The sequence below is a fragment of the Anolis carolinensis genome, chromosome 1, assembly GCF_035594765.1.
Source record: "Anolis carolinensis isolate JA03-04 chromosome 1, rAnoCar3.1.pri, whole genome shotgun sequence".
In the NCBI taxonomy this organism is placed as follows: domain Eukaryota; kingdom Metazoa; phylum Chordata; class Lepidosauria; order Squamata; family Dactyloidae; genus Anolis; species Anolis carolinensis.
Window position 1 is genome coordinate 272,336,544 of NC_085841.1, and position 59,459 is coordinate 272,396,002.

Genomic DNA, 59,459 nt, shown 5'->3' on the forward strand with positions numbered 1-59,459 from the left:
AATTCATAACAGTGGGAAAATTACAGTTATGAAGTAGCAACGAAAATAATTTTATGGTTGGGGGTCACCACAACATGAGGAATTGTATTAAGGAATCGCCGCATTAGGAAAGTTGAGAACCACTGCTACATACATTCACTTGCTGCAATATTGGGATGGCTCATTAAAAAGACTGGGGTGAAGTCAGCCCAGGAGACATTATGCAAACATTACTAGTCAACCAATAATTCCAGTGATCACCATCACCACCATTCCCCATTTTCACCCCCAAACTGGGGTGAAAATATCTGCACAATAAATTTGCAATAAAAAAGGAAATGTTTAAATGAAGGACCAGTTTCTCAATCCATGTGTATCTAAAATACTTTTTTAATCTTGCATAAATTCACAAATGATACAATATTGTAAGTATCTTTTAAACATACTGTACAATCATGTCAGTTAAATGTTTTACATCAAGGCACAGCACACCATATCTTACACATATACCTTGATAGGCAGCAATTGAGTGTAATCCCCGAGATTTGGCAGTATTGCCAAGATAAATAGCATGGGTCATATTTCACAGATATGCTACAAGATAAATAAATAAATAGATGCTGTCACATTTTATTTGAAATAGAACTGCATATAAAAAGAATATACAATAATTTAATTTGAATAATTATCTCGATATATATATTATGTAACAGAAGTGCTTTAATTTTAAAACAAAATATTTCTTTGATATTAGAAGGATGCAAAAATGAGTCTTTATACGGCCATCTTGATTTATGGAATAAAGTTGCTTTCAAGAGAAATTAAAAGGCGTTCGCTGCTCATTTTCATGGCAATCTGAAAGAAACCAAAAAGAGCCTATAAATACATGTTAATTCAGATTTCCTTTTAAATTCATAATTACCTAGTTACCAGATTGAAATATTAAAGGATAGGAGAAAAAAACACTATTATTAGGAAGCATGAAACAACTGCCTCAGACACCGAAAGGTGGAGAAGATGCGGTGCCTCATTTGATCTCCAGTCTTTCTTGTCTTCCAGAGGACAAAGCAGAATAGGCCACAAAGCTGAATCTACACCCTGTGAGCCACAGTTGCCTTCCTCTGGTGTATTTAGGAAAATGTTTGCAAAAAAAATAAAATAAAAACACGTTTTAGATAATAGATGTTTCACTTTACAACACTACAAAAATTCTTCTTTTCTCAAACAGCATTAATGTAAGTGGGCAGTGATAATTAGCATGATTAGATTTCATCAGCATTTAAATTAGTACATGTGGGGGGGGGGGTTCTTACCATCTGACAGTTCAAAGTGACAGGAAAATAGAATCGCAGGCAACAAAAAAAGGTTTTTGTGTGTGTCAGGAGTGGCTTGAGAAACTGCAAGTAGCTTCTGGTGTGAGATAATTAGCCATCTGCAAGGACATTGCCCAGGGGATGCCCGGATGTTTTGATGTTTTTACCATCCTTATGGGAGGTTTCTCTCATGTCCCTATATGGGGAACTGGAGCTGACAGAGGAAGCTCATCCACACTCTCCCCGGCAGTCCTATTGGCACAAGGGTTTAACCCATTGCACCATCGGGGGCTCCTAACAGAAAGCGTTATGAAAGCAAGACATCTCACACAGCACTGGTCTGGAGGACTCCCTTGGCAAAAATGAAGCAAATAGCTGCTCATAGGGATATGAAAAAGAATCTAGAGCTACACCAACAATTCTCAACTCTCACCCACTTTTTATCCTTTTTTGCCTGGCTGCCATTGTTCTCTGTCATCACTGCAATCAGAAACCAGGTGTTTATAGAAAATACCCTCATGCAGAACTCTTTCAGAAAGATGGAAGCATTTTGGAAGACAAAGGTCGAAATCCACTTGTCCATCTCACCTACAACAGGCTTACCAAGTCAATGACTTGCCAAGTTCTTATTCAATGGATCTAACTCTAGATGGAACTAACATCTGGATTTTGATCACAGCCTGCTTTCTATGCAGCAGTACCCTCGTTGATACTCTCCCCCTGCCCCCAGTGGGGCACAGATCAGGCAGAAACAGAAAATGCTGTGGTGACATGACAAAAAGGCAATGAGGAAATATAAAGATCATGGGAGCTAATTCTTGACTAAACAGGCAAGAGAAAAATACAAAATAAAGGAAAATGTAAAAATGCACAGAGAGTTGAATTATAAAAACAGAAGGGAGGCAGTGATGTGAGGTGATTAAAGCGGGATTTAGGAATCCTGGCTTTAATCCCCAGTGAGCCATGGGACTCAAGGATCAACCCTGAACCATACAAACTCCCTCAGAGGGCTTTGATTGTGAAGATGAAATAGGGAGGAGACCAGCAGATGTTGCCTTGAGTACACCACAAAAAAAGACAGAAAGGTGACTAATAAATTATAAATTAAAACAGCCTGTGAGATTTCACAAGTCACTTATGAAACTTTAAGTAGTCCAGGATTCCAAGATGTGAACAGATTAAGTTTATGAAAAACAATATAGTATTATAAATGAAACTACAAACTGCTTTCATTAGTTGTTAAGATTACAAATGACAACTCTGTAATTTGACCAGTTATTAATTCTGTTATGTTTGATATATTACTTTCCCCCAAAAAAATTGTATGCAGATCAATTTGATTCCACTCTTTAACATCCTTCCTAGGCCCCTTCCACCTAGCTGTATAAAATCCACATTGAGTTAGATTATATGGCAGTGTGGACTCAAATAATCCAGTTCAGATATTGTGGATTATCTGCCTTGATATTCTGGGTTACATGGCTGCGTGGAAGGGCCCTAAATGACTAATAGTTAAGATGGGAGGGGGTGAGACAACAGGAAGTAAGAGTAATCTACCCTTCAGAAGGAAAGTTCACTCCTGAAAGAGTTATCATGGAGAAAAGGTGTCTCCACTGAAGGTTTCTCTTCAATCCCTGTTTCCACAAAAGGCCATTTTTTAAAAAAAATCCAATTATCACAGGGACAGAAAGTGAGGTGAAATCTCCTGAACAGGGGCACAGACAGCAAAGACCACAGGGGTGTTAACCCTTCCCTATGCTATCCAAAGCTAAAAGATAGATGATAGATAGATGGAGATACACTTAAAAATATACCTGTTCCAATTTACATACAAATTCCACTTTAAAACAAACCTACAAAACCAAACTTTTTCGTAACTTGGGGACTGCTTGTCCATCCCTGTGAAGTAGCTGCAAGTTACCTTGCAAAAAAAAAAGCTCCTACACACACTAGTAAATACTAAATTTTAAATGTTACCACTACCCCTTACACACACACACACAGTAAATTTGTGAAACCTACAAGTAATTTTTGATAGGGCAGTGGCAGCTTAGCAGAGTGTCAACATTGAGCAAAAGGGGGGGGGGGTAGCAGCCTACACTGATTTCCAATAGCAGAGTTACTGGTATTAGCCCCAAGTAGAGACACAGCAGTTCAACAGCAGCCATGGATGACCACATGGCATGTTGGTCAGGTGTTGCAAAGGAGGGGTGAGCAAAGTGCATTTTGTGGGTCAGATATAGCTCTAAGGGATGCTTTTGTAGGCCCACAAGGTTCAAAAACAAAAATTGTAAGTAATTCCCAGATCGTTTTTTGTTTTAAAGGTCGCTCCTGGGCCTAAAATGGCCAAATAGGAATCAAAAGCATAGTGAAACTGCCCCCTCCCCACCTGGGGCAAAATAAAAGAGAATTTCTGTAAACAAAGAAGGATGCAGCTTTTCAAAGTCTCCTAAACAGCCATGTAACTTTCTAATCCTCAGCAGTTGCCTACCCCTATTTTATAGGAACCAAATGAAATCCTTATCCTAGACCAGTGGTTCTCAACCTGGGGTCCCCAGATGTTTTTTGCCTACAACTCCCAGAAATCCCAGCCAGTTTACTAGCTGTTAGGATTTCTGTAAGTTGATGGCCACAAACTTCTGGGTACCCCAGGTTGAGAACCACTGTCCTAGAAATTTTATTTTTTTATTGTCAATGAAGTTCATTGTTTATACAGTCAGTCCTCTGTGTCCATGGATTCTGCATTCACGGATTCTACCATCCACATCTTGAAAATATTCCTAAAAATAATAATCCCTAAAAGCAAAATTTGATTTTGTCATTTTATACAAGGGACAGCATTGTATATATCAGAACTTGGGCAGCCATGGGTTTTTATATCTATGGAGAGCCCAGCACTTTACTTTCCCCTGCAACCAAGGACTGGAAATCTGCAACACTGACAATTGCCAAAGGCTATTGTGCATTTACCATATTCCAGGGGGTCATTCAGGAGATTACATCTGCACATTTCTTCTTCGCCTGCCAAAACCTTTTGATCCAACATTGGTAGGTACAAAGTTGTTCTTGCCCACTCCTCCTGACCTACTCAGGAAGTCTGCCAAGCGATGGGTCACACAGGTAGCTGTGTTACATCCTCTCTTCTGTGCTGTAACGCTGCTTTTACAAAGAAACAAATAAGAATTAAGATCTGAAATCCTTATTTCAGCACCAGATAATTTATAAATAGAGAAGGACCTTGGGGTGTTTTGAAAGAACAGGATAATTTATCCTCAAGCTCCTTTCTCATAAGCAATGCTTTGGAATTCAGTAGCTCTGTTCCAAAGGATCCAGGGGCAAATAAGTGCCCCTGAACAGCTGTATGGTCTAATTACTTAAAAGTGAACGATACTGTTTTAGTGGTAGTTGACTAGGAAGCAAAGTATGGTTTGCCTTGTAACTATGAGGTGTAGGCAACAGGTTGATCAATAGATATTAATCAAGATCATGAGGAATATTTAGATCCCCATTCAATGCTACCTGCAAAGAGGGAGGCAACAGTAGGAAAGAGCTAATATTTTTATAACTGGACAAAGAAAACCGAGTTTATCACCATAGGAAACTATGGGATACTAGGTTAGACAGGCAAGTATCTCATCAAGTCACTTTTCTTGCATTCTTATCCAATAATAACTAAGTACGGTACTGTGAATTCTCATTACTTGCAATAGACAATTGAGAATACCCAGCACTTACTCTTGTCTGGGCCAATTTGATTAAAAACAATATTTCAATGTATTTTCTGATTACAAAACAAATATAACTTGAAAATCCAGGTCAGAACTTAGATAAGGTACTTGTTGGATTAAAAATCCCAGAATTATCTTAGCCACAGTTCTCTCCCAAAAGCAACTTTCCCAAGATTACATTCAATTCATGAATTCAACCAATATAAAATGACTCCTTCACTTAACATAGATTTATGCAAATGGAAGAGAACAATTAAATAGAAATGAAAAAATAAAATTCTTACCTGGACAAATTCAAACTCAAATGTAGCTTTTGTAACTGGATAGCATTTCTATTAATTGCAACTCACCTACAGTACTTCTACAAAAATGATACTGAATGACTACAAATTGAAAGGCCTATGCCATTAAGGTCAATGGAGGCTTTCCAGCTAACTTAACAGAAATAAATCTGCCACCCTACCTAGTTAATGTTGTGTATTTTCAAAAACAGTTTATTCAAGGTGTTGTCGAAGGCTTTTGTGGCCAGAATCATTGGGTTGCTGTGAGTTTTCCGGACTGTATGGCCATGTTCCAGAAGCATTCCCTTCTGACGTTTCACCCACATCTATGGCAGGCATCCTCAAAGGTTGTGAGGTTTGTAGGAAACTAGGCAAGTGGGGTTTATATATCAGTGGAATGTTCTGGGTGGGAAAAAGAACTCCTGTCTATTTAAGACAAGTGTGAATGTTGCAATTGATTATTTTGATTAGGATTGAATAGCCTTATAGCTTCAAAGCCTGTCTGCTTCCTGCCTGGGAGAATCCTTTGTTGGGAGGTGATTAGGTGGCCACTCAAAAACAGGGGAATTCCGGACAAGAAACAATCAGAGCCAGATATTCCACAGACATATAAACCCCACTTGCCTAGTGTCCTACAAACTTCACAACCTCTGAGGATGCCTCCCATAGATGTGGGTGAAATGTCAGGAAAGAATGCTTCTGGACAGCCTGGGAAACTCACAGCAATCCAGTTGATCCAAGCATTTGGCAAGAGCTGTGTCCAAGAACAATTGAACTCTATGTAGGAAAAAAATGTTTAAAATCACTGAACAATTAGGAGAAATAGACCTAATCCTTATAGAAAAATAGGTTTATTGAACAGTGGTATGGTCAGGCATGAAAGAAACATTTATTTATTTAGTACATTAAGTAGCCAGAAATCAAAACATCATTATTATTGTTATTATTATTATTATTGGAAAATAAACATCTGAGAAAAACTTCAAAGCAATGATTCTTATTCGGCTTAATCTGGCAGGTGCTTTTCCCTCTAATTCAGGTATGTACAAACTTGGGCCCTGCGGGTGTTTTGGACTTCAACTCCCACCATTCCTGACAGCCTCAGGCCCCTTCCTTTTCCCCCTCAGCCGCTTAAGCGAATGTCAGGAATGGTGGGAGTTGAAGTCCAAAACACCCGCAGGGCCCAAGTTTGCCCATGCCTGCTCTCATCACAGCCTAGCTCACTATCCTGTGATGTCTGTGTGTCATGGACACTTGAAATTATTCCACTTTAAAAAAAGATTCAAAAGAACAGAGCAAAGTTAGCAACCAAGGTTAGATCCACATGCATCAAGTTGTAGGAAGGGGGTGAGGGTAGTTGTTTAAAAAGCAGGGGCAAGGGGAGAGGGCAGTGGAAGGCGCCCGATCTAGTTGCTTCCGAGGAGGGCCTCCTGGTAGTTTGCCAAGCGTTCAGTGTCCAGCTCAGTCAAGGCATTCCTCTTCTTGCCAGGCGTCCCTGCCCCGACGTCCGTGCGCGGGTAGGTCTGCATTTTGTGAAGCTCCTGCGACAGTTTGCCCAGCACGCACGTACTCAGGTTGGCACAGCGCTTGGAAATGGGTCTCCTGTCCAGGCTGCAGGGAGGGGAAGACATGCCCAACAAAGTAACAGGAGACAAACCATGCGCAGAAACAAGTCATGCCCCTTATGGGATCCATACCAGCCCCAACAACCATCGCCAAGAGGAAACAAGTGCCCCTTCCCACCCAAAATGAAGGAAGACACCCACAAAATGCAGTCCAAACAGGAGGTCAAGGCAACAACCCCAGGGTAACCATGCAAAGGGAAGGAGAAGAGGCCCGAAGGGAGAGGGATCCACTGATGCTCCAATCAGGCACATTGAGGGGAGTTCAGGACTATGCGTCCTAGTGTCAGGGCATGCGAGGCCTCATTCTCCATCATGCATGGCAGGGTGGGGAAGGGTGTCCAATGTCCATGGCAACCAGTGCAGTGGCAAGGCTCGGCCGGAGGGGGGCGCTGCGTGCAAGGAGATTCTCCAGCCCACAGGCGTCATGTCGCGACAGGAGAAGACCAAAAAAAAGGTAGGAAGGGACCTTTCTCTTTGGGAGGGTGGAATAACATCAAGACGTACCTCTTGCTGGGCCACTTTTTAGTTTTTTTTAGTATTACTACAACCCCCTTTTGTTCAACTCCAAGGCCTTGGTGAATGGTTTCCAAAAGGAGAAAAAGAACTGGGTCGTAAGGCAGTCACCTCTCAGCAAAAACCCAACCCTTTAGTGGGGGAGTTTCCAGTGGAGGAGGCTGAGGAGGGGGTGGAAGGCAGGCCGCGCTTTGCGGCGCCAGAGGGGAGGAGGGCAAAGGAGAGGGAGCCCCCGCCCAGCCCTGAGGGGTCCGAAGACCCAACCCTCCTCCTCCGCCGCCCCCCCCCCCCCAAGACCCCGCTCCCTCCCTACCTGTTCGCCTCGCTGGCCTGCTCCAGCTCCTCCGCCGTCATCTGCACGTACTCCTTCACCAGCGCGTTGAGGAGCCGGCGCGCTTCGTAGTCACCCAAAGCGCCCCGGTCTGTCACGGGCTCTAAGCCGGGTCTGGGGGAGGGAAAGAGGGAAAGGGAAAGGGGGTAAAGGAGGGAAAGGGATGGTGAAGGGATGGAGAAGGAAAGGGAAAGGAAGGAAGGGAAGAAGGAAAAGGAAGAGAAAAGAAAGGAACAAAGGTAAGGAAAGGGAGGGAGGGAGGGAGAAAGGGGATAACCAGAGAAAGTCACGCTTTGGGGCACTATCGTTTTGGGAGGAAGGGGGCATTTCCCCACACTGGTCCTGGTGTACACGCGTGTGATGCGTTCACACAAACTCTCCTTCTTTCCCCCTCTCCTTCCCTATGCTGCTGAACCGCGCCTTCCTCCGGACCCCTCTTCCTCCGCATTCACCTTCACTAACCCCGAATGGATGAGATGCCCAGCTTTCTTTCCTTTGTGAAACGGATGCCCCAGCTTCTTCTTTTCTAACCTGTTCGTCCGTCTCTGCTTTTGGATGGGGATTTTTTTTTTACCGCGCCAGAAGCGACTGCTTCTGGGGTGAGAGAATTGGCCGTCTGCAAGGACGGTGCCCAGGGGACGCCAGGATGTTTGATGTTTTACCATCCTGTGGGAGGCTTCTCTCATGTCCCCGCATGGGGAGCTGGAGATGACAGAAGAGGAACCAGGGATTCCAACCTTTCGGTCAGCAGTCTTGCCGGCACATTGCGCCACTGGGGGCTCCTGGAAGGGGATTAACCTAGTACATTCCCTGCCGGAGACTCTCCTCCTCTGGTGGCTCGTAGACACCGCAAAAGCATCAGGCTTCAAGGGCCAAGGTTCCTAGGTTTGGTAGGGGGTCCCCTCTGGCATCTCCCTTTCCTCTAGACCCCCAGGACTCGGGTTAGTGGAGTTCCTCCTCCTCCTCCTCCCCTTCCCCTGGCCCTCCCCTCCCTCTCTCGGGCCTGATGGGACGCGGCGTCGCTGTCTCCCGCCCCGCCTCTCCTTACCTCAGCGGGACCGCTTGGTAGCTCTCCATCTGGCAGGCCACCAAGGCGTAGACGGCGAGGAAAGAGGACAGCTTGAGCATGGCCATGGCGCTCGCCCTGCAAGACAGGCTCCCTTGAGAACAGGCTCCCACCGCAGAGCTGCCCCCCACCCCCACCCCCACCCGCGCAGATCCCGGGGAGTGGGCGCGAAGAAGCCCCAAGGGCTCTTTGGAGGAAGGGAACTCAGAGCCGCCTTCTCTTCCCTTTGGTTCGTGAGTCTGGGCTGCAGAAGAAATGGATGCGGTTGAACACCGCTTGAACCGCCTTGCCTCAAGGCCAAGGAATCGTGCGAGTTGGAGTTGGCTGGATCTACACTCCCAGGATCTGATCCCAGATTATCTGCTTTGAACTGGATTATATAAACCTCCACAGCCAGATAATCTGGGATAAACATCATTTGGGATCAGATCCTGGGATATAGGGCAGTGTCCATCCATCTTTAGCTCTATCTGCCCAAGAGTGTTGCTGCCTCACCAAACTCCAAATTCCAAAATTTCATCGCCATCGCCCTGACAGTCCAAGTGGCGTCAGACTGCATTCATTCCGCAGTGTAGATGCCCCCCACCCCCTTGGATATAGAAATGATTTAGAAAGAGTCCAAATCGTAACTCTTTTGGATAGGTGTTATTTTCTCAAGGGATTCAGATCAAATGATTCAACAGATGGAGAACAATAGGTTGCTGTAAGTTTTCCGAGCTGTATGGCTATGTTCCCGAAGCATTCTCTCCTGACGTTTCGCCTGCATCTATGGCAGGCATCCTCAGAGGTTGTGAGATCTGTTGGAAACTAGGCAAGTGATGGAGAACAATTTGGTCAAACCTTGCATTTGTGTGTGTCTTTCTGTCTATAGTGAACGTGTGTATGCTTTGTGTCCTGCATGAAATATCTGAAAAAAAATCCCATCAGAAAGCGGTCCAACGCGTCGTATTGTATGTGTGTGTATTTAAAGCGACGATTGACTAGAAAACCTATACCTTTCGTTCGAAAATGCTTTTTAAGTCAGGAGCGTTGAGAATATGATGGTGAAACGAAGGACGCTGAAGATTATTTGGCAAAAATGTAAAAACTGAAAGGGTGAGTTCTATATTTAAATAAAAACAAATTATATTCAGTCGCTTTAGATAGACCAGAATTATTTCTGTCCCCTGCACACACACGCGCGCACACGTACAGAAATGTGCAAGCTTTTCCAAATATACCACATTAAAATATGTATTATCTTTAAATATACATATTTCCATCTATTTCCTTCTCAAGATGCGTTTCTAAGACAAGTTGCTGTCCCCAGGGTTCCGTTTTATGCACCTGACAAAGGGGATGAGTTTCCACGTGTGTGTGTGTGTGTGTGTGTGTGTGTGTGTGTGTGTGTGTGTGTATGTATGTGTGTGTGTGTGTGTGTGTATATAAATATTCTGTAAGATCACCCTAAGTTTTTCTCTGGTATGTTTTTTAATCTGTCGTCTCTGAATAAAATAAAAAAGATTGTTGTATCCCAAAGTAACATAAAATTAGATTTTTTTTCCTGCAAATTATATACATATTATTTTACATTCTTCCCTAATGTGACCAAGAAAAGCAGGCATCTGTTGAAGATCAAGGGCCAAACGGGGTGCAAAGAGGAGTGGGTGCAACACTTCCCAGCTCTTAGAATAAACTCTTTTTCTAGCTGGGTTGCTGAGAGTTTTCCGGGCTATATGGCCATGTTGCAGAAGCATTCCCTCCTGACGTTTCGCCTACATCTATGGCAGGCATCCTCAGAGGTTGTGAGGTTTGTAGGAAACTAGGCAAGTGGGGTTTATATATCTGTGGAAGGTGCAGGGTGGGAGAAAGAACTCTTGTCTGTTGGAGGCAAGTGTGAATGTTGCAATTAATCACAGTTTCAAAGCCTGGCTGATTCCAGCCTCGGAGAATCCTTTGTTGGGAGGTGTTAACTGGACCTGATTGTTTCCAGTCTGGAATTCCCCTGTTTTCAGAGTGTTGTTCTTTATTTACTGTCCTGATTCTAGAGTTGTTTTAAATACTGGTAGCCAGATTTTGCTCATTTTCATGGTTTCCTTCTTTCTGTTGAAATTATCCACATGCTTGTGGATTTCAGTGGCTTCGCAGTGTAGTCTGACATGGTGCTGGTTAGAGAGGTCCAGCATTTCTGTGTTCTCAGATAATATGCTGTGTCCAGGTTGGTTCATCAAGTGCTCTGCTATGGCTGACTTCTCTGGCTGAGTATTTTCCTAGCGCCTGCCTTCTCCTTCTGACAGCATACACTCGTGCCGTTTCCCAAAATGACAGGCTATGTTCGTCCCTCAAACCCGAGAACATTCACTCTATCCAAACAAGATGAAGACGTCATAAGAAGACGTCATAAGGAGCCTTGGCATCCCTGAATGGCAGCCTCAAACCCCAAGTCTACCACTTTGCCTGGGAGTCAATGCCATTGAACTCACTTCTGAGTCCCTAGCTTTCCAGTGTCAGACTTGCATGCTCTCCGACTCTCAGGGTGCATCTACACTGTGGAATTAATGCAGTTTGACACCATTTGAACTGCCATGGCTCAGTGCTATGGAATCAAGAGAGTTGCAGCTTCACAAGGTCTTTCTTTAGCCTTCTCTGCCTAAGGGTGCAGGTGCCTCGCCAAGTACAAAGCCCAGGATCCCATAGCAGCTCAAGTGGTGTCAAACTGCCTTAATTCTACAGTGCAGATGCGCCCTGAGAAGGGCTTCCAGCACGCACCTGACTAGTCCGATGGGTTGAGAGGGCAAATAAGAGAGAGAAAGGGCTTACCTTCCGACTTCGTTGGGGAAGAAGAGTAAGTAAGGCGGCGTAGTGGAGTCCCCTCGTGTGTGTTTCCAAATCGTGATGGTCTTGGGTGCCCAAGGACCCCCTTTTTATATCTGCCGCCAGGATGAAAGTGTGTAGGCGTCCGACCGGCCCCCGGCCAGCCAATCAGCACCTCCGGCATCCCTCTCGAGCCAATCCACGCCTGACCACGAAACCCCAATTCCTGAATGACGTCATCGCCCAGTCACCGAGTGTGTTCCATTCACAAAAAAATTGCCAGTCATTTAGGCACAGCTGATAGGCTCATTTGCATTGAGGTCATCGAACGCCGAAGGAGGGAAAGGGGTGGGGGGGGGGGGAGAGGAAAAAACTGGAGGGGAGGGGGGCATATCGGAGGATTAATGGCATTAATTAATTAATGAAATTGTCCCAGCCACGTATGATATGTAGGCCACCCCATATCCCCCCCCCCCTTGGAGGGCCACGCTCTCTTTTTAATGGACACACTCAACAGGGCAGGCTATTTACTTATTAGAGGCGACATCTACTGCGAAAAATGCTGCATTGCAGAAAGGGGAAGTCGCTTGGCATCTTTCCTCTCCTCCTCCTCAACTTTTGCTCCAAAGACAGAGAAAGCATCGTGGCCACAACGTGGGCTACTAGCTTCCGTGAGCGAGGATCTGCCCCGACTTCCTCCATCCACACCGGCCCGGCGTCTCTCCCTGGAAACTTTTTGCTCGTGCATTCATTCAACCAGCCATTCATTTCATGCAGCCAAGACCGCTTTGCAGGTTGTAGCCTGTTGCCCAAGGCTTTCATGGCCGGAATCACTGGGTTGCTGTGAGTTTTCCCAATTGTATGGCCATGTTCCAGAAGCATTCTCTCCTGACGTTTCGCCTGCATCATGCCAGGCATCCTCAGAGGATGGGTGGTCTGTTGGAAACTGGGCAAATGGGGTTTATATATCTGTGGAAAGTCCGGGGTGGGAGAAAGAACTCTTGTCTGTTGGAGGCAAGTGTGAATGTTGCAATTAATCACCTTGATTAGCATTGAATAGCCTTTCAAGTTCAAGGTCTGGCTGCTTACTGCCTGGGGGAATCCTTTGTTAGGAGGTGTTAGGTGTTGTCAGACTACTCAGAGAATACACGAGGTATCGTGTTATTGTTATTTTTGAAACATCAATTATGTTACGGCACGACAGGTCTATTGTGCGATGACATAATTGATGTTTCAAAATAACGATAACATAATACCTCGTGTATCTTAGTTATAGATATCCGTATTCCAAATATATTATAGACCACTCAGAGAAGCCATTGAAATCCGCAAGCATGTGGACAATTTCAGCAGAAAGGAGGAAACCATGAAAATGAACACAACCTGTCTACCAGTATTAAAAAAAACTCTAAAATTAGGACAGTAAATAAAGAGGAACACTCAGAAAACAGAGGAATTCCAGACATTAAACTACAGGACCAGCTAACCTCCCAACAAAGGATTCTACCAAGCAGGAAGCAACCAGGCTTTGAAGTTGCAAGGCTATTCTGTGCTAATCAAGCTGGCCAATTACAACATTCACACTTGCCTCCAACATTCAATAGTTCTTTCTGCCTCCCTGGACCTTCCACAGATATATAAACCTCACTTGCTTAGTTTCCAACAGACCTCACAACCTCTGAGGATTCCTGCCACAGATGCAGGCGAAATGTCAGGAAAGAATGCTTCTGGAACATGGCCATACAGCCCAGAAAACTCACAGCAACCCAGGTTGTACTTTCTTTCCCAGGTGAAATGGCACAGGAGACGAAGTGACTACGGAGCTCAATGGGACGTTGAGAGTGAAGGCGCTTCACGCCAAGGTCCCAGAAAGGCTGCCACCTTGAGTGCATCTGCACTGTAGAATTAGTGTAGCTTCTTGGCATCACTTTAATTTCTCTGGCTCAATGCTGTGAGATCATGAGAGTTGTAGTTCGGAGAGAAACTTCGCCTCGAGTCTGTGGAATGCTCAGGATGGGAGAAAGAACGCTTGTCTGTTGGAGGCGTGAATGTAGTAATTGATCACCTTGATTAGCATTAAAAAGCCTTGCAGCTTGAAAGCTTGTCTGATTCCTGCCTGGGGGAATCCTTTGTTGAGAGGTGATTAGCTGGTCCTGATTATTTTTTTGTCTGGAATTCCCGGTTTTTTAAATGTTATTTTCTACTCACCTCCATGATTCCCCCCAAGCAGAAAGCAGCCAAGCTTTGAAGCTGCAAGGCTATTCAATGCTAATCAGGGTGATCAATTGCAACATTCACACTTGCCTCCAACAGGCAAGTGTTCAATTCAAACGCCTCAAGGGTGGTGCTGGTAAAGTCCTGCGTGAAATCATTGTGAGCCCGGCGACGTTACTCCTCCTAAAAGTGGCTCTGCTCACAATCCCCCCTCCCCCGCACCAACCAGCATGGCCACACGGGCTGGAGAGGGGCCAACGCGAGCTAGCTTGGCCAAGCTATGAATCGCAGGCAATCTACCTAATGAGGCCTTCGCTTACTATTTTTGTGGGGGACGGAGGGAGCCAAGAAACAGCCGGCGGGGATATGAACTGAAGAAAGGAAGGAATTGAGGGGTCTAGTTAGAGATTCCTTTCCTGAAGCAGCTCTAGTTTGAAACAGAATGTATGCCATCTGCTTGCCCACAGAAAACCATATTTAATAATCTAGAGCTGATGTGGTCTATCCAATGCAATGGTCAGCTCCGCAGAAAGGAGCAGAAATAAAATAAATAAAATAAAATAAAGAGGAAGGAGGTTTGCGGACCTGATTTTCATTCACAGGGCTCACTGCTGGGTCACGGCCCACAGGTTGGGAACCACTGAACTAAATGGTTTTTAAAGGGAGTGTATATGTTTTGGGCAATTACAACTGCAATTACAGTTACAACTGCAATTTCAACTTCAAAGAAACAACCACACTCTGCTAGCCAAATATATATTTTGTAGTGGCGTGTCTTTGTCCTTGGCAGTTCAAAGGCATGGTTCTTCAGTCTAACAGCTGAGATACCAGTGTGCCATGACATGAATGTTTGTGAATATCACTTGTCCAAAGGGTTCACTTCTAACAAAGTCATGCCTTTTCTTGACTAGTCCTTTTGTAAAGGTGGTCTCCACATGTTCATTTTCCAAACGGATATGACATCATTTTTCCCCTTTTCAATAAGGTTTATGATTGCCATTTGTTTCCAAAGGGTGATGTGCCCAGAGACTGGATGCAGTTATTTCCAATAAGAGATTCCTCTCCTGAAGCAGGGCGTCCCTCGTGGGCGAGCCTCGCTTGGGACTGCTGAGGGAGAGAGAGATGGAGAGAGGGAGGGAAGGCGGCTGGCAGTATCGTGTCTGCACTCTCCCCTCCCCCCCTTCCTTTCCCGAGTGATTCAGTCAGTCATTGCCAACCCCCACCGGCTCCGTGATCGATTGCCTTAATGGGAAATTGCTTTGGCAAAGGGCCGCACAGGGAACAGCGCTCCCCGCCGCCACCTCCTCCTCCTCCTCCTCCCTCTCTCTCTCTCTCTCTCTTTTCCTCCTTGTTTTCTGTCCCTGGGCTGAAGTGGTCACGTTCCTCGCGGCCGGAGTGAGCAAGGGAGGCCCGGCAGCAGCTGCTGTGTGTTGTTGTCCCTTCGGAAGCGGCGAGACCGGAGGTGGGAGAGGAGAAGGGGTGACAGACAGGGAGGGGAGGGGAGGGGGGCCATCCATCCCGCCTCGAGGGGCTCTTAGTCATTGTCTCGCGGGCGCGGAGTCGTGCCTGGCGCGCGGACACCTGCTCCTCCGCCCAGGATGTTTGGCTTGGAGGGCCGGGCCACTCGTCTCGAGGGGAGGAGAGGGGGGAGGGAAGCCTCTCGCGCGTTTCCTCGAGTGTGTTTGTTCCTCCTGGGGGCGAACAACCGCTCCTCGTCCCTCCGGCGTGACTTTGTTTGCCTTTACCCCTTCAAGTGTGGGCTTGAGTGGTCTCTTCCTCCCGCGGCGCTCTATATGAGGCCACTCCTGCGGCGAGAAGTCTTCTTTAGGAGCGGAAGGGAGAGTTAAGCTACCCATAAGGGACTAGAAGAAAGTTTCAGTGCACCTTTGGCCCTCCAGGTGTTTTGGACTTCAACTCCCACAGTTCCTAACAGCTGCTAAATTGGCTGGGATTTCTGGGAATCGAAGTCCAACACCTGGAGGCCCACTGGTTTAGTGGGACGGGGAGGCGCTTGGGCCAACTGGAAGTGCAGGTATGGTCGGAATCACTGGGTAGCTGTGAATTTTCCGGGCTGTATGGCCATGTTCCAGAAGCATTCTCTCCTAACGTTTCGCCTGCATCTATGGCAGGCATCCTCAGAGGTTGTGAGATCTGTTGGAAACTAGGCAAGTGATGGAGAAAAATTTGGTCAAACCTTGCATCTGTGTGTGTCTTTCTGTCTATAGTGAACGTGTGTATGCTTTGTGTCTTGCATGAAATATCTGAAAAAAAAACCCATCAGAAAGCGGTGAAACACGTTATCTCCTGACGTTTCGCCTGCATCTATGGCAGGCATCCTCGGAGGTTATGAGGTCTGTTGGAAACTAGATAAGGCTGTAGCCAAGGAGGGGGGTTAAGGGGTTCACCCCTCCGAAAATTTTCAGGTTTTTTTTTAAAAAAACCTGGTTTATTCATGAATTTTAACTGATTAACTAAATCCCTATGAGTGTCCATTGAAGTTTATCTGTCTTGAGTGTCCACTGAAGTTTATCAGTGGAGCTTGATTTCTAAATTATTTTGCGTTATGGAACTACTCTTCATGATTCGCTTAAAAAAAAGGTTTCAACCCCCCACCTCTCCCCCGCCCCGAATTTTTTCCAGCTATTCTCCTGCAAGGAAGGTTTATATATCTGTGGAAGGTCCAGGGTAAGAGAAAGAAGTCTTGTCTGATGGAGGCAAGTGTGAATGTTGCAATTAATGACATTGATTAGCATTGTAGCTTCAAAGCCTGGCTGCTTCCTGCCTGGGGGAATCCTTTGTCAGGAGGTGTTAGCTGGCCCTTATTGTTTCCTGTCGGGAATTCCCCTGTTTTCAGAGTGTTGTTCTTTATTTACTATCTTGATTTTAGAGTTTTTTTTAATGCTGGTACCTAGATTTTGTTCATTTTCCTGATTTCCTCCTTTCTGTTGAAATTGTACACATGCTTGTGGATTTCCCAACAAAGGATTCCCCCAGGCAGGAATCAGCCAGGTCTTGAAGATGCAAGGCTTTTCAATACTAATCAAGGTGATTAATTGCAACATTCACACTTTCCCCCAACAGATGAGTTCTTTCTCCCACTCTGGACCTTCCACAGATATATAAACCCCACTTGCCTAGTTTCTGGCCATGAAAGCCTTTGACAACACAAGACACCGCTCTGATTGTCGATTCCTCCCCAGGGGCTCCGCCGGAGCGCTGCCTGGAAACCTTTCATAATAAACCTTTCTAATTGGAAGTGGCAGAAGGCGAGAGCCCTGCCCTGGTGGCCTGATAACCATGTAAATCACGGCTTTCTCGCATCTTGTCCTGAAGCGGAGGGAAAGGGCCGAAGGGAGGGGGGCTTCCGTGCATCTCCTCTCTTCAGAAACCCGCGCGATGGTTTTTCTTGCTGGTTGAAGTCCCTCCCCACTTCCAAACCTGGTGGAAGTCCAACTGGGATTTCGTTTTCTTTCAGAGTTTCAAACAAGTGGGACGACCATGCGAAAAAAAAAAAACCCTTTATTTACAACTGTTGCTTCCATCAATATCGCTTGGCATGTTCACTCTTTACAATGACTGGAAGCTTAAATCCGGCTGAAGTCGTTCGCTGCGGAGTTTCTTCTAGAGCATTGGGTCCCAACTTTGGGTCCTCCGAGAGTTTTGGACTTCAGCTCCCAGAAGCCCCATTCATTTGGCCAACTGTCAGGGATTTCTGGGAGTTCAAGTCCCAATCGCCCGAAGGACCAAAGTCTCAAAGTACTGCTCTAGAGCTAGGTCCTGTCACTAGACTTACACCGTGGAATTAATGCAGTCTGACCACTTTAGCAGCCACAGCTCAGTGCTATGGAATCGTGGAAGCTGTGGTTTGGTGAGGCACAAGAAGAGAAGCGTGAACGAAGACCTTGCAGAATTACAGCTCCCATGACTGAGCCATGTCAGACCACACAGAAAAACCATTGAAATCCACAAGCAAGTGGACAATTTCAACAGAAAGGAGGAAACCATGAAAATGAACAAAATCTGGCTACCAGTATTAAAAGAAACTCTAAAATCAGGAGAGTAAATAAAGAACAACACGCTGAAAACAGTGAAATTTCAGACAGGAAACAACCAGGGCCAGTCAAAGCACCTGCAGGGCCAAGTTCGCCCATGCCTGCTTTAGCTCCTCCTCAGAAGACAGGACGCCTTTCTTTAATTTCTTTCCTTCCATGAGTCCCTAATGTGAGATGTCTCAGCCTGGAATGGCTCAGATTCTCATTCTGAGCGTCAGTCCCACTTCGTGACTTCTCCATGGGCACAGATAGGGTCACGCCGCGCCTTTCTGTTCCACATCCTTTGCGTACATTTTCGTGGCTAGAGGTGAGATTTACTTCTGAGTAAACGTGCAGAGAATTGGACTACATCTCAAGCATAAGAAACATTTCTAACATAGGAAAATACCATTATATTTGTGCCACCTCTTAAAAAACGACAAATAAGCTTCTTATTCCCTCCAAAACAAAACGCAAATTAGCCCGAGATCATTACAGTCCCCTCAGCTTTAGGGTCCCCCGCGTTTTCCCGCGCTCTGGCTTCTGCTGCAAAGGGGAGGGGGGTTAAATGCAGGTGGTGAGCATTTCCCACCATTTCGAGCTTATTCTTTCGGATGCCACTACGGTTAAAGAGCCCCGTTTCAAGGGCGAACAGCTTTAAGCCCCACAATTCAAGTTCCTCTCCTAAAAGTGACCTCGTCTCGGTCAGCAGGCTTCTTCAGGGCGGCGGTCCTTGTCCTTCAGACGTCAGAGGAAGGAAACAGGAAAGAGTCTTTAACTTGGAATTAGTAACCAATCACTGTGGAGAAAAGTTTTCCAGTTAATCTTTGGATTACACACACTACATCACACGTTGGCATACACACGGCTAGCTACACGGGTACCACACACACACACACACACACTACTAGCCACTGATCCTGTGCCATATTTGTACCTGGCAAACTAGACACACACACACTTCTCACACACTTTGCCACAGAAATGCCACACCCTCCTAGCCGCACACGTGCCCCACACACTGCTAGTTAGGAGAAGAGATTTCATGTAGCCTTTGTTATTCATGGGAGGTCTCCATTACAATCGTGGTCTTAATAACAATGTGTTTGAAGCAGTTCAAGAGAACACGAAAGTAACTGCAGACTAATTCAAGCAGAGAAGTCAGCCATAGCAGCCTGGATGAACCCTGCCACATGCACAATGGAGGACCTTCTCGCAGGGACACCAGAGTCACTCCAAGTGGCCAGTTTCTGGTCAAAGGATATTTGGTATCATGCCACGTTTTTAACTTTGTTTTTTTTTCTAAATACATTACAAGTCTACCCTCTGTTTCAGTTCTGATACCAAAAATAAATAAATAAATAAATAGCCATAGCAGAACACTTGCTGAACTAACCTGGGCACAGCATATTATTTGAGAAAACAGAAATGCTGGACCACTCCAACAACTACCATGCCCGACTACACAGAGAAGCCATTGACATCCACAAGCATGGGGGCAATTTCAACAGAAAGGAGGAAACCATGAAAATGAACAAAATCTGGCCACCAGTATTTTAAAAAAACCCCTCTAAAATCAGGGCAGTAAATAAAGAACAACACTCTGAAAACTGGGGAATTCCAGGCATGACACAATAAGGGCCAGCTCACACCTCCTAACAAAGGATTATCTCAGGCAAAAATCAGCCAGGCTTTGAAGCTGCAAGGCATTTTAATGCTAATCAAGGTGATTAATTACAACATTCACACTTGCCTCCAACAGACAAGAGTTCTTTCTCCCACCCTGTACCTTCCACAGATATATAAACCCCACTTGCCTAGTTTCCAACAGACCTCACAATCTCTGAGGATGCCTGCCACAGATGTGGGCGAAACGTCAGGAGAGAATATTTCTGAAACATGGCCATACAGCCGGGAAGACTCACAGCAACCCAGTACAAGAGCCTTGGCAATCACATTTTATCTGATTTTTTTAATGGAATATCATTCTAAAGGCCTTGGTACTAAGCTTTCTTAAGAGTATGTACCCTGTCTGCTGCACCTCACACTATGACATGCCCTCCACTGCTAACCACACATGCTACTAGGCTCACAAACTGTGACACACACTACTAACCACACACAACATGGCTACCACACTCCTGCCAAATACACTGTTAGCCACACATCACCGGCCTCATGCCACATGCATGCACACACTGCCACACTCGTGTCAAACACATGGCGATCCATACAGACTCTGCCATACATACATACACACACACACCATACACCAGTAATCTGACACATCAACACTACCAGCTCCCACTCGATTCACCTCTGCTGAGGATTTGCAATTCTACAGGACTTTCTCCGAAGTCCATGGATCTCTTGCCACCTAAAATATGAACTTGACAGCTGAGCTCCCATTCTGACTGAAAGCTGGAGCTGAGCTAACTGTGGTGCACCCTCACCGATCCAGGATGCGTTAATCCAAGCAGGCCTTTGACTGGACACGTGTCTCCTCAGAACTGAAGCCAAAGCATTAGGTGCCATTAGGTTTAACCCCCTATAAAAAGGCATTGAGCTTTGTAACCCAACCCTCTTGCTTCAGTGCCCTGCATTGGCCTGAAAAGGAAGCTGCAGTAAAAATGGCAGAGGCCGGTGTCACAGTTCACAGCAAGGCCGAGCAACCCCATGGAAATGGCTGGCGGTGCTTTGATAGTAATAATTTCAGGAAGGGGGTCTTGTCCTGTTGGAAGCCTGCCTTGAAAAATACTGAGCCCTTCTTAAAGAGCAAGGGGGTGGCGACCTCCTTTCTCCTGCCAGGATCAGAGGAACATCGGTTTAAAATCAGCCCTTACAAAAAGATGGCCTCTTTTCCCCAACAAAACCATCCTGGGTGGAATCTCTGTCATCAAGATGATATCATGGCAAAGTGAGGGTGCATTTACACTGTAGAATAAAGGCAGTTTGATACCACTTTCATTGTCATGGTTCAATGCTATGGAATCCAGGGAGTTGTAGTTTGCACTACCAGCACTACGGTGCACTGAAGGCTAAAGACCTGGTAAAACTATAAATCCCAAGATTCCATAGCATTGAGCCATAGCATATAAAGTGGTGTCAAACTGCATTCATTCTATAGTGTAGATGTCTCTTCTTCACATTTTTCATTATAAAATAGAACTCCAGCTTCACCTTCATGAACCTTTTTGTTTTAAGTCTGCACATTTGGTATATCTTGTCCCAGGAAGCTGGCTAGACTTGGTAGTCAGCTGGCTTCTTGCAGCACTAATACTAAGGCATGCACGGATGCTTATTCAGATAACTCTATTGGTGAGCATAAATGCTCAGAAGATCGGTGATGTTTGCTCAGTGTGCATAGGACAACAGTTGGGTATAGGTCTGCTGTAATGAGTACAGATTATGTTTAGTAAATGAAAAACTGCATTCACCTCAAAAGTGTTTGCCACCCAGCATGCACACACCAGAGGTAATTTCTCAAACACAATTGAAACATACAGTGGACACTGAGGATACCAAAATCCATGGATGCACAAGTCCCACTATATACAATGGCATTATAAATTGGCATTCCTTCTCGTACAATAGTAAACAACTCAAACATGTGCCAGAGAGAGCCTGAGAATCTGTGAAATGATGGGAAGATACAGCAGGGTATGCCTACACACCTAGCTTGGTGTGTGGTAAAAGCAAGGTTTGCTCTTTGGGTTTCCCTCTGAATGATTAGCTGAGTCAGTGGATACAGAACCCATGGATACAGAGGGCTGACTATTTGGGTAAATAAGTGCATGTCACATTCATATAGTCTATATGTAAATGTGCATAATGTAGTTTACTTATTTAATTTATATCCTACTTTTCTCCCAGCATGAAACCCAAAGCATACCTCGGCTTTTAATTCTAACAATGGAAACATTAACATCCTTATAGAATCATTTATTTACTTTATTTTCGCTTCGCTGCTTCAAGCTCCTGCCCAACCTGTCTGTATTCTTTTTTCCAGACAGAATCATTGCATAATATATTACAAATTACTGGTCACAGAGCACAAAATATTTTTGAAGGAGGCTCATATTGCTCCATTTTATTCAGGAAAAAACTCACTATATAATGGTTGTGTTATTTCATTTTGTATCAACAGTTGTAAACTTCTCTTTTTGTAGTCTGAGACTTCTTCAAGTGAATTACTGCAAATAAGATTTAGCCTCTGTTTAGTCAGTGCTGAGTGTGATTCAATAAATATATTTGCTCTATATAGTTCATGGCATTTGAGGCAGTTTCTTTACATTTTAACATGCAAACACTACTTTGCAAGAAGAAATTCTGCAGGTATTATATAGCTGTATTCTAACCATGCTTATGATAGATGTGGCACAAGTTAATATGCATAGAATTGTGATCAAGCTTCTGCTGTTAGCGCTGTTAGCCCCAGCTTCTGCCAACCTAGCAATTCAAAAACATGCAAATATGAGTAGATCAATAGGTACCGCTCTGTTGGGAAGGTAATGGCGTTCCATGCAGTCATGCTGGCCAAATGAACTAGGAGGCATCTATGGACAACGCAGGCTCTTCGGCTTAGAAATGGAGATGAACACCAACCCCCAGAGTCAGACACAACTAGACTTAATGTCAGGGGAAACCTTTACCTTTAACTTTTAACAGTAAATTAAACCATGGCTAGATTCTTTTTGGTTTAATCCCAATCTTTAGTCCCCCGGATGTTTTGGACTTCCACTCCCAAAAGCTTCAGGTGCCTTGGTCAGTGATCAAGGGTTCTGTGAGCTGAAGTCAAAAATACCTGAAAGACTAGACTTTAAAAAACACTGCACTACACCAGTGTAGCTGTGCTGAAGGAGGCAGGAAGAAAATGGCCATAGGAAGTGAGCCCATGGAGTGCTTAATAACTGGAAAAATAGAGTGCTTAGAACTCTTAGGTAGGTTTTGGATCCTTCCGTGTAATAAATTATAGCATGGATTTGCAATTTAAGTGTGGGCACATTTAGAATGTTTGAGCAAAGACTGCTAGTGCGTTCCAAAACTACAAATCCCAGAATTCCATGGGATACAGACATGGCAGATAAAGTGAAATCAAAGTGTACAAGGGCCTTTCTCTGCCTTTCTTTGGCATCATTGTGCAATTCTGAGGAATATGTCATCATCTTCCTTCCTTTATTGTTTGACTAACTCCCTCTTACTGTCTATCCAAATGAGGAATTCAGAAGAGCAATCATTACTGACACCTCTTCCCCTTCCCCCTTCAACTTTCACAGAACCACTTGTTGTACACATATTGCCCCATTAAAAAGTTGTGCTCTTTGTGGTTTTCCTGAAATATAGGAAATGAGATTACATCAGATTATAAAAAGAATTAAGCTTTACCGAAGGAACTGATACGCTTTTATCCTTCTGGTCGGCTTCTCATAGGTAAATGGTTGTCTTAGTTGCCACAGAACCTTGTGTGTGGCACTTGCCCTGTTATTTGCAATTCTTACAATATGGCCTAATTGCCTTGTGGTGCTTAAACTCACTACACTGTTTTATTGTAGCTCTGGCAATTCTTCTATTCTGTTTTTTAGCTAAGACATATTTCACATTAATATAATCAAATCAATTCTTTTTGCTCTCCAGATTCTCCTGCATACACTTTAATTCCTCCTGTCCTAGTTCAACATTCCTCTTACATAGCTGTTGCAAATCACAAACCTCTAATTCTCCGTTCTGCTCTGCTCAGATCATCTTTTTCTCCCTCCTTGGACTTTAATGCCTTCAATGTTATATTTTTGTGATGAGGAAAACATATGCTCATAGAAGAGAAAATCGTGTATCTTATGACATGTCAAAATGTTCAAACATAAACATAGAATAGGAAACCTAGTAAAATGTGGGCTAGACAAAACTACGGTTAGGTGGATCTGTAATTGGCTAAGCGAACGAACCCAAAGGGTGCTCACCAATGCGTCGTCTTCATCATGGAAAGAAGTGACAAGTGGAGTGCCGCAGGGCTCTGTCCTGGGCCCGGTTCTGTTCAACATCTTTATTAACGACTTAGACGAAGGGTTAGAAGGCACGATCATCAAGTTTGCAGACGACACAAAACTGGGAGGGATAGCTAACACTCCAGAAGACAGGAGCAGAATTCAAAACGATCTTGACAGACTAGAGAGATGGGCCAAAACTAACAAAATGAAGTTCAACAGGGACAAATGCAAGATACTTCACTTCGGCAGAAAAAATGGAAATCAAAGATACAGGATGGGGGACGCCTGGCTTGACAGCAGTGTGTGCGAAAAAGACCTTGGAGTCCTCGTGGACAACAAGTTAAACATGAGCCAACAATGTGATGCGGCTGCTAAAAAAGCCAATGGGATTCTGGCCTGCATCAATAGGGGAATAGCATCTAGATCCAGGGAAGTTATGCTCCCCCTCTATTCTGCCTTGGTCAGACCACACCTGGAATACTGTGTCCAATTTTGGGCACCACAGTTGAAGGGAGATGTTGACAAGCTGGAAAGCGTCCAGAGGAGGGCGACTAAAATGATTAAGGGTCTGGAGAACAAGCCCTATGAGGAGCGGCTTAAAGAGCTGGGCATGTTTAGCCTGCAGAAGAGAAGGCTGAGAGGAGACATGATAGCCATGTACAAATATGTGAAGGGAAGTCATAGGGAAGAGGGAGCAAGCTTGTTTTCTGCTGCCCTGCAGACTAGGACACGGAACAATGGCTTCAAACTACAGGAAAGGAGATTCCACTTGAACATCAGGAAGAACTTCCTCACTGTGAGAGCTGTTCGACAGTGGAACTCTCTCCCCGGGGCCGTGGTGGACGCTCCTTCCTTGGAGGCTTTTAAGCAGAGGCTGGATGGCCATCTGTCGAGGGTGCTTTGAATGCGATTTCCTGCTTCTTAGCAGGGGGTTGGACTGGATGGCCCATGTGGTCTCTTCCAACTCTACTATTCTATGATTCTATGATTCTATGAAACCACTTTAGCCTTGTTTGATTGTCTTTATTCTGCAGTCCCTTACTCACTGCCATATGATCCAGATTATCAAATCAGATAATCCACATTACCTGCTTTGAACTAGGTTATATGTCTACATTGCCATATAATCCTGTTCAAAGCAGATAATCTGGATCCTAAATGGCAGTGTAGAAGGGACCAGAGTAATCTGTCATTGTTTCTACTGCTCTCTATATGCAGGGGAAAGTATTTGCTATCTGTGCAGTTTGGTACCCCAGAAAATCACATAAGGGTGCCTATTTTGTACTTCCCTCCATGCAAAAAACCCTTACCTCTATAAGTGCATGCTCCGCCAGCTTGCAAAACTAAAGCTTCATTACCCTGGTGGTACTTGGATTATGCCACCAGCACAACAGATGTACAAGCAGAATTTCTTGGATATGGCAGCAGAGATACACCAACAAGAGAGGTAAAGGTGATGAGAATATGAATAGCACAAGAGAGCATTACACTTATGCCATATTCTACACTCATTCCCTGTTGATGGCTTACTTTTGCAGCCATCTCAGATCTGGTGAAAAGAATATCTATGCCATTGACTTAAATGGCAGCGCTTCTTCTCTTTTTGTTCTGGAAAGGAGTACCACATGTCAAGCACCTTAACAATGTCACCGTGAAAAACTCTGAGATATAATTCTAAATTTATGCTGGAGGATGATAAATGAGACAATACGGCAAAAAACATGGTGCTATACTCTCTGCCCCATATCATGCACACACAGAGCTCACATGCAAAGGTCTTGGTTAAAGGGGGAAAGGGTACTTTATGCACACACAGAAAAATCAACAGCCTGGTTACATAGTCTAGATTACATTGGTAAGCCTTCTCTGATGGTATTCATATCAGGTAGTTCATCTAAGGACTCCAGATACAAGCATGCGAACACACTCCTTTCCAACAACTGTGGGTGCCAGAACAAAGTAACCTACACAGGTAAATGGGGAAAGGAAAAACTGAGGCTGTAATGCAACTGCCAATGCAGTGCCCAATTAGTTGCCTCTGAAAGTATTTCCACCAGGCAGGGCTGGCCCAAAGTAATTTTCCAGTGTGGGCGAACAGAATTCCCCTCCCCGCAAAGCAATCACTGAAAAATAAAAGCGTAGGATAAGAAAAAATGTTGGATAATAAGGAGGGATTAAGGAAAAGCCTATTAAACATCAAATTACATTATGATTTTACAAATTAAGCACCATGTTTTACAACAAATTGGCAGAAAAAGCAGTTCAATACATGGTAATGTTATGTAGGAATTACTATATTTGCGAATTTAGCACCAAACATTGAACTGGGATATAGGGCAGTGTGGACTCAGATAACCCAGTTCAAAGCAGATATTGTGAGATTTTCTGCCTTGATATTCTGGGTTATATGGCTGTGTGGAAGAGCCCTGAATATCAAGGTAGATAATCCACATTATCTGCTTTGAACTGAATTATATGGCAGTGTGGACTCAGATAACCCAGTTCAAAGCAGATATTGTGGGTTATTCTGCCTTGATATTCTGGGTTATATGGCACACAGCCATATAACCCAGAATATCAAGGTGCGCAAGAGAAAGAAGAGAGGGGTTTTTTTAGAGGAAGGAAAGGAGAGCAGCATGAAGAGAATGCCCCCCCCCCTGTGAACAGCAGCCTCTCCCCAAAGAGGAATGCGATCCCCCTTCCTCTCCCTTTTGATGGCAGGAAAGGTGGGCATGGAGGTGGGGAGGAGGACAAGGCAGGAGGGGGAAGGAATGGCGGCACCGCTTCTTCCCTCATGGAGAGAGAGAGAGTCACTCACAGAGAAAGAGGGAGGGAGGAACAGCCGCCTGCCCTTCTTCCTGCGTGCCTTCCCTAACGCACTGCTTCTCCTTCCACTGCCCGCGGTTTGCCCAAGAAAGGGGAAGAGGAGGAGGAGAAATAAGCCTCCTCGCCTGGTTCTCCTCCTTCTCCCTCTCCCCAGCAGGAAGGATGAGGCCCCGCTTCTTGGTGCCGAGCCCTTCCTCCCGTGCTCACATCACACCAGGATTCAAGCCACCCCTGCCTCCTCCGCCATGTTCCTGGGATGCTCAGCAGTGGCCCCAGGGCTTCTCTCCGCCTTCTCGCACCCTCCTTTCCTGACAAGGGGGTGGGGGTGCAAGAGGGGGTGCTGCCATTCCCGCCTCCTCCGCCCTCAGCAGGTGCCCGGCCCCTCGCTTCCGAGGCATGCTTGCAGAGGCAGGCCAGGCCATGCTCGTGAAGGCAGGCCAGGCCACGGAGGCAGGCCAGGCCATGCCCATGGAGGGCAGGGGAGCCAGGGAGGGGAAGGGAGGCAGGCTGCACCCTCATGGCGCCTTCTGGAACCATGTAATCTGACTAATGCCGCAGGCGCCCCCTAGAAGATGGCGCCTTCGTAGACGCCCCCTAGAAGATGGCGCCTTCGGCAACCACCTACTTGGCCTAATGGGTGAACCGCCCCTGCCACCAGGGGGGTGCTGTATTTGCATATTTTGGCTGTGGGATTTCCCCTCCCTATCCTGGACCAAACATATGTTTAGCATATTTTTCTGCATTAACATATAGGGTTATTCTGGCACACAATTAAGCACACCTTGCAAGCCTGTCGTTTCATCTTTGTTTGGTGACCTATTTTAAAAAACCAAAAATTTTGTAAAGAGCTGGAAAAAATGTGTCCTTTGAGAAAGAGGGGAGTTGTGACATGGTAGAACTCTAGCCAATCAGTATGTGTGAACTGCATTATAATGGTCAGTGTAGACTATAGTCTCATATATTGCAGAATGAACTGCATTGAATGGGATAATATGAGTCTACACTGCCATATAATTCAGCTCAGTGCAGTTTATCTGCATTCTGTAACTTCATTATATGGCAGTGTAGATGGGACTTCGAGTGTGTGGATTTTGGGAAAGCTAGCATGTAAGAAAAGTCAGTTTGGCAGTGTTCCATGATAAGAAGTGATTGGAGACAAGGGGTATGTATCACTGGCTGATAGGGATATAATTCTACGCTAGTTTCCCTCTTGAAGGAAGCAACAAATATTTTAGCAATTTTCTTTCCAGAGCACAAAAATCTTTAAGAACTATGCAGATTTCACAGTATGGAATATATTCCATGCAAAATTCACATATGCATATATCATATTTTTGCAAAGATAACCACATTTTCTGTTCATAAAGAAATATTTTCTGTACAGAAGACAGCATTTTGTGTACAAGTAATAATTTCTATATAGAAAATGCTGCAGCTGGGGGACTGATTCTGCATGAAATTCATACATGTGGTTTTTTCTTGCAAGGTATACATATTTCTTGCAGTGAAAATCCTTTTTTTCCACACCAGAAACAATCACCATCAATTTTACGTAGATTGAGGCCAAAAGATTCTCATCTCTTCAGGGTTTCTCAACACTCAAGAAACACAGTTTTGATTTTATTTGTTTATTGTGTCAGAAGCAGACCGAAGGTACAGTTATAATGTATTTTAAAACCCAAACAAGGTTAAAAACTTGGCATTATATTAAATGTCCTTTGACCAGTAGCTGGCCACTTGGAGTGCCTCTGGTGTTGCTGTGAGAAGGTCCTCCATTGTGCATGTGGCAGGCCTCAGACTGCATTGTAGTAGGTGAACTGTGGTTTGCTCTTCTCCACACTCGCATGTCGTGGACTCCACTTTGTGGCCCCATTTCTTAAGGTTGGCTCTGCATCTCGTGGTGCCATAGTGCAGTCTTTTCAACACCTTCCAAATTGCCCAGTCTTCCGTGTGCCCAGGAGGGAGTCTCTCATTCGGTATCAGCCATGGCTTGAAGTTCTGTGTTTTAGCCTGCCACTTTTAGTCTCTCGCTTGCTGAGGTGTTCCTGCGAGTATCTCTGTAGATCTTAGAAAACTATTTCTTGATTTAAGGCATTGGCGTGCTGGCTGATATCTGAACAGGGGGTGGGCCGGAGATGTCACTGCCTTGGTCCTTTCATTGTTGGTTGCTAACAAAGCAGCCAACTTTTTTTGTTTTTGTTTTTTTTTAGTGTCAGCCTTCTTGAAATATCGTACATATCCTTGATATGTACTGAATTACATCTCCTGGCCTTACTATGTCACCCTGACCATACTTGATCTCAGAACTCCAAAGGCTAACTTTGTGTGCAAGGAAACCTGGAAGAGGAAATAATTGCCTGTTAACCCCTCATCTTCTCATTCTTTTGAAATAAGGAACCTGACACCAGACTGCAAAGCAGCTCATCAAAGAGAATGGCTTGTTTCACCAAGAACAGGGAATGATTTCATGCTTCCCCAGCATTCATGATTGAAAAGAGTCTTCAATTATTGTTTTACATGTCAGTCAAGTCGATCCTCAAGTAAGGACATTATTTTGCGCAACTCAACTCAAAATAAAATGTGTTCTATGTAAGTTTTTCCACCCCATGACCTTACATCTTGACACATTTGGACTACATCTGTAATGGCTGGTACACAGCAGTCTTTCTGAAAACAGCAGATAGAGATGCTCAATCATGTTACTCATTCATTTCCCCGGGCCTGTTTGTTCCCAAAGAGAACACTGTGTCTTTTTTTCATGGCAAACATACTTCCTCAGCAGAGGTGATAACATTTCTAACATTTCTCAGCAGAGGTGATAACCTCTAAGATAACTTTGATATAAGTTACATCACAATACCATGGACATCTGCCAGGTTTTATTGTCGTAAGATGAGTAAGGTGCTACGATTTTACTTGGAAACCAAGTGATGCTCTTAGTTTTAACCAGAGGCACTCAGGATAAGGTAATAGAGCCTCTTTGGGTCTCAGACCTGGGGGGAAAACAGGTAATAACAACACCTCACTTTCAAATAGATAGATAGCTGTGCAACTCTTCTTTTAATTCAAAATTCTATGATTCTGGACCATCTGCAACAGCACATTCAATTATTTCTGGGATGTTGTACCGCTGCCCTTTGATCATTTCAGGGTCTGTCTACTGACAGTGGTAGAGGAAAATCTTGTAGCTTTACTTTCTCCCTGGATGTATTTTTACTTGGAAAGGAATAGAGACTAACACGGGAATGGGAATAATACAGGCTTCAAGATGTTGCTGATTGCAATTCCTGCCACCCCTCATCAAAATAGCCAGTGGCAAGGAAGGCTGGCAATTGCAGCTCAACATCTGGAGGGACACATGATTTTCACTCCAAGGCTTCAACACTCAAGCCTCATAGAGGGCTCATCAACACTAGGCAATGCAAACCTCTTCCAGAGCAGCCCTGGATCTGGAACCTCCTTCATGCCACCACTGCTGCTGCTCATAGCTATCCACTCAGTTATGTCTGAGTGCTCATACCTATCCACTCAGCAATGTCAGACCTTAGGTGTTATTACGAAGCGGTAGGCTTCAGCTGGCTAAAGGAGTGGGTAATTCTAGAAAATCAAGCTTTACTCAATTTAGAGCAGTGGTTCTCAATCTGTGGGCCATGGCCCAGCAGTGAACGAAAATCTGGTCCGCAAACTTCCTTCCGCTTTATGTATTTTATTTTATTAATTTTATTTCCACTCCTTTACACAGAGCTGACCATTGCATTGGATAGATCACATCAGCTCCAGATTATTAAATAATGTCATATAAGCAGATGACGACTACTGGATAGCATATGTTCTGTATCAGAAACTATAGGTGATGTGGTCTATCCAATGCAGTTTTCTGAATCAGCACCTCAAATAACCAAACTGAATCTAAAGTTGACCAAAAAGCTGATTCGTCTCCCTTTTGATACTAATGTTGGAGAGTGGTTCCTGGTTGAAGTGGGTCCTGGTCATGTGGATCCTGGTCAAAAAAAGGTTGGGAACCATTGACTTAGAGGATATGACCAAAGATTTGGGTGGCATACATATTTATAGTATGAAAAAAATAAGAGTAATAAAGACTTCTGTAGATATCCTATAAGAGCCAGTCTTTTAGCAATTTGAGAAAGATATAAGGTGGTGATGGAACAAAAAAAACCCGCTATGGTTGTGCCCTTTGGAAGCAATGCTAAATCCAGTTTTAACAAGGAAATTAGAACTTATAGAGAGTAATTAATTAAAGAAAAAGATCACTAGAAATTAAAAGAAAGAGAAGAGTTAGGGATAAATGATTGGTTTCATTATCACCAATTATACATTAGATTTTGAAAAGATAGTAAGATCAGATTCACTAAAAAATTCAGAATTGGAGAACATTTTGGAGAAGAGGAATAAGGAATTAATTTCCAGATTATATAGATACATATTAGAATACAACCTAGAAGATAATCAAATAAAAACAGCAATGATTTTGTGGGCTAAAGATTTAGAGAAAAATATTGAGTTAGAAAATAGGAAATATTTATGGGAAAGATGATTTGAATTTTCAATAGCTGGATCTATTTGAGAGAACATGTGCAAAATGTTTTCTAGAAGCTATACAACACCCGAGGCAATCACTAAAATAGATAAATCTAATCAGGGGGAATGTTGGAGATGTAAATTGCAGAAAGTTGTCTTCTTCCATGCCTGGTGAACCTGTCAGTTAATACAAACTTTTGGGGAAAAGTGATTAAAGAAACAAATAATATGACCACTAAAAAAAAGTTAGACAAAATCCAGAGATGTGTGTTTTAGGGCTATTTGGTAAAAAAAAAAAATCAGTAAAGAAGATGTTGAAATCTGTCAATATAGTTCGTTGCAGAGAGAATCATAATAACAAAATCTTGGAAAGGAAAAAAAAAGAGTTAATGCTAAAGGACCAGAGAGAAAAATTATTAGAGTGTATCCAAATAGCCAAGTTATCCAATAGCATCCGGGGAGGAAGCAATGAAAACTTTGTTAAGAAATGGAGGCTTGCATTTTGATATCTAGGGAGGAGGACAAAAATAGATTTTAAAGTAGTCACAAGGGGAATTTATTAATGTAGGATAAGGGTAAAGGTTTTTTTTGAGGTATTAAATTTATGCTGGGTGGTGTTGGAAGTAATGGGTGGTGGTTTACGGGTAGGGAGAGGGGATGGGGGGCTTGAGGAAATGGCATACCTGTGCTATGTGTATTAGATTATCTCTAGATGTTTATTTTTATATTCTGTATGCCATTAATACAGTCACTTCTGCTGATGTCAAATCGGGGCACCTACATGACCAGCAAAAAGGAGGCAGCATATGCCACTGTCTGAAATCAGTTAAAGGCACACAACAACAACAATCCTAATTAACTTGATTCTCTCAACAGCCAAAAGCAGGCCTACACTTCCCACTGAAATTTTACGTTGGTTAAAATTGTTCTTTTATATTATAAAATTGTTCATTTTATATATTGCATTGTTCTTTCATGGTTTTTTTTGCACTCCAAATAAGATATATACAGTGTGCATATGAATGTGTTCATGTTTTCTCCAAACTATAATGTGGAAAAAACAGGCTGAAGGATGTGAACTGGCCCTCAGCTGAAAACGTTTGGACATCCCCAGTTTAAACAAATCCCCATAGTTTGAGTTCATAGGTACATGTAACACAGGAGCCACATAGCTCTCCCTTGTCTGGAACTAACAAAGACTGGATGCAGTTAATTATGTTATTCCGGTATTCTGCAAAAGTGATTCAGAATGCACTCTTAGCTAGCACTTTACTAACATGCCCCATTCATATGAATGGAACCACATGCACTCTTTTGGAAATCACTTGCAGCAGTTTGTAATTTAAAAAACTGCATGCAAAGCGTTAATGCTCTTCTGAAAAAGCTGAGCCCCCAAATCTATGAAAGAGAGTGGAAAATCCTTATGCAGCATCCAAAGTCCATTTCAACAAGTACTGAAAACAGAAAGTTAATAAAAAGAAAAGAGAACAAGATCTCAAGATTACTGCTCTCAAGTTCTTGTAGTAAAAACCATGCAGAACATTTAATTAAGAGTAAATACTGCTGACAGTATCAGTATGATACTAATTTTCCAGATAAAATCTATTTGGAACTCATTAGTAGTCTTATGAAACAGTTTCTCATGCCTTGAATGAAAAATTAGCATGCTTATTTAACATGCTTCTCCCTTAAAGGAGAAAAGAAGAAGGCGTTTCTATCTTTATCTACTTGGATTGGCCAAGTTTATTTGGATGCACCTAAACTATATAACTAATACACTTTAATACAATTTTCACTGCTATGGCTCAATGCTATAGAACTCTGGGATTTGTAGTTTTATGAGACATTAGCATTCTTTGGCAAAGAAGGCTAAAGGCAGCCTTGTAAAGCTATGACTCCAATGATCCCATAGCTTTGAGCTGTGATGTCAAGGTGCATTGTTGTTTTTTTTGTTCAGTCGCTTCCGACTCTTTGTGACCTCATGGACCAGCCCACACCAGAGCTCCCTGTCGGCTGTTGCTACTCCCAGCTCCTTCAAGGTCAAGCCAGTCATTTCAAGGATACCATCTATCCATCTTGCCCTTGGTTGGCCCCTCTTACGAAAGTTAAAATAACTTAAAACATAGACAGTAATCCCAATCCGTGGTCAAGCACCATAAACCATTTTAAGGGGAATGGAAATCTGAAAATGCATATTCTTCGGTGACTAGGGATGGGAGCAACTAAAGGTAATAAAGTGCATGGAATGGCCAAGGCCTAGGTAAAGCACATGGACAATTAATTATCAGTTATGAAAAGGCACCTGTGGAAAATGGCCATACAGCCCAGAAAACTCACAGCAACCTGTTGTGTATTATAGATGATAGATAGAAGCTCTTACGGGTGCCTGTGGGCCCAGAGTCACCCTGCAGAATGATGCACCACTCAGCTTTGCAGAACAAATAACACAGGAACTTTTGCTAAATCCAAGAGATCAACAGAACATTTGTATTTACAATAGTCCCTCTGATTGCTTACATAAGTCAGTAGTCATAAGCAGTCCTTTCTTAGTCCATAAATCTGCTTCTGTGAAGATTAGCAGCAAACAAGGCCTCAGAAATAGTCAGGCCTCTCTAAGTACAGAGCCATCTTCTTTCCAACCAGTACTCTCTCACACACACAGAGAGAGAAACCTGTTCAAACTGGTTCTCCAGCAGCAGGACAGAAACAGTTACAAACCAACTCCCAGGTCCTTGCAAACTCAGCCAATCGATTTCATGTATTTGATTTTTCCAGTTAACACACATATAGTATTTTATTTATTTATTTATTTCCAGCATTTATACCCCGCCCTTCTCACCTGAGGGGACTCAGGGCAGCTTACAACAATTGGCAAATTTAATGCCTAAAATACAGTTATAAATCGGAATACTACAATCAGTTAAAACTTGTTAAAATACATTATAAAACTTAAAAACATAATTAATTCTATTCTTTGCAAACCATTACACAACCCAGTGATTCTGGCCATGAAGTCTTTCAGCAACACAAAATCCCACACCATCTGCTTTCAGCTGGGATTTATGGAAGTGTGGACTCAGATTGTTGTTTTTTATTCATTCAGTCATTTCCGACTCTTCGTGACCTCATGGACCAGTCTATGCCAGAGCTTCCTGTTGGCCGTCTCTGTCTCCAGTTCCTTCAAGGTCAAGCCAGTCACTTCAAGGATACCGTCCATCCATCTTGCCCTTGGTCGGCCCCTCTTCCTTTTTCCTTCCATTTTCCCCAGCATCATGATCTTGTCCAAGCTTTCCTGTCTTCTCATGATGTGGCCAAAATACTTCTACTTTGCCTCCAATATCCTTCCCTCCAGTGAGCAGCCGGGCATTATTTCCTGGAGGATGGACTGGTTGGATCTTCTTGCGGTCCAAGGCACTCTCAGGATTTTCCTCCAACACTAAAGTTCAAAAGCATCTATCTTCCTTTGCTCAGCCTTCCTTATGGTCCAGCTCTCACACCCATAGGTTACTATGGGGAATACCATTGCTTTCACTATGTGGACCTTTGTTGCCAGTGTGATGTCTTTGCTCTTCACTATTTTATCGAGGTTGGCCATTGCTCTTCTCCCAAGAAGTAAACATATTCTGATTTCCTGGCTGCAGTCTGCGTCTGCAGTTATCTTTGTGCCAAAAATATAAAGTCTGTCACTGCCTCCACGTTTTCTCCCTCTATTTGCCAGTTATCAATAGGTGTGGTTGCCATGATCTTGGTTTTCTTGATGTTTAACTGCAGCCTGGCTTTTGCACTTTCTTCTTTCACTTTGGTGATAAGGCTCCTCAGCTCTTCCTCACTTTCGGCCATCAGAGTGGTATCATCTGCATATCTAAGGTTGTTAATGTTTCTTCCAGCAATTTTAACTCCGGCCTTGGATTCCTCAAGCTCCACATGTTGCATGATGTGTTCTGCGTACAAGTTGAATAGGTAGGGTGAAAGTATGCAGCCCTGCCGTACTCTTTCCCCAATCTTGAACCAGTCCATTGTTCCGTGATCTTTTCTTACTGTGGCTACTTGGTCTTTATACAGATTTCTCAGGAGACAGACAAGGTGACTTGGTATCCCCATACCACCAAGAACATGCCATAGTTTTTTATGGACCACACAGTCGAAGGCTTTAGAATAGTCTATAAAGCAGAAATAGAGGTTTTTCTGAAACTCCCTGCTTTCCTCCATTATCCAGCGGATATTGGCAACATGGTCTCTCATTCCTCTGCCTTTTCTAAACCCAGCTTGAACATCTGGCAACTCTCACTCCATGTATTGCTGGAGTCTGCCTTGCAGGATCTTGAGCATTAATTTACTGGCATAGGAAATAAGTCCACCACTGTACGAAAGTTTGAGCATTCTTTGGCGTTTCCCTTTTTTGGTATGGGGACATAAATTGATTTTTCCCCCAATCTGATGGCCATTCCTGTGTTCAAAGCAGATATGGTGAGTTATTCTGCCTTGATATTCTGGGCCATATGGCTGTGTGGGAAGGCCCTGAGATTCCTCTCGCGGCTGCCATTCAAACCCAGTTTTGTGGCAGGGTTATGTAAGGACCTTCGTGGCTCGTTGGGCAAGCCCGAGGAAAGCCAACGCGTCCCGGGTGGAGAAAGGAAAGAACTGGCTCTGGAATGAGGAACCGGGGGGAGGGCGGGGGGCAGAGGCCCGGGAAAGGGAGACTTCTCCCTCAGGGAAGAACTTCGAAAGAAGGGCCGGGGACAGAGCAGCCCCTCGCGCGAGGAGCGGGGAACGGCCACGGTCCGTCCAATCGCGTTCTCTGCCGCTTGAGAGGCGTCTCCGGCGGCCTATCAGGACGAGGTAGCGCGACGGGGCTCGAGCTCGGCGGTGCGGGTGAGCCAGAGCGCGCCGGGCGGCGAGGGCGGCGGGATGGGCTCCGAGGGCTGGGCGGCGGCGGGGGGCTCGGTGACCGCCACCGCCGCCCTGCTGCTGCTCCTCTCGGCGCTGTCGCTGCTGCTGCTGGTGGTGAGGCAGCTGCTGAAGCAGAGGCGGCCGGCGGGCTTCCCTCCGGGCCCCGCGGGGCTGCCCCTCGTGGGCAACATCCACTCCCTGGCCGCCGAGCAGCCCCACGTCTACATGAGGAGGCAGAGCCAGCTCCACGGACAGGTAGGGCGCCTCCACGGGGCAACCGAGGCCGCTCGCTCGGAACCACTTCCGCTGCTGGCGCTCAAGGCTGGGATTTGAAGTTCTCTGTGGCAGAGAGGGTTACAGATGGGTTGCTGTGAGTTTTCTGGGCTGTATGGCCATGTTCCAGAAGCCTTCTCGCCTGACGTTTCGCCCACATCTATGGCAGGCATCCTCAGAGGTTGTGAGGTCTGTTGGAAACTAGGCAAGTGGGGTTTTTATATATGTGGAACTTGGTCCAGGGTGAGAAAAAGAACTCTCGTCTGGGTTACTGTGAGTTTTCCGGTCTGTATGGCCATGTTCCAGAAGCATTCCCTCCTGACATTTCGCCTTCATCTAGATGTCAGGCATTCTCAGAGGTTGTGAGGTATGTTGGAAAATTTAGCAAAGGAGGTTTATATATCCAGGGCCGTAGCCAGAAAAAAATTTCGGGAGGGGTTTTGAAAATTTCGGGGGGGGGGGGGGGGTTGAACCCCTAGCACCCTCCCCCCCTCCGCTACAAACCTGTCAATAGCTGTTTGAGATTGTGCCTGGAGGGACTCTTAATGTTTCGTCTCATAGACTTAGCATGGGGATTTGGTTAACCAGTTAAAATTCATGAGTAAATCAGGGGTTTTTTTATAACCTGAAAAATTTCGGGCGGGGGGTTTGAACCCCTAAAACCCCTCCCTCGCTACAGGCCAGCTTGATTAGCATTGAAACGCCTGGCAGCTCCAAGGCTGGCAGCTTCCTGCCTGGGGGTCCCTTGTTGGGAGGTGTTAGCTGGCCCTGATTGTTCCATATCTGAAATTCCCTTGTTTTCAGAGTGTTGTACTTTATTGACTGTCCTGATTTTAGAGTTTTTAAAATACTGGTAGCCAGAGTTCGCTCATTTTCCAGGTTTCCTCCTTTCTGTTGAAATTGCCCCCATGCTTGTGGATTTAAATGGCTTCTCAGTGTAGGCTGACATGGTGGTTGGTTGAGGGGTCCAGATTGGTTCATCAAGTGTTCTGTTATGGTTGAAGCTGCCAGGCTATTCAATGCTAATCAAGATGGCCAATAGCAACATTCACACATGTCTCAAGGAGACAAAAGTCTTTCTCCCACTCTTTCTCCCACAGATCTACACTGCCATATAATCCAGTTCAAAGCACATAATCTGGATTTTATATGGCAGTGTAGAATGGGCCTCAGGGTCAGCTTCCTAATGATCCGTTGGAATCTTCTTTCCTGTGATTTTAACCCATTACTCTGAGTCCTAGTCCCCAGTGAGCAGGTTTGGGTATTGCTAGCCAAGTTGGTCTTTCTGAGCAAGGTACCACCCCATATTGTGCAGTTCTAGATGGGTTTGTAAAAAGAAATAAATCCCATTTTTCAGGCTTCCCCCACCTTTGGATGCCTCACTTTCTGACATTGCGCTCTTTCAACTCTTGCAGACAAATTAATTTGAGACTGATCTGTTCTTTCAGCAGTTCTTGCGATGAGGCATGCTTGGGATTGCCTTGTACACACACTGGAGTATACCGTAGTCAGTGTGTTATTTTCATTTTTCGGCAGCCAAAATGCACTTGAAAGCTTAACCCTGCATTTTACTTTTCAACTGATTCCGTTTTCCAACTGTGCTAGGTCTCAAACTCCTCAGATAAGCAGAATATTCCTGTGTTACCATTACTCCCATTTTATTGGGAAGCAAGGTTATTTGCTTTGAACTGGAATATATGAATCTACACTGATAGATAATCTGGGATCAGATCCTGGGATATAGAGCAGTGTAGATCCACCCTCAATGAGAATTTCTCCTAACTCTTTACAGGAGATGATCTGTTTGCCTCTGGCTTGTGCAATGGAAATTAAAGCGACCTATCCCACAATTCTTGCAAGAGCAAACTTGATTTGAATGGGAAAGTCTAAATGGAAGTGTTATGTAATAGAAAAATGCTACATTCCGAGTATAAAATATCCTTGTTATTTTTTCCAGTTCTCTATACCAGAGTCTGGAAGGTTTGGGGATACAGCTTTAAACTAGATTACTTGGGAATTGGTTCCACTGAAGTGAATGAAATTTAACTCTGAATACGTGACTTTAGAGTTATGTTAGTTACGATTTCAAACATCAGGGTGTGTTTGACATGAGTGCTATATTTGAAACAGTTCAGGTGAAAAGGATCTAGGAGTCTTAGTAGACCACAAGCTGAACATGAGTCAACAGAGTGATGTAACAGCTAAAAAACTCGATGCAATTATAGGCTGCATCAATAAAAGTATAGTGTCAAGATCAAGGGAAGTAATAGGCCCAATCTATTCTGCTTTGGTCAGACCTCATTGAGGAGGAAGCAAGCTTGTTTCCTGCTGCTCTGGAGTCTAGGACAGGGATGAATGGATTCAAATTGTAGGGAAAGAGATTCCACCTTAACACTAGGAAGAACTTCTTGACAGTAATGGTCCAGCACCTCCACCATCACTTGTGGATTGACTTCTTACCCGACACTGCTGTGTTACTTAACAGAGCTCTTCTTATTTATGAGTTCTACTATTGAGGAGATGGGAGGTCCACTAGCTTCACATCTCTTACAGAACCTGTAGTACGGTCGGTTTTTAAGACTCTGGATTAACAAGGTCTAGTGAATGAAAGGACTTTACCTCGGTGCATGGTAATGTTTATTATTGTATATTGGTTTTTATGATGTTTTAAATGTTTTTAGTTTTTAATGCCTATTGTATTGTTGATGTGATGGCACTGTGTTGCCAATTTGTAAGCCGCCATGAGTCCTCTAGGGGAGAAGGGCGGGGTAAAAATACCAGAAATAAATAAATAAATAAATAGTAGGTTCTGTAGGTGGTCCTGGTAAAACAAGGCAATAACTATCAAACCTGTCTCAGAATAACAAAGGTCTCAAGTTGGAGTTGTGAGCTAGAACAGTAGTATTCAGAGTGATGGTTCCAGGATTGGTGCTGGTTCCTGAACCATTGGCAGGCGATCCCTGTTAAGTTTCCAGGAAATAAGGAAGCAATTGCAACTGGTGAGTACCAATATTTTGCCAGTCCCTGGCATATTGGAAGAAATAATTGCTGCATCAGATAACCTAAGAAGCACTGAGCAAGGAAGGGCCCTTAGTGATTGTTTTATTTGTATTTAAAAGAGTGAGCTTGTGCTTTTTACCATATATAGAACAAGACATGTCACATGTTCAAGTTTGGTTCAGGAAAGGATCTTGTTGCAAACATACATTGGATAATGGAATGTTCCAAAGGTTCTCAAAGAAAATTAGCCTGTGCTTTATAAATCAGAGCAAAGCTTTTGACTGTATGGACCATGAAAAAGTGTGGATTGCTCCTAAAGAAATGGGCATGTCACAATATTTGATTGTCCTATACTTACTGTTAGGACAGAATAGGGGAAAACAGAATGCTTTCCAATTGGCAAAAGGATTTATACGATGAATATGTCATATGCAAAACAGTGTTAGATTTGGGAAAAGGAGGTGTGAAAATTGGAGGAATGAAGATCAACGTTTTAAGATATGCAATTGCCATTATATTATCAGCATAAAATAGTAAAGAGTTGGAAAGATTACTGAAGAAAGTCAAGGAAGAAAGTGCTAAGGGAGGATTACATTTGAGTATAAAGAAAATAAAAATAATGGTCATAGATGATATACATACGGTAACTTTACAGTAGATTGTGATCTTACCTCAACCATTAATCAAAATGAAGGTTGGAGTCAAGAGATCAGAAGAAGATTAGGGCTCTCTACAAGGAAGACTAAAATCTGTTTTGTACTACATTTTGTTGGTCTGCATTGATCTGGCCGACCCTCTTAGTGGATGCACATCACAATTTTTAATCCTTCACATTATTTTCAGCAACATAATTCCACTCCCACCATCTTATCTCTTTCCTCCCCCCCCCCTCTCTCTCTCACACACACACATCCTTTTAAGTAGAGGTGCATTTCACTGTGAGTTTGTAGTTGCTGTTTAACTACCTTGACTTCTTTTCCCCACACCTTCTGCCCCTCTATCTGTCCTTCCATGTCCTGCCAAAAGCACAAACCCCTCACTCCATTTATCACCTCCCTATCACAAAGACTCTCCTTCTCCTGCCCAATTTTAAACTTCTTTTCCAGCAATTTGGAAAGGCTGTCCATATGTCAAAAATGCAGTATAAAAGTCAAGGTTTTTTTTAACCAGATTAAATCCCCAAATAATTGCATTCCAAGTAACTCGTCAAGAACATTGTGTCCAGATCACATTTTTTGTCATTGAAGAAAAGACCTAGGACTTGGAAGGACAGCTATGAAAGAACAAGAGAAGATACTGAACTTTGAATAACAAAGTTAGGATTGTCCGTGGTATTGTAGTTCCATTTTTATGTATGGTTGTGAAAGCTGGATAGTGAAGAAAGCTGGATCAGAAGAAAATCAATTCTTTTGAAATGTGGTGCTAGGGTACTAAAAAGACAAAAACGGGTCCTAGAATAAACAAGCTTGAACTCTCCCAAAAAAAAACAAGATGCTAAACTGAGACTGTCATACTTTGGCCATATCATGAGAAGACATGACTAGTTAGGTACTTGATAAGGTAGAAGGCAGCATCATATTCCAGTTGGATAGACTCAATCAAGGAAGCCACGGCCCTAGATCTGCAAGAGCTGGGCAGGGCTGCTGTTGGTAGGATGACTAGGAGATCTCTCCATTATAGGGCTGCTGTAAATTGGTTCTCAGTCTTTGATCTTCCATATGTTTTGAATATGAACTTCTAGAACTCCTGACCTTTGGTTATGTAGAATTTCTGTATGTTGTTGAAGGTGGAATTCTAGTGCAGAATCTTCCGATCTGTTTCAAAAATGAAGCCACGTATTATTCTGAATTGCGCACTCTTGCTAGATACAGGCTCCTGCTGTTGTTAAGAGATCCTGGTAATCATGTAATACTTCAAACTCAAGTGTGAAATTCTGGTATTTTGGTAATGTTACCAGAATGCTGCAGAGTTGAAGTGAAAGTTTGAAAAATTGCCTTTCATTGTATGAAGTACAATAAAAATGTTTTCCTTATTAACAGGAATCATGTAAACTTTTTCCTCAACATGAGGCAAAAGGGAAGACATTATATCACTTTCAGGTATAAACAACCAACAATTTCCATGCCCATCCAAATCTTGAGGACAGACTGTTCCCTGGGTAGATCCACAGCTTGTAGGATACCAATCTACCATGTTTGCATGCATTGCCAACACCAAATGTGCATTGCTGGTTTAAACTATGTGAAACAGAAAGAATATCAGTTTGCTAGAATCAAAAATGTTCTAATAGTTTCTTGTCATAGATGATTTATGGCATCATTTGATTTGCCTTCATAGCAGTGTTCTTGAGACTAGTCTGCCAATAACAGGTTGCTGATAGGAAAGTCGTATAATGGAAAGGTGCTAGATGTTTCAGTCTTCTTCTTAAAATGTTTCATACATAATAATCCTGCCACTTTAACCCAAATATATTGTTAACTATTTTTTTCATTTCCTGGGGTAGTCAGTATTTGGGTTATGGCAGTATAATGGGGCAGGATGCATACTGAATGAAAATGAATAAAAGTAAGTCATAATAGTTCCAGAATATTTTTTACATTATTATATTCCATGCTGTTTTTTAAGTTATTAGAGGTGAAATCTGCATTATATACTCACAACCTGGAATCATATATTTGGGCACTGTACAATGCTAAAGAGTATAAAAGGTATTCTTCAACAAGTTGGTCAAGGAATGATGTTTTGAAAAGAGTGTAGTGACTTAATACCCTTATTTAGACTTATTCTTAATATCTCTTTTTCAGATCTTTAGTCTTGATCTGGGAGGTATCTCCGCTATTGTACTGAATGGATATGACACAATTAAAGAATGCCTTGTTCAACAAAGTGAGGTTTTTGCAGACAGGCCATCTCTTCCTTTGTTCAAGAAGCTGACAAAAATGGGAGGTATGTCAACATTGCGATTTTCGGAAAACACACAAAAAAGTACTATTTATGCAGGCAAAACTGTACCAATCATAAAGAGGAAGTATTAGCAGATGCTGGGAAACCATGAGACATTCATAGTTGGGAATCATGTAAACTTTTTCCTCAATGGGGAGACAAAAGGGATGACAAAAAAATTAAATCGACAAGAGTACATACATGTGCAAGGGTACAAGCAGTTTAACAGTTTTTCATAAGGGGGAAAACTTGATGCATGAACGTTAACAGTCGGTGCTGCCTGCCTTCTCTCAATGCCTCATTGAGAAAGGGCTTTGTTTCTCAACCACCAGTCACTTTGCTACAGACCTGGATAAAAGAAAATGAGAAGAAGCAATCGATTTCTTCTTGGGTCTCCTTTAGGATTTCCCTGTTCCCATCCACAAGAAAGGACTATTCTTTTACTTCTTTTCTGTTCTTTTTACTTTAAACAACTCACTCCCACTCTGCTACTAAGTGACATGTTTGGGGATGGGACAAACAGGAAGTGGTTGAGAAATGAATTCCTTATGTGTCATCCTTTCATTCAAAATGCAGTGTCCCAAATGTTGTTCAATTTTGTTAGTTTGTTTTTACTAAAACAAAACCTGCTTTGTTACATAGTATGACTCCTTTATCCGCAGAACCGATACCCTCTGCATCTGACGAAATATGTCCTTTCTAGGAATTTTCTAGGTCTTCCAGGCAATTCATCAGAAGTTTCCAGGGTTGTCTTGGAAAACCCAACAAATTCCTACAGGAGATATCTTTATAGGAATTTTCTGGACCTTCAGTGTGACTTTATGACAACTTCTGGCAGAAGTTCTGTATTTCAGTAGGGTTCACCATTGTCTATGCTAAGTTCAGGAACACATACAATAGTTATTTGCATCTGATGTGTCCTTTAGCTCAGTGACAATCAAAGCGGTGGTCCATGAACTGATGCCAATCTGCAAACCATTAGTTGTGGGCCTGTGGTGAATTTCCAGAAAAGGGGGATGACACCTGTTTTAGCCAATGGGAAAATTGTGGTTATACTTTCTAGCACATTAGGAAGAAAACATTGTCAGTGTCTCACATCAGTTAGCCGGAGAAGAGCATTGCTTTAACCATCATGAGTTGAAAATGACTTGAAAGCACGCAGCACCAACAAGACAGAGGAGTGCCTTCTGGTGGGAACATGCAGCTATGACACTTGCATGTGAATGTCAACCATACATTTTCAACAGTTTAAGTATAATATTAAGAGCTCTTGTTATTATTTTCAAGAGATTAATGTACTGATTTCCAAGTTAAAGCTCCTTAAAAAGCAGACTGCAGCTCATTAAAAGCTCATGTACAAAATACCCTGAAGACACTAGATTCTGTCTGATCTTGGAAGCTAGACAGGACCAACCCTGGTTAGTATTTTGGTGGGAGACTTCCCACAAATATCAGGTGCTGTAGGCGCTTTTGACTATTGCTAGCCTAAGAATACCCCTTGAAATTAATGAGGTTGCTGTTAGTTGTTAGGCAACTTGAAGACACAACACATATGCATAAAATGAAGTGGATTCCTTAAATCCTGAAATCCTTATTAACACACTATCATCTAATCTCTGAGATGAAGCCCACCCACCCACCAAAGCTGACCATTCCATTACTTTCTCAGAGCTCTGCTGTTAGAGACCTGGTATGGACAAAGTGGGCAAAAGATTGGATTAGAAGAAACCAAAGCCCATTCCATCTTCCAGACTGGCTCCCAGCACAAGGAACATAGATTTGTACTTTCTTAATGACAGCAACATATTATGAAATGCTGCATCTGACAAAAACTCACCCTCGTCCAATTCTTGGTTTGCATTGTGGTCAGTCATTTACCGCTAGTAATAATAATAGTATTTCTTACCCACCTCTTCTCGTGGCAGGTTACAGAATAATTAAAACACATAAACATTGTAAAAATACCACAAATACACATATTAAAATGTATTTCTATAAAAGCGACATATTAAAATGTATTTCTATAAAAGCTACATATTAAAATACACAAAACAGAGATTAAACAAACATTTAAAATTCATGCTTAAAAACTGGCTGGGTAGGCCTGCTAGAAGATATACGTCTTTAGATGGTTTTAAAGTTCTGGCAGCTCATTAAGCTGTCAGAGCTCTTCTGGCAGGTTGTTCCACAGTTTTGTGGCGGCCGATGAAAAAGTCTTCTGAGTGACGGTTGCCAGTCAGGTTCTGACTTGTTTGAGCAACCGCCCTCCAGAAGACCTAAGTGTGCAGGGCGGATTGTATGGAAGAAGGCAATCCTGTAAGTAACCTGGACCCAAACCATGTAGGGTTTTAAAGGTCAAAACCAACATCTTGTACTTTGCCCGGAAACTAATTGGCAGCCATGGAGTGACTGTAGAATAGGTGTAATATGCTCACATCCTGTAAGCAGTCTGACTGCTGTATTTTGAACTAACGGGAGTTTTCCAACTTGGTTCAGAGATAGCCCAATGTAAAGCTCCTTGCAGGGTAAGATATTTTGGAGTGCCAAAAGCAAAGAAAAGCTGTTTTAAGGAATAAAGGCAAGTAGTAAGGCCGGTGTGTCCTTGACTATGAAATATGGAATGCAAGGTTGAAAGACAACCACTGAAGAGTGGCTCGTCATCCATTTATAGATTATTTTATTGTTATTATTTATTTTTCCTGTGAATCGAGGCACAGTACAACAACATACTGAAATACTACACAAACAATATGTTAAAAACACATAGTGGTCTAACTTTGAAAAATAGCGCACTTGCATTTTACAACCTTTTTCTACTGTTAGTTTGTTGTGTGTTTTCCGGACTGTATGGCCATGTTTCAGAAGCATTGGAACATGGCCATACAACCCGGAAAAAACACAACAATCCTGTGATTCCGGTCATGAAAGCCTTCGACAACACATTTTTCTATCTTTGTGGCTGAAATTCATCAAGACATACTACACCTCAAGAGAGATAGATATATAGTGTGTATTTTATTTACAATACCTTTTGATTTTCAGTCTGTTTAGGCTTGCCTTGGACTAAGTCAATGTAGAATTGACCCAAATATATCTCAGATATTTCAGACTGTATACGAGTAAGACATTTCTGTAGAAGTTGTTTTATCAATTATTTCTGTTTTGTTCCCAGAAATTGTTCTATTTTTGTGGGGTTTGCTTTGTTTCATATAGTCAACATTTGATTCAGATTGTGCTTGGACACACTGTAGATAATCTTTAATAAGGTTGTTGGTAAATAGAATATAGTATACTTATAGTTATTTTACATTTGCTCAATTTTACTTTATTATCTATTATCTAGTAGTTGTGCCTTAGTTGGTGCCTTGTATTTTCTTATTTCCTAGTCATTATAATTACTTACATTGTTGAGCTGTAACCATTATCACTACAACCTCATATTTTATAGTTCTACTGTTTTATTAATATGCTTTGCTTTTTTACTATCTTGTATATGTGTGCACATACATATACAGACACATACGGATAGTAAAAAAAATCTTGATGGTAAACTTCTCATTAAAGCATTTTCATTATTAACTTCCAATGGAGGACTACCAAGTAGTTATTTCTAACTATTAGATTCAGAAAAAGGATAGCCCATATTTCTGCCTCTTGTTAATAATTTTTTCAACTTTGCTTAATTCCATTACTTAATTTCATTCATTCCTTCATTCTTAATCACTCAGAGTAATATAGGTATTTGCTTTCTTACAAAATTTTATTAGGGTCCATTTTTGTGGACAATAAGATGATGAATTATAGCTTGTGAAAAGGCCAGCAATCTAAATCTAGTAGAAATTGTTAGATATGCCTTTCTAAAATGGTGCTAATGAAATAACTTTTCAGTTTGACTCTAGCCCAATAAAGAAAAACAGCTTTTGGAGCTCAGACAGCAATATATTGGCTTGATAGGAGAACTGCAAGGATGTACTCTTTCTTTCAGGATTCATCCTGCTATAGAGAGACAGTGGCAAAGATCCAAAGAAGTACTTGAGGCATTCCGAATGTGAATTTTACTTTTTTTTCCCTTTAAGCAGCAGACTAATGTGCCAAAGTACAAACCTCTTTGCAAATCCTCATTTTTAAAAGCAGTTTTTCATGTAGGGGTGGGAGGAAAGGTGGGATATTTAAGAAACACAAGCCACCCCACCCACCTCATCTGATTTGTAGAACTGTTTGCTTTTTTGTATGCTTGACACCTATTTTGCTTTCTTATATTGGTAAGCACTGCAAATTGTAAGCGTTCTCTCTTTGGACCCTGTGCCAAAGTTATCCGAATTGGTGCCAATCAGACATCTGAGTGAGAAGGACATTCCTCAGTTGGTGTTCTTCAGCAAAGAAGGCCTTTCTAACATCTGCCCAGAGTATATTAAGATACATCTAGACCTATCTCTTCTGGAAGGACTACCCAGGCAAATTTTAACCATGAATTTTAAATTTACATTCTATGACAATTATATTCTTTTTTTTTAAAAAAAATAATCTTTATTAAGTTTTCCATTTACATATTAAAATATAGATATAAGATAATAAGCATGATTAAATAGTGAGATAGAAAAAAGAAAAAGGAGAAAAAAAAGAGAGAGAAAAAAAAAGGAAATAAAAAAGAAAGAGAAAAGAAAAAGAAAAAGAAAAAAGAGAGAGAAAAGAGAGTATATATAAAATAAATTGGACTTCTGAGCATCTTCCTGGAGATTTCCTTCCTTTTCATTCTTCAATCTTTTCCTTGTTTCATATCGTTTCTCTGGAGTCCTTCCTTCCCGTCCTTCTTCCATTCATGATGGGGGGGTTTTCTTTTTCATCTTCTGTTTTTTAATATTTCCTTTCTTAGTTTTCATTTTATCCTGACTTCCTTTGCTTCTTATATTATCTTTGTTTTTGTTTATTTATTTATCTATTTATTTATTTATTTCTTTTCTTTTATATATGTCTCTTGTCTTTCCATTTTTATTCTGTGGTCTTGCTGTTTTATTTATTTTTATATTTATTTTGAATGTTTTATCTTTCCTTCTAGGTATTTTGTTACATTGTCCCAATTTGTTTCTTTTATCGGATTTCCCTTACTTTTTGATAGAAGGAAAGTGAGCCTATCCATATTTTTTATATCTTGTATTTTTTTCAACCATTCTTCTTCTTTAGGGATTTCAGGATTCTTCCAAATCCTCGCATAGCATATCCTTGCTGCCGTCGTTAGCAGAAATAATAATTTATCTTTATTTTTTTCTAGTTTTTGTTCCGTTATTCCTAGTAACCATATTTCCGGTTTCATTGGCAGTTTTATCTCTAATATCTTTTCTATGTCTCCCCTAATTTTCTTCCAATATATCTTGGCTTTTTCACATCCCCACCACATATGGTAGTATGTGCCCTCAATCTTCTCACACTTCCAACAATTTTTTTTTACGTTTTTATAACATTTTCCTAATTTTTGTGGTGTCATGTGCCATCTATAGGCCATCTTAATCCAATTCTCCTTTAGATCTGTTGCATAGCTATATTTCAGTTTCTCCCTCCAGATTCCTTCCCATTCTTCTTTCCTAATCTTCCTGCCTATATTTTCATTCCATCTGGTCATATATGATTTTTCCTCCTCTTTTTCTGTTTCCCATTCTATTAATTTTTTATAGATTTTTGTTATTATTTTTCTGTCTGTTTGTGTTATTTTTCCCCAAAATGTATTTTGCTCCTCAAATCCTACTTGTTTGTCTGTCTTAAAATGTTCTTTTACCTGCCATATCTGATACCAGGAAATCTTTTTATTTATTTCTCTCAGTTCCTGTTGGGGTCTCATTTCCCATTCTCCATTCTGTTTTACTAATAATTCTTTATAATTTGGCCAGTTGTGCCATCCCAGTAGTCTTCTCTGCGATGCTTCTAGGGGAGAAACCCATAAAGGCGTTTTGTCATATAATTTCTTTTTGTATTTTTCCCAAATTTTAAGAATTGCTGAGCGTATAAAATGATTATTAAATTCTTTCTCAATTTTAGATTTCCCATACCATAGGTATTATGACAATTATATTCTAAACTTTGCTCGATGCCTTTTAATATGTGTACTTTATAGAAATGTGTTTTAATATATGCATTTTATTGAATGTGTTTTATGTTGATGTGTTTTAACTGTGTTGTGTCTTGCCTCAAGCCATCAGAGACATATAACAAATAAAGTTTGTTGCGGTTGTTATATTTATTGCCCCCACTGTGATGAGAAACAGAGGGTCCCTTCTGCAGTCATACATATATAGGGAGAGACAATCTTTCAATTACGGTGTTTCCAAAAAATTTAGGACCTTATGTTTTATAACCAGTGCCTTAAATTCAGACTGGAATGATTAGCAGCCAGTCCATTTCCTTTAAAAGTGATATTATATTGTTTCTGTATGGAGTTCTTGTCTACAGAATAGTCTATTCATACTAGAATCTTCTAGCCACATCTTTACAAAGACAGATAAGTCACATAGATAAAGGGAGTTGACTTTAAGAAAGTAAAGTCCTTGGTGAAACATATCTCTTACTTGTGTGTTTCAGGTTTATTGAATTCAAGATATGGACGAGGTTGGACAGAGCACCGCAAATTAGCTGTAACCAGCTTTCGGACTTTTGGATATGGTCAGAAGGCCTTTGAGAGCAAGATATCAGAAGAATCAGTGATTTTCCTTGAAGCCATTGATACCTATAAAGGGAAACCCTTTGATATGAAATACCTGATAACAAATGCAGTCTCAAATATTTCTAACTTAATTATTTTTGGAGAGCGGTTTACATACGAAGACACTGAATTTCAGCACATGATTGATATATTTAGTGAAAACATTGAATTGGCAGCTAGTGCTTCTGCATTTCTGTATAATGCTTTTCCATGGATTGGCGTCCTGCCTTTTGGAAAACATCAGCAACTGTTTAAAAATGCAGCTGAAGTCTATACCTTTCTGCTCCACCTTATTCAGCGCTTCTCACAGAACAGGACACCTCAGTCACCTCGCCATTTCATAGATGCCTATTTAGATGAAGTGGCTAAAAATAAAAATGACCCAGAGTCTACATTTTCCATGGAAAACTTAATTTTCTCTGTTGGAGAACTTATGATTGCTGGAACAGAAACCACAACAAATGTTCTAAGGTGGGCAGTGTTGTTCATGGCTCTTTATCCTAATATTCAAGGTAAGTGTTGCATCATCGCAATAACGTCTTTAACTGTATGATTAAGAATGTGTTTTACAAGGAATGCTGTATGTGTCAATCTTTAACAATGCCGAATATTTCTCTGTTGCATCACTTGGCACACTTCGGCAGTATCCCGACTTTCATTTATGAGTTCCCCCTCTTCCTTTTAAAGTATGAGATGTGGTGTTGGTTTGCTGAAGACAAAGGCTTGATGCTTCAGAACATCTGTCTTCAGTAAACAGCCATGATGAAATGGGATGGAATTGTAATTCATATTATATTTATTTGGCATTAGTCTTTTTATGGCCTTATGTTTGACTATATTAATTTGAAATAGTTGAATATAAATTATCACAGGTTGAGCATCCCTTATCTGAAATCTGAAAAACTTCACAATCTAGTGTACACAAACTCCATTTCAGGCATGATCATATTAAAGATATTATATGAAATTATCTTCAGTCTATGTGCTTAAGGTGTACATAAACCATAAATACATTTTGTTATCAGACTTGGATTCCATTTTCAAGACAAGGGGTGGGGGAAGGACATTTTCAGGTGAATGTAAGAAGACACTTTGCAAATATTTGATTTAATATATTAGATTGGCAATAACTAATATTTTGTCTACACTTTTTAAAACCATACCATTATTTTATAATCTGAAAGCCTTTTCTCTTAACAGGGCAAGTTCATAAAGAAATTGATACGGTCATTGGGCCAAACAGAACACCCAGCCTGGAAGAGAAATGTAAAATGCCATATACAGAGGCTGTGCTGCATGAAATTTTAAGATTCTGTAATGTGGCCCCCCTAGGTATTTTCCATGCCACATCCAAGGACACAGTTGTGCGTGGTTATTCTATCCCTCAAGGCACCACAGTCATTACAAACCTCTATTCTGTACATTTTGATGAAAAGTACTGGAATAATCCAGAAATGTTTTGCCCTGAGAGGTTTTTGGACAGCTCTGGACAGTTCATCAAGAAGGAAGCATTTGTTCCATTTTCACTAGGTAAGACTATGTTCATATCTATAAATCTAGAAGGGACAAAGTTGCAGATAAAGGCACAATCCACAGGATGCTAACAACCAAATCTCTAAATGTTCCATTTTCACTTGTTATCAAGAGCTTCATTCAAAATGTTGGATATCTGATTTTTATTATAAACTACAGCATTTCAGTGCAAAGAATGATGAAAAAATGATTTCATTGAATTATAGAGTTGGAAGAGACCTCAAGAGCCATGATTTAATTGTCGGGAAATTGAGATAAAGCATTCATAAATCAGCTGGCTTTATCCCCTCTTCTCGATCTTCAAAGTAACTCTGTCCTTAAAGGCAGGAGGTTTCGTAAATCACTTCAAATGGACTCCCAAAAGTCTGCTCCCTAAAAGAGTGGTTACAGCACAGCCTTAAAAGCTCATCTGGCCACATCATGCTGAAAGAACACCACACTTGAGTCTTCTCTACCGTCTGATACTGGAAACTACATAGCTTACATTCCTTCAGTGTTACTCCTCTCTATTGCATTAACTCATGAATTATTGTAACTTCTCTTCATAATGCAGTTTAAACTAAATGCTGTTTTCACTCAAACATCAAAAACACATTAATTTTTATGTAGCAAACCTTGTCATGCAGATACCTGAATATCTTAGTAATTAAGATATCCATGTTTGACACCTTCCTCCTTACCTGGCTCCTTCTTCCTTGGGAACCTCTACATCTTATAGATTTCCTTTACTGTGTGGAAACTAAGAAAAAGATGTTCTTGAACTATTTCATTTCAGTATATGTTCCAACTTCATTCTTTTAAAAGCTTTTAAAAATAATTAAAAATGTCTAGGGTATATGTGTGGATAATTTTCTCTAGGCTGAAGTACATACAGACTGATTAAGGAGGCAGTAGATCAGAGGAAACAGCTCACCTCCCCGATCAGCCCCGTTTCCGCTTTTAGCCCAGACATTCCTTTGCCCCTGGAAGAGCTGCTCCATCTTGGCAGCGGTAGCTTTTCCTGGCTTTGTTTTAAGACTTCATTGTTCTTAGCTGAGGGGAAACACTTGGATCTCCCTACAGCAGACACATTAATTTGAAAATTGACATCTAGATCCTGCATTACAGTTGTGTAAGCTTATCGTGTCCCTAGCAGAAGAAAACCCACTTCTGGTAAAGCCTTGTTTAAGCATCAGACATCTTAATGATCCCATTCATTGCCTAACTTTCATTATGTAGAAAGCTTTGTTTAAAATAGTATCTGGTGTCAAATGTGTTTTGGGATTTGTGTTCTTAAGCAACATAAAGGTTTTTTTTTTAATTGCAGTGGTTTTAAAATGTTTTATTGCAAACTTTCACATGAACGTAAACAGAAAATTATGCTGGGCTTGGCATAGATCAAATGATAGCTTACTAACTTATGCTTAGAGCTATTGTTTTATTATAGGTATGGCATATGCATTCATTGATCAATGAAATGAGTTGTTGAATGTTGCTTCTTTTCTCTCCTCTGCTCCAGGACGAAGACACTGTTTAGGAGAACAGCTGGCCAGAATGGAAATGTTTTTATTTTTTACTTCATTACTTCAGCGATTTCATCTGCATTTTCCTAGTGGTTTGATCCCAGACCTTAAGCCAAAGTTAGGCATGACATTGCAACCTCATCCATACCTTATCTGTGCAGAGAGACGGTTATGAACATGAATGACATAGTAACAATTCAAGATATAAGGTTCTAATAGCCTGTGGCATAACAAACTGGTGAGATGAGTTTATACTTACATGACCAACCAAATTAAATTCTGTCCAGATATTTTTAAAAAGCAACATGCATTTTATAGTATCAAATTGCTGAGCTTCACAAAGGGAAGGCAGGAGTTGATTTCTAAGGGCAGGAAATAGAGAATGGACAACTAGGATGCTCCACGCTACTCATGCATTTTAATAGTATTATATTTTATCTGTCTGTTTTAACCATGTCGTATCCTGCCTTGAGCCGTTAGGAGAGGTGGGTAACAAAAGTTGTTGTTGCTGTTGTTATTTAATGCCATGATTAGTAGATGGCAGTCCTAGCAAGAAATGTATGCACTTCTGAAGCACAGTCCACTAGGACTTGAACATGGTTATTAGCCTCATAGCTGCTGCATTATCCAAAATAGCTTCTCTTTTGGTACTTCTCAAAGTGGCTACTCTCTCAGTCATCTCTAATCTGGATAGCTTCCTTTTCATTTTGTTTACAAACTAAAAATAAATGCACTGTTCTATATGAACCCACTGTAGCTCTCACCATTGGACTCTTACTTGGGCCAAGTTAGTGGGTGTCCTATGTGTTGGTACACAACTATGTCTCTAACTAGCTTGTTTTCTTTTAAATTAGCACTCTTGTTGAAAATGCAGATGTAGTCATTTCTGTGTATGATTGGCAGTGCACATCTTGATATCTTCAGAAATTGGAATACCACAATGGCATACTTAAAATGAAATAACACTGACAATCTGAACCTTCTTACTACAGAATGCCCTTTATACAAAATGCTTGGAGCCATACATTTTTTGATTTTGCATTTTTTTGGATTTTGGAATACCTGCATTTGCATATACATAGCGGGTGGGGATTAAAGGACAGGATTTAGTGTTTGTATTGTCCTGCACTAGACTTGGCCAGTGGAGTTGCTCTGTGGTCCCACCCTGCCGTGTACCACTGTAAGTGAGCACTATACATGTGACTAGCCCTTTCCCCAATGGTGGAAATGGGTAGTTAGCAGAAAAACATTTCGTATCTTGGACCATGTCAGATTTCTGGATAAGAAAGGCTCAACCTGTAGAAATATTTGTTCAGAAGCAAAGGTAACGTTTTCTTTAGCAATAAGAATGACACAATAGATTTCTATACAATAATATTGTGTAAAACATTTGGACCTGTGTTTGTTGCTTCATTCATGAAGCTGCATCACTTTGTTTTCATGCCTTTTTCTTTCATATGCAATTTTTTGTTTTCTATTGATTAAATGCAAATAATGTAATGTGCCTATATCTGTTGCATTATTACCAGCACTAGACAAAATGTATGGCAGTGAAGTCCAAAGTTTGACAATGACCTATGTGAAGTCCTTTTTCTGACCCGAATCTCTCACTATTCAGATTCATTGGATGTCCTGAGCTCTAGCATTAGGGGGAGGGGAAAAGGCTGTCCAGTTTCATCAGTTGTATTTTTTCTCCCCATCCCAGTCTAAGCGAAAAAGCCCCAAACATTAAAAAATAGCAAGTGTTTTCCAAGGGGTGACTGACTTGGACTCTTTCCTGTTGTCTTATTATTTTGGAAGGTTTTTGACAATAGAATTCTTTTTGTAAAGAAGAACATTTCAACTTTGTGGCTGCTGTATTTTATTTATCATTATTGAAATAATAGTGATAGCCACAAGTGGCGCAATCTTATGGTAGTGTACAGACACAAAGTGATTTAAAATACTTAGTACTGGGAAAAGAAGTCTTCCCTAGATCTGTCCATGGCAACACATTCTTTGATTACATAACTGACTTTGGGAACTGTATAGAAACTTCACAGGTCTAAAATGCTGTGACTAGACAAGCTGACTGGCGCTGGTTTTGGGGAACATATCACTCCCTTATTGAAACAGCTTAACTGCCTACTGGTTAGCTTCTGGGCAGAATGTTGAAACCTATAAAGCCCTATACAGATCAGGTCCAGACTATCAGAAAGCTTCTGGATTCCCATATAAACCTATACTTGTGAGAGGGCTTTCTTTCTATCCCACCTCTCCCAGACTTGCTTGGTGAGGACATGAGAGAGAGCCTCCTCAGTGGCTGTCTCTATGCTATGGAATGTCTTCTCATGGGAAGCTTGATTTACTCATCTGTTGTCTGCACTAGCATGCAAAGACCTGGTTTAAACAGGCCATCAGCCTTAACTGATCTGGATTGAGGGACATGCAATTAGCTGTGCTTTTTTGAATATGTAATGTGTATTTCATGTTTTAAACTGTGTTTTCCATTAATGTTGTAAATGTAGTGTTCAACTGATGTGTTCATACTTTTAAAAACCTTTATACTGCTACTGTTTTAGCTGCTTTAATGTACAGTGTTCCCTCATACGTCACGGCTCACTTTTTACGGATTCGCCGTTTCGTGGTTTTTCAATAAACTCTAGAAGACTATTATAAATCATAAAAAATTACAATTTACAGCCTAAGGAAGGGAGGAAGGAGACGCCAAAGGGGGAGAAAAGGAACCCAAGAGGCAACAGGAGGAGAAGAAGGCAATGTATTAACACACAATTGGTTGATAAAAATTTAAAATAGTGTATAACTACTAAAATAATGTATAAATATTAAAATATAATGTCCATTTTCACTTATTGCAGGTGGTCCTGGAACCTAACCCCCGCAATAAGTGAAGGAATACTGTATACGTAAGCCACTCTCGGTCCCATTAAAATAAAAACATTAGGAAGCACTTCCTGACCATAAGAGCTGTTCAACAGTGGAACTCACTGCCTCGGAGTGTGGTGGAAGCTCCTTTGGAGGCTTTTAAACAGGCTGTATGGCCATCTGTTGGGGATCCTTTGTGCTTTTCCTGCATGGCAGAGGGTTGGACTGGATGGCTAGTGTGGTTTCTTCCTCCTCTGATTCTAAGTAGGAGCAACAGCAGTCAGCATCAGTTGCAGCTTTCACAGTCTTCTAAGGGAAGCTGCATACAAAAAGCAATGTAGTCACCCAACAAGACAGCTATCAGAGCTTAGGTTAGTTGTCAGGTTATCCTGGAACAGGAATGACCTTAGTTTGTCTTAAGCACTGCTCACCACTGGACCTTCCCTTGTGGATTTGAATGGAAGAATTAATTAAAAGTTGTCAGCCAGCAATATATCAAAGGTTACCATTGCCCACCTATGCCCTGAAGAATCAGGTTCATAGTTTAGGGAGTTCACTCACCATCCTAGAGCACAAGTGATGGCAAAAGACATGTTTTATTAGTTGAGGATGATCTATACCTACTTCAGCCTTGTCAAGAGTTTTCATCTAGGAATGGGAATTTTGTAGCCTTCCAGATATTGTTGAATACTTGCCTTGACTATTCAGAGATAACTTCTAGTTTGAATTATTCTGATGTTTGATGGTCTAAGAACTTCAGCTAATTCAAGCCACAGAAGGTAGATAGTTAATGGGAAATGGCCCAGTTTCTTACATTATGCCATCTGTATTGGATTTAACCTTAAATCCTAAATGTCTTGGTAGCTAGTTACCTGAAGAAGTCTCTCCCCATTTTAGTGATACACCCTGGGGTCACCAATCAGGCCTTGCAAATATGGTGCACTGGTGACTAAGTTTGTTTGATTGTTTCCTAGTGGCAATGACGTGTATAGAAAATCTCTACAGAAGGGGAAGAAAATTTGACTTCTTTCTTTCTCTAGTATGCACAGAACATTAAGTGAGTTTGGACCAGAGGTTGTAAAATTAGTAAAAAGTGCCAAAATTGCATTTAGACTGAGGAAAACCCATTTTAAAAGCACTTAAAATTCATCACATTTACTTACATGGATAGCACTTATGTTAATTTTAAGGTAACATTTACAGCTACAGTAGAGTCTCACGTATCCAAGACTTGCTTATCCAAGGTTCTGGATTATCCAAGCCATTTTTGTAGTCAATGTTTTCAATATATTGTGATATTTTGGTGCTAAATTTGTAAATAAGGTAATTACAACATAACATTACTGCGTATTGAACTACTTTTTATATCAAATTTGTTGTATAACATGTTTTGGTGCTTAATTTGTAAAATCATAACCTAATTTGATGTTTAATAGGCTTTTCCTTAATCCCTCATTATCCAAGATATTCGCTTATCCAAGGTTCTGCTGGCCCGTTTAGCTTGGATAAGTGAGACTCTACTGTATGTAATGATACTAAAACATTACTGGAATGAAGGTTAAAAATCATGTGCATGATTTTCTTCATTCCCAGATCCCTGATTTGAGTTTGCATGGTTTTTTGGAAAATTTATTAGATAACTCTTGGAAACATAACTGCATAGGAAGCAAAATCCACAGCACTATTCACCTAAAGCAGCATTGTTGGATAAAACAGCAAAGATTGGCTTGTAAACTTCTAATGGGGTTTACTTTTTATAAAATCCCAACTCATTATTCTATTTCTGTCAATTTTGAAGCAGAATGTAAGGAGTATCAACTTCCTGGATTTTTGTAGTACAGGTTTCATTTTTAAAAGCTTTCCTCCTGTCATGATAATAGTATTAAAAATGGCAGAAGTGAAGAAAGAGAAGAAACATTTTGGCTAACATCCAGACTATAACCTCACCATGCCAGCAATTTTCCCTGAGTGAGCTGGGCCCATTAAAATAATGGATCACATTAATAGAACAAAACATTAGTGGACAGATAACTTTTGCTTCATTCAGTGCAAAGAAGGCGTGCTATGTGCTCTTCCCTGCACATACCCACATATGGATGGTAGGCAATGCTATGTTCACAGTATTATATGCTGATGTAAACAAAGTCAGTGGATCGTTCCATGAACCTGTAAGACTCCTATGACATTATCTATTGGTATTGTGCCAGGAAAGGAATAATGACTTTTCTTTAACAGCCCAAAGGTGAAGATATGACCATAGATTTCATCCCCAACTATCTGTATTTTACATGCAAGAGATTTCTCCCCCTCCCTATGCCAGCTATTACTGGAATCGTGTTTAATGATTTCTCAACAGTTAAAGTGGTGTCGGACCGCATTAACTATGTAGTGTAGATGTAACCTTCAACATGTTGGAACTGAAGTCAAGCATATTTAGAGGTGTCAGACAAGTAAAAAGTCATTATAGAATGGACAACAAGCATTGTTAGAAAACTAAACATTTCATAGAAAGGATTTACAAGAAAAACTTGTAAATGCCACCCAGGAAAGAGCCATCTTCTCTTATTAGGGTTTAATCCACCACTTAAATACATGGGCACTTTCTTGAATTTAAATTTGTGACTGATCCAATAGGGTACAGTGGTTTGAGCGTTGGAGTAGGCCTCCAGGAGACACTCAACTATGGAAACTGATTGACCTTGGGCATGTAATACTATTTAGAGGAAGGCAGTGACAAACTTCCTCCGGACAAATGTTGCCAAGAAAACATGAGACAGTAGCCATACGTCAGAGTTGAATTGAACAACACACCCATTGAACAGGAACAGACTATTCTGAGTTAAGTGTATGTGTATGTATCGGAAATCCTTTGATCAAAACCCTTTTGAGAAAAATTACACGATGATAAATGTATTCCACTTCTATTTACTTTCTGAACCTGTTAATAAAAAACCAAGAGTGTACACAGCACCTCCTTTTATGCTACAAAGATCAGAAGAATGAGGAGACACCTTTTATCATGAGATAATGAAGTTCTATTTCCTTCAAACTAAGGTAAATGTTTCCCCATTTCACACAATAAAGGATAAATCAACCCAATTATTTCAGCCTGACTTGCTTGTACAAACATACTTTTGGCTCCACCTTCTTTTGATGATATTGATGGAGAGTCAATGTACTTCCTGATCTCATCTAGCACAGTAAGTGATTCTGAGGATAGCGCTGATCAGAGGGGATGAGTCAAGTGTCTGAGTCATTCTGTCTCTTGGCAAAATCCCTGGAACACAGGGAAATTACAAGGTGAGTAGTAGGGGGCTTTCTAAAATATACACCGCAATGTGGCAATGTTTTTTTTTTTAAAGAATTATTAGTCTAGATTTTTAACATTCATTATTTCATGAATATAATAGTCTTCCCCTAAAGGGGTTTCATGAAAAAAAAAATGGCAGAATCCGATCATGGATTATTTGAACTGGAAAGATGATTTCAAATGTAACCTGTTGATATCACTGATGAATTTAGTAAAGAAACAGCTTAACCTATATATCTATGCACCCGTCTGTATTTTTTTGCAAACAAGTAAAAAGACTCTGGTGACAAACATCTTTATTTACCTAGAATCAGAACAGAATCATAAAGTTACAACAGATTACAAGGGCTATCCAGTCCAACCCATTGCCATGCAGGAACACACAGTCAAAGCACTCCCAACTAATAAATGTTCTGACAATTTTTCCTTTAAATCAACTCGTGTTTGCACTGAAGTCTCATACATAACTACACCACAAAGCGCAATCCTTAAAAATGAATACATCCACAGTTCTAATCTTTCCCTGATTTATTCTCACCCAAAAGAATAAAGAAACTATTCCTGAATCATGTCAGCTGCCCATAAAAATTAACATCTTGTCATATAAGGTGGTGTACTCAATGGAAGTAGGTTTATAGGAAGGCAGTCATTTTAGAAGTCAAAGATACATCTTTGATGAATCCTGCTGGAGTTTTTTTTTAAGGAAGTTCTGATTTATACATAAAAATAAGACTTCTTAGAAGATGAAAATGGAGATAGAACAGCCGTTGTTGACATCCAGACTCAGGACTATACTAGTATTTAGACACTGAATCATGCTTGTTCCAAGACCATTCGACAAGATGATTGTTGGGAGGGGAATGAAACCGTTTTTTTAGCAGTGCAGTGAATCTTCTGGGTGTCCTCAAATCTGTTATCTGTCAGCAATAAAGAAACTTCTTTGTCAAAAAGGAGGTCCATTGCATAATGAAATATCTTGCACATCCAATCAACGTAAGAACATTTTATTTATGTGGTATCCAACTTCTTAGCCTCCTTGTTCGTGGGTATAGAGTCTTCTGGAAGGCCCTGGACTGAATTGTGTTAGCTACAACTTGAGTTGGACAATCTTGTATGTCTTTATTTTCTTGGACATGAAAAGAATCAATCATGGCATTGTACAAGAGTTGTACAACATGAGCCAGCAATGTGATGCGGCTGCTAAGAAAGCCAACGGGATTTTGGCCTGC

At 41.7% G+C, this 59,459-nt stretch overlaps 2 protein-coding genes across 4 annotated transcripts; one reads left to right on the forward strand and one right to left on the reverse strand.

The window, feature by feature from the left end:
* Positions 1-351: 351 nt before the first annotated feature.
* calcb (calcitonin related polypeptide beta) lies at positions 352-11,794 on the reverse strand. 3 transcript variants are annotated; one of them, XM_008107241.3, is made up of 5 exons: positions 11,636-11,794; positions 8,819-8,914; positions 7,753-7,884; positions 4,263-4,448; positions 352-834 (listed from the first exon to the last, which is right to left on the reverse strand). In XM_008107241.3, exons 2-4 carry the CDS (start codon positions 8,902-8,904, stop codon positions 4,289-4,291), a joined length of 378 nt encoding a protein of 125 aa, XP_008105448.1. In that variant the 5' UTR covers positions 8,905-8,914; positions 11,636-11,794; the 3' UTR covers positions 352-834; positions 4,263-4,288. The 3 variants fall into 3 exon arrangements, with proteins under 3 accessions (XP_008105448.1, XP_008105441.1, XP_003214782.1); XM_008107234.3 differs by having other exon boundaries at positions 4,263-4,451; XM_003214734.4 differs by lacking the exons at positions 352-834; positions 4,263-4,448 and adding an exon at positions 6,134-6,912 and having other exon boundaries at positions 11,636-11,793.
* A 24,240-nt stretch (positions 11,795-36,034) lies between these two features.
* Positions 36,035-54,607, forward strand: LOC100556624 (vitamin D 25-hydroxylase). The gene is made up of 5 exons (XM_008107219.3): positions 36,035-36,368; positions 42,191-42,332; positions 48,900-49,532; positions 50,221-50,550; positions 52,052-54,607. The coding sequence occupies exons 1-5, from the start codon at positions 36,132-36,134 to the stop codon at positions 52,228-52,230; spliced, it is 1,521 nt and encodes a 506-aa protein (XP_008105426.1). The 5' UTR covers positions 36,035-36,131; the 3' UTR covers positions 52,231-54,607.
* The last annotated feature ends 4,852 nt before the right edge of the window (positions 54,608-59,459 follow it).

Bases quoted from the DNA above. Each gene is read 5' to 3' on its own strand.
- LOC100556624 (XM_008107219.3), top strand. From the start codon at position 36,132: ATGGGCTCCGAGGGCTGGGCGGCGGCGGGGGGCTCGGTGACCGCCACC. The intron at 36,369-42,190 runs GTAGGGCGCCTC...TCTCTTTTTCAG, and splicing joins AGAGCCAGCTCCACGGACAG to ATCTTTAGTCTTGATCTGGG. The intron at 49,533-50,220 runs GTAAGTGTTGCA...TTCTCTTAACAG, and splicing joins TCTTTATCCTAATATTCAAG to GGCAAGTTCATAAAGAAATT.
- calcb (XM_003214734.4), bottom strand. From the start codon at position 8,904: ATGGCCATGCTCAAGCTGTCCTCTTTCCTCGCCGTCTACGCCTTGGTG. The intron at 7,885-8,818 runs GTAAGGAGAGGC...TCCCTCCCCCAG, and splicing joins TACCAAGCGGTCCCGCTGAG to ACCCGGCTTAGAGCCCGTGA. The intron at 6,913-7,752 runs GTAGGGAGGGAG...CCCTCCCTGCAG, and splicing joins CAGGCCAGCGAGGCGAACAG to CCTGGACAGGAGACCCATTT.